The sequence below is a fragment of the Gossypium arboreum genome, chromosome 3 (genome assembly GCF_025698485.1).
Source record: "Gossypium arboreum isolate Shixiya-1 chromosome 3, ASM2569848v2, whole genome shotgun sequence".
NCBI lineage: Eukaryota > Viridiplantae > Streptophyta > Magnoliopsida > Malvales > Malvaceae > Gossypium > Gossypium arboreum.
The window spans coordinates 124,572,102-124,644,190 of NC_069072.1; the positions used below are offsets into that span (position 1 = coordinate 124,572,102).

Genomic DNA, 72,089 nt, shown 5'->3' on the forward strand with positions numbered 1-72,089 from the left:
TGACCAAATAATCAAATTATTTAACTTTTGATTAATTACATCATTTCATTTATAGTTATTGGAACACTATAAATATTTGAAAATGATCTAACAATTATAATATAATTATTCTATTAATCAAGCACGTCTAGTAAATTAGAATTCTTTGTAATTACGAAAGGATGTAATTACTGCTTTTAGTAATTACACTTTCATCCAATTACTTTGTGTTATCTAAACACACTCTTATAGCTAATATAAAAGCCTAATTGAATTTGATGTCACGAGTTAACCGATTATCAACTCAATCAAAATTATTTACAAAACACCCATAAAATTTTTTAAAATTTAAATCAAATGAAAATGATAATTTCATCTATACTAAAAGGGTTTAATTTGACATTTGGTATCTGAACTTGACCCTTTTTTCAAATTTAGTAATGTGACATTTTTAGGGTCAATTTGGTAGTTGAAGACACTTTTTTTTTCTAATTTGGTACCTAATTTTTTTTTCCCGATTTGATACCTAAATTTGTCAAATGTTATACAAATTACTCTAATGTACTAATAGTGTTTTAATGAGGTAGATCAACATGTGGCAAATAACATGCAATTTCTTTTTGTATTTTAAATGTTAAGTTACTTTTAGTTTTATTTTTAAATTTAACATTATGATTTTTTTTGGGTTTTTAAAACTCATATTTTCTTCTTCAATATCCATTTGTTAAGCATATTTGTAACATAATTTTTTCTAATATTGACGATATTTTTATAGAATTGAGGGCTTTGTGAAGACTAAGTCATGCTTTAAGCATGGAACCCCTTAAATCATTTATTCCATTAACAATCAAAATGATCTCAATTATAATGAAAAGTATAATTTGAGCATATTGTTTAATAAACATAGAAAGCTTCAAATAAGTGTGTAATAATTTATGTCATTAAATTTCATGTTATTTACCACTTACCAATCATACATTAGTTATTTTTCCCTAAAAAATAACACCATTAATATTTTAGAGTAATTTGTATAATATTTAAAAATTTTAAGTACTAAATTGAAAAAAGGTAATACCAAATTAAAGAAAATGTAAAATTCAAATACTAAACAAAATCTAAACACCATCTAAAATCTTTTCTAACATTTATCATATTAAACTTGTTTTTACCACTGCTACAAAATTTTTTCATTTACCAACTAAGAATTTTTGGAAAATGGTAATGTGACAGTCTTTAAGTTTCTTCCAACTTAATAGATGAGATTTTTTTTCCTTTTGTTTATATATTATTTAATATTTATATTTGGTTTTAATATTTTTTTGTTTTAATTTGATATTTAAGTTTGGTTTTGATGTTCAAATTGACATCGAAATTAAAAAATATTATGTGACTTAATAAATATTTGACAAGTGTGTCATAAAAAAACAAACATAAGTACTTAATTGAGACAAAAGAAACTCTTAAGTATCAAATTGAACATTAAAATCAAATTTAACCATTTAAGTACTTGTATGGAACAAAGAAAACTCAACTATCAATATAAAACGACTTAAATACCAAATTGAGTATTGAATCCAAACTCAAGTACTAAATTAAACATTAAAGATATATATAAGTATCAAATAGTATATTAACTTTTTTACAAAATTTCTTTAAAAAAATTAAAATAAATGTTAAGTTTAAAATTTTAGGTATAAAATTTTAGAGATTAAGATATATATAAAATTTTATCTTAAATCTTAAAAAATTAAAAATCTAAAAAAATTGATGAATAGCATCGATTGCCCAATTTTTTAATAATTCAAATTTATCACTATTTTCAATATTTTATCCCTCTTTCTTTAAAAATCTTTATTATTTTTCAATTTTTCTTTATTAATCTTTAATATTTTGTAAGCTTATTAAAGGAGTGGTTTCTTTTTTCTTTTGGTGAATTATAAGAAAACAAAACCCTAACAGTAATGTGACTAAAGCGACTTAAACCCAAACTACACCTAAAGTGATGAACACCCTCACCATCAGGCCAACACACGGATTCCACTTACTTGAGTTTTAATTCATCTACACCTTTTTGTGTTTATTTGGTTGGTTTTATAATATTAGTTGAGTTTTTCATATTTAATTTTTCTTTCCACAAGCTTAAATAATAGAAAAACCCATGATGTTTTCCATTCCCATCCATTTCCAAAATTAATGTAACGATGATTCCTTAAAGAACACCAAGACATGGTTCTCCCTTGACGTCGCTCCTCACCACTAATTCAATTCCATTCAAAACTAGGCACCAACTTTTATGATTTATCCATTATAAGTACAAAAAACAGTATATTACGATTAAGCATTTTTTGCATCATTTCTCCATTATATATTTCCTACCAATCAATCAAAGCTTATAAAAATGCTGGTATGTACCAATGTAAATGAAAGACATAAATCATTAGTTTCCACATTTCTATGGTTATATTATATAAATAAAGTTAATTTTATATCAAAATTTTCCAGGATTTAAATCATTTCATACACGATGCTACTTCTCATCCCAAGGCATTCAAATGCAAGTTGTCCAACCATGGTGGAAATGCATCTTCATAACTAGGCAGTTTCTGATCAAATATACACAGTTAGATATCTAGAAGCTTTGCTCAAAAAAAAAAAACCCACAGTAGTTTCTGCCATTTGCACCAAGAAATCATGGAATTTATTAACATAGAGTTCCAGTTTCATAAATATGGCTTAAAAACCAGAAAAATTCATGGAATGCACATAAAGGCAGTATATGTTAAGATTATTTAGTTTTATATGCACAAACTGTTAAAAGGGTCTTTCTGGGAGGTACGCTTTTTTAAAATTTTGCAATAGTTCCGTTGCATAAACCTGCTCTTTTCCCTGTTCTAAATTTGCTAGGAGAACATGTTAGGAGTTAACGAGGACCGTGGCAGGATGAAACAAAGGAACACTAGACAATGCACCAATAATATAAAACACTCACCTCCAACCAAAAGAAAATCCACGTAAGAGACACAAAAGTTTGCGGCAGTCTGACCTATATTCATCAATTTTCATCTTTAGTTCTGCAAGTGTAACGAAATAAACATTAAAGCTAACGTTGTTTAGTAAATTTCATTTAAAATATCTGAGAAAATACTGAAACTACAGACCGCAACTGTTAACAAGTTCGACAAGTTCTGCTCAACCAAAACCATGGAACCAAAACAATCATGCAAAATCTGATGGGCCAAAGAAAAGGTAGACACAACTACTCAAAGTACTTTCAAATGAAATTTGTCTTTGATGAGAGCTGCACTTTGAAGAATATTGGATAGCAATCGTGTAATAGTAAACACTGAATTATATTTCAAGTGGAATAAACAGTAGCAAGGGGCAATGATCTCAATTACTATGTGCATACTTTAGACATAACATGCATATTTAAAAAAAAGAACAAACAAGTAAACACCAACTGAAGTTGGAGAAACCAGTCTTGCCTTGGTGCAAATCAAGGAGTGATTTTTCTTTAGATTTGGTTGAATAGTTCTTGATTAGTCTGTGGCATATACTTCCAGCACCTTGCATTGGTTTACGGTAATTAAAGTTACTTCTCGCCAAAGATTATCAAACTCCTTTTGGTCCTAAGGAGTTCTAAGAAGAGCCATAACCTTCTCCCTAAACTGAGGCTGGCTAGGAGTCCTAATAGCTTCCTTACACTCTTCTACAGCCTTTTCATAGGCAATATGCACATTCAACAAGAAAAAAACAGTAAAAGAACAAGCACCATATGAAGGGTGGAAATGTAATAAAACAAAACATTTCATGAACCTCCGGATGGAGTTAGAACATATAAAAACTGTCTTTGTTTTAGTTTTTTTTCCTTTGGAAGAAGGAACAAATGTAATTCAAAGAGTTGCAAAGAAAATATGCATACCAATGATGTTGATGGTACAAATGGTGCATAACCCCCTTCACGAGTATCATCCAATGTAAGGATATTCAAATCAGAACAATTCTGTCATTCTTCCGATTCACATTTGTATTGTAAGTTCCATGGATGAATTCCGGGATCGTATCCAAAGAACCTAGAAACTCTTTCAAGCTTTCATCTACCACACTATCACAAGTTATCTCCTTAGAAGGTTTTCCAAGCTTCCATCTATTTTACCATCACGCTTGATCTTCTTAGGAGGTTGTACATCTGATTTATGAGCAAGTACAGAAATATAATCAATAAGAGAACTCCAAAATATTCCATAATCTGAATCAATATCTTCCATGTCAATTTCACTAAATTGTTTGTTGATTTCCTTTATATTTCTAACTCTAAAGCTTTCGCTTCTTGCTTCCGCTAACAGATTATCAAACCTTAAATCCTCCAACATTTCAGAACCTCCATTATAACACTTAACATTCTTCACTTTCCCCATTATAACAAGACAAATTTTAAGCAAAGAAAAGAAGGAACCTTTTGCTTTTTATCTCAGCCCTCTAAGAACCAATCGCACTCTACCTGCATTGTAAGAGAAATAAAAGGGTCAAATTCTGCCATTCATACCTGCATTACAAGAAAGTTGATGTTTCTTTCCTCGCGAATAATTTAACTCAGGTTAAATAAAAGGGTAAACTGCATGCATGGTCCCTTTTATTTAACTTAAGTTACATTTTAGTCACTTATATTTGAAATGTTATGTTTTAGTCACTTACGTTATTATCGAGTTGTAACATTGTAGTCATTGAGCCGTTAATTACCGTTAACGATGTAATGGTAAACTAATGTGGCATGTTAAATTATTATTTCAAACAAAAAATTTAGATTAAATTATATAATTAGTCCCCATATTTTCTCGTTTTGAGCAATTTAATTTTTTAATATTTTTTAACTTTCTTTTTTTATTCTAATTTTTTATTCTCTCCTGCTCCTGCTTTTTTTGTTTCCCTACCTTCTCCGTTTCTTTTAAGGTATCAAAAAGTCAAATTGATAGTAAAGAAAAAAACAAGAAATTGAAAGTCATCAAAACCCATAAACCCCTATCATCTGCTAACTATCAAAACTCTCCACTACCACCCATCACCTTCGTTTCATCCACTAACACTTTCACCATTACTATGATCTCAGTCATGACAAACCTAACAATATCATCCCCTTATCAAATAAACTTACGTTCAAATTAATTAAGAATCCAAGTAAATAACAATTAATAAGTCTAAAAAAAATCACTGAGAGTAAAAGATTAGACAATGACTGGTGATGGAGGAGCACATATTAGAAAATTAAGCCGATCTAATAGATGGTGATGGAGATTTGATATTGGGTAGCCCAAAAGTTGGGAATTTTTTGAGATGTTTCCAAAAGGAGGTCATGTTAGTGGCGAAGATGATGGATGGTGTTGGAAGGTTTTGATAGTTAGCAAATGGTATGAGTTTATGGGTTTTGGTTATAGGCAATGATGGTTTTCGACTTTTTGCTTCTTTCTTCACTTCCAATTCAACTTCCTGATATGTTAAAAAGAAATAGAGAAAGTAGGAAAATAGAGAGAGAAGCATAAGAGAATGAAAAAAAAAAGAAAGAAAGTTTAAAAAATATTAAAGAAAAAATAAATTGTTCAAAACGAAAAAATATAGGGACCAATTGTATAATTTAACCTAAAATTTTTGTTTGAAATGATGATTTAACGTGTCACATCAGCTTATCGCCACATCGTTAACGGTAATTAACGATTCAGTGACTAAAACCTAACATTTTAAAAGTAACTAAAATGTAAAATGAGATAAACAAAAGTGACCATGAGTATAGTTTACCTTTATATTTTTTGTCAAAATCTTCTAGAATGGGTTTTAAATTAAATGATTTTGAGTATTGTTCATCTTAAGAGTATACTGATTTTTTTTTCTCTTTAATATAGGTAGCTAAGCTAAATTCAGGCTATCATGGGGGGTTTGGAATTATATATTAAAATTGTTGGGGAGCTCTTAGCCGACTCGAAAGCTGAGAAGAGCTAATGATGGCTTCCCACCTTCGATAATGAAATTACTCACTCGAAATTTTCTAAATTTTTATACAATTTGTTGTAATGTAATCAATATTCAGTTGTCTTAGTTAACATGATTCATTTTATTATTAGTTTAATTTGACATATTTCAAGTTTTCTTTACTCGTATATGTTCTTATCTTCACTCTCTTCTATGCAACTGTTTTAAACATAGTAATTCTCTTTGTAGGTCCCAACTGGAGAAGTTTTCTCTCTTGGTGATGATAATTTCATCAAATTTGAGGGTGTTGGTGTCAAAGAAGCCAAAAATGCAGCATTGGTTCTTATTGCGGGTGGGCTTGGTGAACGTCTAGGATACAATGGAAGTAAGGTATATAACCTATAGACCAACTGTTAATATTTTGCTTTTCTTTGCCCCTTTTTGAAGAGGATTGATCACATTTTTTGCATCGTATTGATTAAGCCTATTCTTACACCCTTGACTACTTTTTCTCTACAAACAACATATTTGACTAGCTACTCTTGACATCTTGTAGGTGGCACTTCCTGCAGAGACCACAACTGGAACATGTTTCTTACAACTCTACATTGAGTCCATTCTGGTTCTTCAGGAAGCTAGCAGTCAGCTCACACAAGGTATGCATGGTATCTCAATTGTTAGCTAGTAGTTGGCTCACACAAGGTTTGTGTGGTATCTCATTTGCTAGGAGGCCTTCTGCATTAAATAGCCTTTTGAGCTATTTGTCCTTGACTTAATCATGAAAGATTAAGTGTTATTTTCATTCAGTACTGTTGATTGCAGCAGCCAATGGGAGATTATTGAGAATTTCATAGTAACATATTTCAGTTGTTGAAATGCATCAACAATTGCTTAGTGCAGGAATTGTGGAAAAAATAACTCTTTGACGAACTTAATTTTAAGTTATAGTCATTATCAGAAAACCCACTTTCGAATAAGACAAGAATTTACCACTTTACCTGTAAAATGGCCATCATTTCATCAGGAAAATTGATAGAGTGAACAAGTAGAAAAGAGTTCCAAGTCAGGCTGTATTGTTTTCTCTGTAATCAATTATAGCAAATGAACTTATTTATTTAATCAACCTCTTTTATCTCACCAGCATAAGCAGTTCATATTCTTACAATCATTTTCTTATGTTTGAAGTGCCCAGGTCAACATATTTGCCTTAATAAGTAAAAAGAAAAATAATTAACCTTGAAGCCTTCAGAAAATATTTTATTGATTGTTGCATTTTACAACTTATTTGCTCTCTAACTCCTTCTGAGTGTGTGTCTTACATTAAGGTACATGTCAAAAGGAGATTCCTTTTGCTATCAGGACATCAGATGACACACATGCCCGTACGGTGGACCTTTTAGAATAAAATTCTTATTTTGGGATGAAAGCTTCACAAGTTAAACTTCTTAAGCAGGTATGTTTTCTGTCATTGATGTGTGGCTGGTGAAAGCTGTTGTTAGGTGCTTTACCTCCTTGTATTTGCTTGTAGGAAAAAGTTGCATGCTTAGATGATAGTGATGCTAGGCTTACCTTGGACCCTCCTAACAAATACAAAATTCAAGTAGCCCCCATAAATGTTGTATAAAAAACATGTTTATATTTTGATTGCTAAAGCCATTAGGTTCTTCTCTTGACTTTTTTCTGGTCTTTTTAAACAAAACCTCATGGCCATGGTGATGTACACTCACTTCTTTATTCTAGCGGCCTTCTGAATGTATGATATGTCTCTCAAATACTCTTCTCATGCCTTCGCAAGTTTTCTTTTCATTTAGATTTGCTTGTTGTCAAAAACTTATTTCTTAATGGCACAGAAACTTTTTATATAATAATACTTATGTGATTGTGTCTACCTTTGCCCTTGCATCTCTTTATGGTAGTAAGACTAAAACAAACATGGTTTCAAACCCACATTAAGCTATAACATCTATGTGGCTCTCTTAACTGGCTTACCATACACTTATAAATAATCCATTTTCTAATGCTTCTTGACCTTAATCGTCTCAAAATTTATTTATACTAGGTTAGTGAAATTGCATAGAAAAGTTAACTATCAGTCTCTGGAAATTGGTTTAATGGATAATTCTTTTTATATTCCACCAAGTTGAACATTTATCCTCACTTTTTGCTAGGCATGATTCCAGATGGTGATGGGTTATCTTTTTCCAAGACACATATGGACTGTTCTTCAAGGTTAGAATCTCGATTTGCATGATTTTAACTATAATTTTCTTATATCAGAAGTGCAAAACTAGTATAAATAAAAATTTACCATTTCAATGCAAGTAATTCCAGCTTCCCTGGGAGTCAGTGCACCTAAAGAGTACCATATCAATTCTCTTGTTATTCCACGGAAAGTAAAAGAAGCTATTAGAGGAATTACTAAACCCACTCATAGTGATGGTATTTATATATGTTTCAGGAGGAATCTCTGAAGTAGATGGTGGTTGATAGAGCAATTCTTGATTATAATTTCTAGTACGAGTATTGTGTACAAGATAAAACTTGTGATTAGTAGTAAAACACCAATCCCCTTTTTGAAATCTAATTCGATCAAGACTGAAACTTCTATAACTATTGGAAGCTAGAATTCCTTATATACTTATAACCTATTTCTCTAGGGATGATGGCATTTAACTAAACAAAGGTCTACATTTCAGTAATTTTTTACTTTTCTAGTGCCAACTTTTTCTTTGTTCTTGTACGTGTTAAAGTTCTTTTACAACATATAGGATAATGCAAATTGCCTCTTTTCCTATCCCCCTCCAATCCCATTTCATTTTCTCTGATAGGTATTCTAATGTCCCAATTCTATCGGGCCAAGACAAACAGACAAAAATAAATAAATAAAACTAATAGAGTCCATTAACAACAGTCCATTTACAAAAAAATATCTAGCCCAATTATACAAACCCTAAAAGGCCCAAAACAAAAAATAATAGAAACTCTAGTTCTATAAGGCCATCCACGCCGCAGCGTCTGCCTCGTCAGCGAGCTCGTCGCTCAAGGTCTGACGCCTCGTTTGCCTTTTTACCGAAATGGCAAGGTACAGCTCCCTAACGCCGTTGACCTTACTATGAATACCTGCAAAGAAGAAGGCAAAGAACAGAAAGCAAAAATGGCAGAAAAAAGAAAGAAAAAGAACAAAATATTCTATAATATATTCGGCTTTACACCATAACAATTGTAACACCCCTAACCTATATCCGTTACCAGAACAGGATTACAAGGCATTACGAGACTTATACACTAGCATTCGTATAAAACCAAGTAAAAAATTTGCACTCTAGATTAAAACTTTTCAAATTTTATGATAAAGTCCCTAATATGGGCCTATAGGCCCAATACATGCTTTGGAAATAGTTCGGGACTAAACTGGCAACTTTGAAAATTTTACCTTGAAGATAGAGGCACACGCCCGTGTGGCCAGCCCGTGTGGAATTTTGACTTGCAATTTCTTAAGTATCAAAGGGGCACACGGCCTAGGCACACACCCATGTGGCTAGGCCATGTGGTAAACTGATTTTTCACCATTTTTAAGCCATTTTCACACAATTTTGACACACGACCGTGCTTGAAACCCGTGTCCTTCACATGACTAAGACACACGATTGTGTCTTTTGCCCGTGTACTATTCTCACTTCATATTTAAGGATGCAGAGGACACACGATCATATGACACACCCGTGGGCTTACCGTGTGTCACATACGGCCCAGACACACGCTCGTGTGTCTAACCATGTGGATGAAAATAGGCCCTTTAAGACTACTTTTCTCACTTTCAAACTAACCTTCTGCATAAAAACACATTTATATACCAATAGAGTCCAACTAATCAACCAATTCATGCATATTTCATTATCTAATATAACTAACACATTCAAGTTACATTACATACTTAATTATTCATACAATTACATTATCAAATCAACCCCTATACATGCCATATAAATTAAAAAGTTGTTTAACAAAATCTACCAGAATAAATCTGGATAGTGTGATCCTTGATGTAGATCTGATCCTCCGTATATATATAAGTCAATCTACAAAACAAATAGCATACACAAGTAAGCTTATAGAAGCTTAGTAAGCTCATAGGCATAAATATAAATCTTACCGAACACTGTACACAATCATATACCTATTAGTTTAACTAATTCATCCTGCAAATCACAATTTCATTAATAAAGTCATTTGGATAATTTACATGTTGCTATTCACGAATTTAACTTCTTTGGGCCCATTTCTCATTTACTTCTATTGTCAAATTAGGGAACAATAATGGAATTGAGTGCTTCATTATCACATTGCCATAGTAAACTATAGGCTTGCACATTGTCACATATCACACACCGAAGCCATAGTCCTGCCATGGTCTTACACGGATCACATATCATACCGATGTCATATCCCAGATATGGTATTATACGGAATCATATTATCACATGACATCGATGCCACAGCCCAGCTATGGTCTTATACGGGAACATGTATAACATTGCACCGATGCCATAGCCCTGCTATGGTCTTATACGGGTGCACAAAAGACATCTATTCCGTCAATGCATCCTGTTCATCGAATGAAAGCACTCAAAACCATTGTTCCGACTAATTTGCACTTTTAATTAAATATCATTTAGAAATTAATACAATTTGATAGTGTTCATCTACAATAAGATACTTTAGTACTCATAATATTTTTATAATAAAACATTAAACTTCGCCATATGAACTTACCTAGGCTGATTTCCAAAAGTCGTAGAAATTTAGGGACTATTCTTGCAATTTCTCTTTTTTACGATTTACTTCGTTTTCTTGATCTATAATTATAAAATCATTCCTTCATTAGCATCTATTTCAATTACACTATAATTCACAATTTATGCCCTTAAATTTTTGAAATTACACTATTACCTCAAACTTTTCAATTTTTATAATTTAGTCCCTACTCAATTTATTCATCGATTGAGCTAATTCCTTTCAAATAACACTTTTCAAGATATTATAAACTAATTCAAAGCCTTTAACACTCAAAATTTCATCACAAAACCCTAATTCTAATAACTTTCACAATTAGATCCTAAAAATTGATTTCTATAAAAATCTCTTCATAAAATCATCATATAATAAAATTAAAACCTCAATTCCATGATAAATCATCATAAACTTTCAGCACTTATTCATGGAAACTTTCAAAATTATCCATGAAATTAAAAACTAATGAATTAAACAAGTGGACCTAGTTGTAAAAGTCTCAAAAACAAAAAAAATTCCAAGAAATAATCAAGAATTTAGCTTACATGTAATAAAAATATGAGAGACCAGCTTAAAAGAACTCTTCAATGGTGTTTTTTCTGGAGAAGATGAAGAAAAATGAAGAAAACTCTAGATATTCTAATTTAATCCAACTTTTAACTATTCAATTTCAACTTAATTACCATTTTGCCCTTAGTTCACACTATTTCTCAACCATTCACTTACCTAACCATCCAGTCCATTTTATTTTGGGCCAATTTGCTCTTTGAGTCCCTCTTATTTATTATTAAAGCTATTTAATCACTTCTTACAGTTTTACATCTTATTCAATTTAGTCCTTTTTCTTCAATTAACTATCAAAATGGTAAATTTTCCTAACGAAACTTTAATACTAACTTCTTAACACTCCATAAATATTTTTAGAAATATTTATGGCTCAGTTTATAAATTTGAGGTCTCAATACCTCGTTTTTATCTCATTTTATCTCCAAATTTTCTTTAATTCATAATTTTACTAAAAAAAATATTTCTAAAACCACACTTAACTTTTACTTTCTAACATCTAAAATCATATGTCGGATTTAGTGATCTCAAATCGCTATTCCGATATCACTGAAATTTGGGACCGTTACAACTCTCCCCCCTTAGGAAATTTTGTCCTCGAAATTTCGTACCTGAAAACAAATGCGGATATTGTGATCTCATTGATTCCTCCGTTTCCCAGGTTGCCTCCTCCAATCCATGTCGATGCCATAATACTTTTACTAACGGTACTCGTTTATTCCGTAGCTCTTTAACTTCCCGAGCTAGAATTTTCACTGGTTCCTCCGAATAAATCATATCTGATTGTAGCTCTATTTCAGTATGAGGAATCACATGTGAAGGGTCTGATCTATACCGTCTCAACATAGATACATGAAACACATTATGAATCTTCTCAAGTTCCGGAGGCAAAGGCAATCTATAAGTTACTGGACCAATCCTCTCAATAACTTCATACGGTCCGATAAATCGTGGACTAAGTTTTTCCTTTCTACCAAACCGTAGAACTTTTTTCCACAGGGAAACTTTCAAAAACACACGATCACCCCCATTGAACTCTATATCTCTTCTTTTCAGATCTGCATACGACTTCTGACAATCGGAAGCAGCTTTCAAAATTTCTCGAATAATCCAAAATTTCTCTTCAATTTCTCGAATTAAATCCACTTCTACTAATTTCGATTCACTTAATTTTGACTAATTCAACAGGGTTTTACATTTTCTTCCATACAGAGCTTCAAATGGTGCCATTTTGATACTAGCTTGATAACTATTATTATAAGCAAATTCAGCTAAAGGTAAATACCTTTCCCAGCTACCACTGAACTCGAGTATACAGCACCTCAACATATCTTCCAAAATCTGAATCACTCGCTCTGATTGCCCGTCAGTCTGAAGATGAAAAGCTGTACTAAATTTTAACTTAGTACCTAAAGCTTTCTATAGTTTACTCCAAAATCTCGAAGTAAACCTTGGATCTCAATCAGAAATAATTGACGTTGGCACTCCATGTAATCTCATAATTTCTGATACATATAATCCCGCTAATTTTTCAAGCGAAAAATCTGTTCTGACAGGAATAAAATGTGCTGACTTAGTCAATCTGTCCACTATCACCCAAATCGAATCTTTCTTCTTCGGAGTCACAGGCAACCCAGATACAAAATCCATCGTCACATGTTCCCACTTCCATTCTGGAATCATTACAGGTTGTAACAAACCCGTGGGTACTTGGTGTTCGGCTTTTACCTGCTGACAAATCAAGCATTTCGCTACAAATTCACAAATTTCTCGCTTCATACCAGGCCACCAATACATTTGCTTCAAATCACAATACATTTTCATACTACCCAGATGAATCGAATAAATGCTACTATGAGCTTCTGATAAAATATCATTTTTCAAATCTAAATTATTTGGAACACAAATTCTATTGCGATAGTGTAACATAGCATTACCATCAATAGAATATTCTAAGTTCAAGTTGTCTAGAACCATTTGCCGTTTCAACACTAACTTCGGATCTTCATCTTGCAACTCTCGAATTCATGAAAAGAATGTTGGTTTTACCTTTAATTCGGCTACCACAGAACCATCTTCATCAACAGACAAATGAGCATTTAATGCCCGAAAAGCGAACAATGACGATTTTCGACTGAGTGCATCTGCCACTACGTTTACCTTCCCCGGATGATAATCGATGACAAGATCATAATCTTTTAGTAGTTCTAGCCATCGTCTCTATCTCAAATTTAGCTCTTTTTATGACATTAAATAATTCAAACTTTTGTGGTCTGTATATACATAACATTTCTCCCCATATAGGTAGTGTCTCCAGATTTTTAAAGCAAAAACAATAGCAGCTAGCTCAAGATTATGTGTAGGGTAGTTCTTTCCATATGGTTTCAATTATCGAGAAGCATATGCTACAACTTTTCCAGACTACATCAGTACACAGCCTAAACCATTCAGAGACACATCACTATATACTACATATGGCACACCTGATTCAGGCTAAGTTAACACTTGGGCCTCTATCAACATTTTCTTTAACTGATCGAAACTTCGTTGACATTCTTTCGACCATACAAATTCAACATTCTTCTGTAGTAACCGGGTCATCAGTGAAGTAATCATTGAAAAATCTTTCACAAATCGACGGTAGTAACCAGCTAATACAAGAAAACTTCGTACTTTCGTAACATTCTTTGGAGTTTTCCAATTAATCACTGCTGACACCTTGCTCGGATCTACTCATATACCATCAGCAGATACAATGAGACCCAAAAATCCCACTTCATGAAGCCAAAATTCACATTTGCTAAATTTTGCATATAACTGTTTTTCTCTCAAAATCTGTAATACAACTCTCAAGTGCTGAGCATGCTCGGATTCTATCTTTGAATAAATCAGTATATCATCAATGAACACAACTACAAATCTATCCAGATAAGACTGAAAAATTTGATTCATTAAATCCATAAAAGCAGCAAGAGCATTTGTCAAACCGAATGGCATAACTAAGAACTCATAATGACTATACCGAGTTCTAAAAGTTGTTTTCGGCACATCACATTCTTTTACCTTTAACTGATAATACCCAGATCTGAGATCTATTTTCGAAAACACCGTAGCACCCTTCAACTGATCGAATAAATCATCAATACGAGGCAAAAGATATTTATTTTTAATCGTTACATTATTCAACTGCATGTAGTCTATACACAGCCTTAATGAACTGTCCTTATTTTTTACAAATAAGATAGATGCACCCCATGGCGACATATTCGGTCTGATAAACCCTTTGTCCAAAAATTCTTGTAACTGTATCTTCAACTCATTTAACTCTGCTGGGGCCATTTTATACGGTATCACTGATATAGGAGTTGTTCTCGGAAGCACATATATCACAAACTCGACCTATCTTTCGGGTGGTAAACCTGGTAATTCTTCAGGAAATACATCCATGAATTCATTCACAATCGGTAATTGTTTTAACTTTGATTCAGAACTCCGAGTGTCGAGAATGTAGGCTAAATATGCCTCATTTCCTTTACGTAACAATTTCTGAGAAGTAATATATGAAATCATTCTAACAGTATCACCCAAATTTCCAGACTCAACCAAAATAATATCACCTGTCTGACATTTCAAACTGATTCGTTTTTCTAGACAATTCACTACCGCATCATGTTTCATTGACCAGTCCATGCCCAAGATAATATCAAATTCCCGAAAGGGTAACAACATCAAATTAGCAAAGAATTTAAAGCCCTTAACTTTCAGTGGACAGTTATGACATATTAGATTAACTACCACACTTTGGCCTAACGGATTTGTAACTTGTACATTATAATCAGTAGGCTCAACAAATAAATTATTTTCAGATGCTAACATAGTAGAAATATATGAATGCGTAGACCCAGGGTCTATTAAAGCATACACAGGAACATTATAAAGATAGAAAGTACTAGTAATTACATCTAGAGCTGTTGCTTCTTCTTTTGCTCGAATGGCATAAGTACGAGCAACGACCCTAACTTCTGATCGTCTAACAGTATCTTTTATACCCGAACGAGTAGCCCCTGTAACACTGCTCTGACCAGATCGTCTTCCTTTTTGAGGGAGAGTTTTTTGTTTCTCATTCTGTTCAACTTCTTCTACTTGTAGTTGGGGACAGTCACTAATAAAGTGACCTTAAGTTACTTCTACATTCACTGGGGTGACTTCTTCCACAATGTTAACATTTAGGCTGTTGGGTATTTTGTACAGTACCCACGCAGGTCTATCAGATGCCTTGTAATCAGATTGTCTTGGTCTACTCTTTTCTGATCTTTCTGGTGCTGAAGCGGCTCGACTAAATTCCTCATTAATTTTTTTTGCTGGTAAAGCTGAAAATGACTTAGATGCACTTCTTTTGAAAGATTCTTTACTCTTTCTATCTCGTTGCATCTTTCTATTACATACTTCTTCAAGTTTCTGAGCACGATCTAATAGAACAACAAATTCCCGTATCTCAATGCCCTCTATCATCATTCTGATCTCATCATTTAGCCCTTCTTCAAATCTGATGCACACTTCTTCCTCAGCAAGTACAATATATCGTGCATATTTACTCAGATAAACAAATTCTCTTGCATATTCAGCCACTGACTTGTTTCCCTGTCGCAAATTAAAAAATTCTCTTTTCTTCTTATCCAAATATCTTCTACCAACATATTTCTTCTTAAATTTATTTTGGAAAAATTCCCAAGTGATTTTCTCAGCCGGTACTACGGCTTCAATTGTTTCCCACTAGTTATAAGCTTCTTCTTTTAATAATGACATAGCACATATTAAGTAATCATCTGGTGAACATGTCATTTGTTTAAAAATCCTCATTATACTTTGTAACCAATACTCAACTTTGACAGGATCATCATCTGTTCTTCCCCGAAATTCTTCAGCCTCATGTTTTCTGAGCTTTTCAAATGGAGAACGTTTACTGGATTCCGTTGTTGGGGGAGGTGGAGGAGCAACCGGGGGTAGTGCTGGTGTTGAAACAGGGGGACGAGGTTGCTGATCCTGATTTCTTTCCTACATATTTTCATTATACCACTGATTCATAAATCCATAAATCATATTTTTGAGTTCTTGTTCTCTTATCAATGAAATTGGAACATCACTACTTGCTCCTTGGTCAGAGGTTTGTACTCTACTGTTAACTTTTTCCTGCTCAATTTGTTCTGGTCTATCTGAAATCTTTTCAAATCGAAGATAATCTATAATAAAAACAAGGATTAGATCGAATCATACACATCACACTATCACAGATTTATATGGCATGTATTTCTACGCACTGTACATATCACACACATTCCGAGAATCGGCTAAACTGAAGCTCTGATAGTACTAAATGTAACACCCCTAACCTGTATTCGTTACCGGAACAGGATTACAAGGCATTACTGGACTTATACACTAGCATTCGTATAAAACCAAGTCAAAAATTTGCATTCTAGATTAAAACTTTTCAAATTTTATGATAAAGTCCCTAATATGGGCCTACGGGGCCCAATACATGCTTTGGAAATGGTTTGGGACTAAACCGGCAACTTTGGAAATTTTACCTTAAAGATAGAGGCACACGCCCGTGTGGCCTGGGACATTGCCGTGTGGCCAGCCCATGTAGAATTCTGACTTGCAATTTCTTAAGTATCAAAGGGGCACACGGCCTGGGCACACACCCATGTGGCTAGGCCATGTGGTAAACTGATTTTTCACAATTTTTAAACCATTTTCACACAATTTTGACACACGACCATGCTTGAAACCAGTGTCCTTCACACGACCAAGACACACAGCCGTGTCTTTTACCCATGTACTATTCTGACTTCACATTTAAGGATGCAGGGGACACACGGTCATATCACACGCTCATGGGCTTACTGTGTGTCACACACGGCCTAGACACACGCTCGTGTGTCTAACCATGTGGACGAAAATAGGCCCTTTAAGACTACTTTTCTCGTCATCATACTAACCTTCTGCATAAAAACACATTTATATACCAATAGAGTCCAACCAATCAACCAATTCATGCATATTTCATTATCTAATATAACTAACATATTCAACTTACATTGCATACTTAATTATTCAAACAATTACATTATCAAATCAACCCCTATACATGCCATATAAATTAAAAAGTTGTTTAACAAAATCTACCGCAATAAATCTGGATAGTGTGATCCTTGATGTAAATCCGATCCTCCGTATATATATAAGTCAATCTACAAAACAAATAACATACACAAGTAAGCTTATAGAAGCTTAGTAAGCTCATAGGCATAAATATAAATCTTACCGAACATTGTCCATAATCATATACCTATTAGTTTAACTAATTCATCCTGCAAATCACAATTTCATTAATAAACTCATTTGGATAATTTCCATGTTGCTATTCACGAATTTAATTTCTTTGGGCCCATTTCTCATTTACTTCCATTGTCAAATTAGGGAACAATAATGGAATTGAGTGCTTCATTATCACATTGCTATAGTAAATTATGGACTTGCACATTGTCACACATCACACACCACACACCGAAGCCATAGCCCTACCATGGTCTTACACGGATCACATATCATACCGATGCCATATCCCAGATATGGTCTTATACGGGATCACATTATCACATGACACCGATGCCATAGCCCAGCTATGGTCTTATACGGGAACACGTATCATATTGCACTGATGTCATAGCCCTGCTATGGTCTTATACGGGCACACATATCACATCTATTCCGTTAATTCATCCTGTTCATCGAATGAAAGCACTCAAAACCATTATTTCGACTAATTTGCACTTTTAATTAAATATCATTTGGAAATTAATACAATTTGATAGTGTTCATCTACAATAAGATACTTTAGTAATCACAATATTTTTATAATAAAACATTAAACTTTGTCATATGAACTTACCTGGGCTGATTTGCAAAGTCGTAGAAATTCAGTGACTATTCTTGCAATTTCTCCTTTCCACGATTTACTTCGTTTTCTTGATCTATAATTATAAAATCATTCCTTCATTAGCATCTATTTCAATTACATTCTAATTCACAATTTATTCTCTTAAATTTTTGAAATTACACTATTACCCTAAACTTTTTAGTTTTTACAATTTAGTCCCTGCTCAATTTATTCATCGATTGAGCTAATTCCTTTCAAATAACACTTTATCAAGACACTATAAACTACTTCAAAGCCTTTAACACTCAAAATTTCATCACAAACCCTAATTCCAATAACTTTCACAATTAGATCCTAAAAATTGATTTCTATAAAAATCTCTTCATAAAATCATCATATAATAAAATTAAAACCTCAATTCCATGATAAATCATCATAAAATTTTAGCACTTATTCATGGAAAATTTCAAAATTATCCATGAAATCAAAAACTAATGAATTAAACAAGTGGACCTAGTTGTAAAAGTCTCAAAAACACAAAAAATTACAAGAAATAATCAAGAATTTAGCTTACATGTAATAAAAATTTGAGAGACCAGCTTAAAATAACCCTTCAATGGTGTTTTTTCCGGAGAAGATGAAGAAAAATGAAGAAAACTCTAGATATTCTAATTTAATCCAACTTTTAACTATTCAATTTCAACTTAATTACCATTTTGCCCTTAGTTCACACTATTTCTCAGTCATTCACTTACCTAACCGTCAAACCAATTTTATTTTGGGCCAATTTTCTCTTTGAGTCCCTCTTATTTATTATTAAAGCTATTTAATCACTTCTTACAGTTTTAAATCTTATTCAATTTAGTCCTTTTTCTTCAATTAAATATCAAAATGGTAAAATTTCCTAATGAAACTTTAATACTAACTTATTAACACTCCATAAATATTTTTAGAAATACTTATGGCTCAATTTATAAATTCGAGGTCTCGATACCTCGTTTTTATCTCATTTTATCTACAAATTTTCTTTAATTCATAATTTTACTAAAAAAAAATTCTAAAACCACACTTAACTTTTACTTACTAACATCTAAACTCACATATCGAATTTAGTGATCTTAAATCACTATTCCAATGTCACTGAAATTTGGGGCCGTTGCAACAATGGCATGTATTTTTTTCCGGAGAAAATCAAATACAAATAACAAAAACGTTAAAAGAAAAAAATGAAGGTGATTCTTTTATTTTATTTTATTTTATTTTGAAAAGTATAATAAATAAAAAATAACATTTTTTTTACCTGTGTCGCTTCGCTTTCCTCCGTTGTTGGAGGTTTTCTCCGACACCGAAAACCCCAAAACCCGTTAGGGCTTAGCCTAGGCTTCGACGAAACTGCGCGTGAGACTGCATTCAAAAAAGAGAAGGACCGGAAGTTTTTAGGTTTTTTTTAGAAGGCATCACCTTCAAATAGGGGTCAAGAAGGCTAAAAATGGCTCTCTCTCTCTCTCTCTCTCTCTCTCTCTCTCTCTCTCTCTCTTTGTGCAACTTTGGCCACCGAAAAAGACGGCCGCCGCCACCTATGATCGGTGGCCATGGCGGAGCGTCAACGACCCTATGGCCAGACAGGGAGATACCTTCAAAAAGAAAGAGAAAAAGTCTAAGTTTTTTTTCAAAAATTGAATAGAAATGAATTTTTTTTAAAAAATTGACATTAATAGGCATCACTAGACGACGTCGTTTTGGCCAAGTTTCAGGAGTCCTAAAAACGGCGTAGTTTAAAAGCTTGACTCGCCAACCCAACCCGGCTAGAATCCCTTGGGATCCGGGTGTTTACGTGGGAAGGGTCTAATTGCTACCCTGGTCCTTCTGCTTTTTAAGTAATTTTCAATATCTACTTCGGGTCTTTTTCCATTTTAAAAATTATACCACTTAATTTTGGATTTTTTTTTATTTTAGTCCTCTGGCCATTGGTCACTCCTGGACACAACATGTATACTTGGGTTGGGAATAATTTCCCATTTGGTCCTTAATCCTTTTCGCGTGTTCTATTTTAGTCCTTTATTTTGCCATATTTATTTATTTACTTATTTATTTTATATTATCCATACTTTAAATTTCATCTAAATTTCAGTTTAATCATTCATTTATTTAATTTCACACCTTTAATTACTTTTTTTTAATTTTTAACACTTAAAATTTATGTTGTTTATATTCCTTTTTTTTTATTTTTAATGCATTTTTAGGTTGTTATTACATATTTTTATTTATTTATTTTGGTATTATGACAATAATATGATTATTATTAGTATTATAAATTAATATTTTATTTATTATTATGGTTGCATTATAATTATGGTATTTATTCATTTATTTATTATTTATCATTTTAATATATATGTTTTACCCACATGACTATTTTATGTTATTTTGCTATCACTATATCATGTATCATGTTTAAAAATATTTGTCTATTTTCATACTATGCCCAAATAAATTAAATGCATATCACTTTAAATGTTACATCCATTTTTACTCGATGCATAAAAAAAGAAAATTTTTAAAACTAAGGCAACGTTCTTTATTTAAAGATTCGAGAAATTGTGCCTTAACTTACGGGGTTCGACTTTCTCTTTGAACCTACATAACTGAACATCTTTTTTAAAACTAAAACCACATGGGATTTAAATAATAATTAAATAATGAATAATTTTATTTTCGATGATTCAAGATGTCGTGCCCTAACTTACGGGACATGACCTTTTCGTTTTGGTTACCTCAAGATAAGAATGTCTTTTACCTAAGTTTTAATTTAGTTAAGTGATTTTAAAATAACATCATGCAAAGAGGGATCGTATTTAAATTCGAATTTTTAACTTTCAACACTAAGACATCAAATAATCAATTAGATACCAATTTTGTGCGTTATGAGGGTGCTAATCATTTCTCATACCTAACTGATTCCCGAACTCATTTCCTGAATTTTTGTAGACCGAAAATAATTTTAATAAATATAATATTTTATTAAAATAACAAAATCACAACTCATTTCTTGAGGTGATCCAATCACAACTAATTAAAAAAGATTGGTGGCAACTCTATTTTCATTTTTTTAAATAAAAGTCGATAGCCAAAAAAAAGTTTTCTCGCGGGCATTTTCGGCATCAAAGACCCTACGATTTATGCTTCATTATTAGTAATGCACCATGAAATTAACTTCAGGGGGATCGTTGGTGATCAACGTGGAATAGAATCAGCTTGATCCTATACTTATAGCCACCGGACATCCAGATAGAGATGTTAATTGTGAAACCGGTTATTCTCCTTTTCCAGGAAATATAAACCAAGTAATTTTTCCAGCTCAAAATCATTATTTAGATGTTTCACTTCTAGGAAGATGTCTAGTGTAATAGTGAGGATTCTTTACTTTTGTAATTGATATGGTTGGAACTTGGAAATACAAAGAATCACCGCATTTTACACCAGCTGAAATCTTTGTTATTATTGTGATATTCATTAAATTTGATCTGGTTTTTGCTGTGGAACCTCTTATACATATGTAGAAAATGCTTCATTCGTTGTCTAATTGCGCTCTCCCACCCTAACCTTTAAACCCTAAATCATAATCCCTAAACCCATAATTCATTATAAACCTTCAAATACTAGTTAACTCCTAAACCGTATATCTTAAACCATAGTTAACTCATAAACCTGCTTAAACCCTAAACCATATATCTTAAACTATAATGATAATTAATTTAATTAATATTTTAAATTTAATATTATCTCTTTTACGATTATATAAGAAAATATTTAATATATTGTATAACCATAAATTTTAATAATTATTATTTTAGGGTTATAGATTAGTGTTTATGATTTTTTTAGGGGGTTTAGGGGTTATATGACTTTTAGTGCCATTTTACCAAAAGCGCCGCTAATGCTCTGGTTTTTAGCGGCGTTTTACCAAAAGCGCCGCTAATGCTCTGGTTTTTAGCGGCGTTTTAAGAAAAGCGCCGCTATTGCTCTGTTTTTAGCGGCGTTTTAGTAAAAAACGCCGCTGTTGCTTTGTTTTTAACGGCGTTTTAAGAAAAACGTCGCTATTGCTCTGTATTTTAAAATTTTTGCGGCGTTTTTTGATAAAACGCCGCTAAAAACATCGCTAAAACCCTATTTTCCTGTAGTGTCCGTCTCTTTTTTATTATTATTTTTTTCTGTTTACCAGTTGATTTTGGAGCTTGGCTATACATTAAGGAGCTCACCAAAATAGGAAGTGCTATTAAGGAATTCGTTAACCCCAAATAAATTGTTCTCCAAAACCTTATCATTTATGTTTTCATATATTTTGTTCTTTGTAAAGAAGAAAGCAAGTGAATATGCCATCTGTTTTGCCCTATGTTACTACAGGTATAAAGATGCTAGTAAAACATCATTTAAGTCCTCAACTCGATTAGAGTGTATGATGCAAGACTATCCTAAAACATTGCCTCTATCAACAAGAGTCGGATTTACGGTAATGGGTGGTTTGAATCATTTCTTATAATTTCACTCGAGTCTTTTTAGTGTTAATACGTCAGATAGGATCCTACTTCTCTTGTGGTTCTGTGAATGAATTTGCTACTAATGTAAATATATACTCATCATTAACCTGATGTAATGCGACTATGTAGGTAATGGATACATGGCTTGCTTATGCACCAGTGAAAAACAACCCTGAGGATGCAGCTAAGGTACCAAAAGGGAATCCATATCATAGTGCAACTTTTAGAGAAATGGCCACATATCTCATCCTTAAAAAGGTGAGCATGTTGTTGTTCTGCTAAAACTCAGCTCTATATTTTCTCATTCTTTAGAATGTTTTTCAATCTAAGGGCCCGTTCTTCATTCCATTTGAGATGGACTTATGCACAATTAAGTGTTTTTTCTCCAAAAGCAGCAAAGAACAGCTAACAGTGACAAACTTTTTTTGACTTAAATTAAGTGCTTTTGGCCGCCTCGAAACAGAAAAATTGGCTTTTCTCAGCCAAAAAACACTTTTGACTATTAATTTACCTTTTTAACCTTACTATTTCTACATGTTACAAGATAATTTTTTTCACCTTTTCTCTTTTATCTTCTCTTTTGTTTGAACTTTATTTTTCTCTTTTGTCTTCTCTTTTTTCACCTTAATAATTAATATTAATTACTTAGAAATATTTAAAATTAATATTATATATTAAAATATTAACGATGAAGTTATAACAAATTATTTTTATATTTTTGCTAAAATATCGTAATATTAACTAATTTAAATATTATTTAAATACATATTTGTTACTTTATAATATCATGTCTAAAATGGACATTTTACTTCTCAAAAGCACTTTTTGACAGCAATACCAAACACTTAAATTTTTCAAAAGCACTTCTCAAAAGCACTTTTCCACAGCACTTCTCAAAAGCACTTCTCAAAAGCATTGCCAAACTGGCTCTAATTCTGTCTCTCATCTCATTGTTAAACAACAAATTTTATCCATTTGCTAGGTGGGTGTCCAAGTGGAGGTTCCTATGCAACAAGCTTTCAACGGCCAAGAGGTGGAAGTGTGGCCACGTGAAGCCTAAATGTGGGATAATCAAAAGCAAAGTTAGTTGAAGTTGCTCTATTTCTCGAAGGTCTGCCATGGCCGTTAAGGGGCGTGATATCTTGGATGGAGCTCTTATCATCAATTCAACTGACGGTACAGAGGTATGCCACTGACGGTAGACGCATCCATTCCCTTGCACTCTTTTGCCACAATGTTTATTAGATTTGTTATTCAATTCCATGTTTTTGATGTTGTTCATGACTTCAATTTTCTTACGTTCTTCTTGCTTGATAACTCTGACTTGAACTGCCTTCCCTGTCGTTTCATTATTAGCTCAGATTTTCTAGTTGTCATATGAGTATGTAATCCTTCTCTGCTTGTAAATGTGCAAGTAAACTTTTTGTGTGTTGGATGGACAATTTAGTTCAGTTGAACATTATGGTAATAACAGTGTGGTTTTGGAAATAGGTAAAAGTTGGAGGATCAATAAAGATACGGTATTCCCGGGGAAACTGAGGATCCGACGTTTCAGGATGGAGGAAACCTACAGTCAACCTGGCAAATACACTTTAAAGCCATGAATTTAATATGGATAAATAATGTAATTTCAAATTTAATAATAAAAATATTATTCAAATATGTAGGTATTAATATAAAAATTAATAAAAGATGTTTTAAATATTTAAAAATTAATAATAAAAGTAAATTGTTGTTTAAGTATCATTTTTCTTTCATTTAAAATTTTTTTTAAATTTGTGCTTTTATTACATAAAGGCATTAAAATTTATAACATTTATAATATTAAAAAATCTATATTACAGAAAATAACTATTATCAAAATGTAAATAAATATATAATATTTTAAAATAATTATGTACTACAAGTTGTTAAACTATTTGGAATGTCCCACAAAATCCTTGTCAAATCACGGAATTGTTTCTTATATATTTGGGTCTTAAATAAGCTAAAAAAAAAAAAGAAAAAAGAAAAAGCTATTCAACCTAACCGGTTACCCATCCAAACCTGAACCCATTGAATCAACCTAGAAAAAGAACTTAACAAAATCTAAAAGAAAATCAAAACCAAAATTAAACACAAAATCTAAAAAACTTAACAAAGTGGAGGATTAAATTCTAAAGTTCAACACAATAGAGTGATTAAACCCAAAATTATACCTATATTAAAAATCTAGCTCTAAACCTCAAATTAACAGCAAGATTCTGAGAATCAAAGAACAGAGTGGCCATGGAAATGAACTATTATTAGCAGGAGGAATCTTCGTGGACGTCTGAGTGGTACCTGGTAGGGAATTGGGAAGCTTTGTTTCGGGTTTTCAATTAAATGTGAAAGCGTTGGCTTAGAAAGTTTGATGAGAAGATGATGATAATGCTACGGATTTAAAGTTTTTGTAATGTCGGGGAAAATGAGTTTGGGTGGGTGGAAACCCGGTTGGGTTGGCAGATTTTTTTATTTTGTTTTTTAGGTGAAAATATATGTTTTAATTTTAGATTAGGTGATCCAATAATAATTCAACAAGTGTATATTTTATTTTTAATATTATTTTTCAAATTTGTCATGTTAGATTTTCGGACAGAAAATATTATTGCCATTAATTATTGTTTTAATTGATAAAAACTAAATTATAGAATAATTTATTCGATTTCAAATTAATTTATTATCATTACAGTTAAAATGGATTGGATTACACTTTGATTATAAAAAAAATTCTCGTTTAAAATGATTTTCAAGTTTGGATTTGGACCCATTAAAATTATATAATTTATTATTTAAAATTTATTTTATATTAATATTTATGATTAAGTTTAAATAAAAATATTTTAAAACTATTTAATTTAAATTTGAATTAAGACTGGATCAAGTTGGCTTGAGATTAAAAAATTTCTAACTAAGCTTGAGTTAAAACAGGCTAAGTCAACTAAACGGGATGGACTACCTAATAAAGTAATAGAAAGCTTATGAAATGATTATACTTGATTTATTGACATAGATGGTTACATTTAGAATATAAATAATATAATCTCTGTCTTTTGACACGCGTTCTCTCTGTCTGTTGACACGTTTTTTTTTTCTTTTGGTTGGTTTTTTTTTTCTGTCGTATTACTTTTTTCGGGGAAGGCTGTCTGGTTTTTTAGTGGAAGGATAATGGAGGATTCAATCGCTGGTCTTTCACTGGATGATGAAGAGGAAGAAGTCATTCAACTGGAGGTGGACGAGGCATCTAAAGAGATATCGTATGCAAATTGCTTAGTTGGAAGATTTCTTACGTCTAGTGTTGTACGTTTTCAAGCAATGCGATCGACTCTAGCGGGCGTTTAGCATCCAATAGGGGGTTTCAATCTCTGATCTAGGAAGGAAACGGTATTTGTTTCGCTTTATTATGAAGTGGATGTAGAAAGGGTAATGAAGAATGGACCATGGAATTTTAATTCTCATCTTCTTATTCTTCATCATTTGAAGCAGGGTGAGGATCCTATAGCGGTTCAATTAAATTGGGTGGAATATTGGGTTCTTATATATGATTTCCCTCTTGGGTTTATGGCAGAATCTGTTGCACAGCAGTTGGGGAATTTTATTGGGGAATTTTGTGAGTATGATACTGTTGCAGTTCAGCTGGGCTATAAGCGTATAATGAGAATAAGGGTGAGAGTGGATGTTAGGAAGCCTCTAAAGAGAAAGAAGAGGATTGCGTTGAAGAATGGCGAATCTATCTATGTTCGATTTGAGTATGAAAAATTGACCTTATTTTGTTTTCTATGTGGAAGGTTGGGACATGGGGAAAGTTTTTATCCGGTTAAAGTTACACAGCCACAGTCAGAAAATATTTTTAACTGGGATATTTCTCTGCGTGCTCTTTCGAGAAGAAATTAGGTATGGAAGAGTAAATGGCTAGTGGATGAGGATTGGAAGAGATCTCTTATTTTTGGAAACCCGATATTAATGGAGGAAGGAAGGAATAAAGGGATTCTGAATCCAAATTTAGGAAATTAAGGCGGAAATTGGGTTCCAATCATAAAAGATTCTAATCCTGTTGTTGTTAAAGATAAAGGAAAGTCAACGGATGTTTTGGGCCAATTAAAAAATGGGGATGGGGTCCAGTTTAATGAGGACTTTGATGAGGAAATGGTATCCCGTGAGGAAACAAGTAACCCAATTGTATACAGTGATGGGCTGAAACAACCCCGTGTGCAATCTACTATTTCACGAGTTTCTGGTTATGAGGATTTGAATGAAAATTTTGGTACCTCATTGCAGGTACAAAACAATATACGAGCGGCAGGCCTTACTAAATAGGTCAGTCGGGAGCAATGAAACTCCTAAGCTGGAATGCTCAGGGTTTGAGAAGGCCTCGAACTGTTACTCATCTCTAGCATATGCTGAGAGATATTAATCCCACGGTGGTGTTTTTAATTAAAACAAAGTTACAGGGTGGTAGGATGGAGAAGGTTAGGCGCAAGTGTAGTTTGCTGAATGGAATTGATGTGGATTCAGATGGTAGAAGCGAGGAGTTATCTTTAGGATGGAATAGTGATTGCAAGATTACTCTTCGATCGTTTTCAAGAAGGCATATCGATGTTATGATTGAGGAGGATTTGGTGGGGAAAACTTGGAGATGTATGGGATTTTATGGAGCCCCTAAGGAGAATATGCGTGAAGCTTCTTGGAATTTGTTACGCACATTGAATGACTTACCGAATATTCCTTAGGTTGTTATAGGGGACTTCAATGAAATTGTTTTCTCCACTAAGAAGAAGGGCGGTCTTTCAAGAAGGGAAAAGCAAATGTGTCGATTTCAGGAGGTTATGGAAGATTGTTCTGTTACTGATATTAGCTATAATGGTCAGTAGTTTACTTGGGAAAAATGTCTTACAAGTATCTATAATATTCGGGAACGCCTTGATAGAGGTATTGCGAATCCTACTTGGTGGGAGTTATTTCCCAATTTTAAGTTATCTCATTTACCACATGCGTTTTTGGATCATTGTCCGTTGTTACTGAATACGGTTGCTGGAAATCATCATCCTAAGCAGTGCTATTTTAGATTTGAAGTTACGTGGCTTATGGAGGATTCGTGCGAACGGGAGGTGAGTAGGATTTGGGCTGAGAGTCAGGGGGATGTTCCACACAAGGCTAAGGCGATGGGAGTGGGATTAGAGGGATGGTTTCAGAGAATTAAGAAACAGAAGTCTCTTACGAGAAAAGAGTTGGCAAAACATCTGATTAATTTAAATGAAGCTATTCCCACTGTAACAACCCGAATTTTAAGGATATCAGAAAAATATATTTTCGGGTCTCTGTTTCTGAAAAATAGATTAGAAAATATTTATAAAACAATAATTACGGGTTAATTGAATGGTTAATTAGAGTTTAATTAAGAGAATTTAGCTTAAATAAGGATAATTAGATAAAAGGATTAAATTGAATAAAGTGTAAAATTTTAATTGTAGATTAAAAAAAAAAAGGACCAAAATGGTAATTATGCCATTTGTCCTAAGTGAGGTAACAAATGCATAAAAATCTTTGATTTTTATGCATGAATGTATAATAAATTTTATTATGGTTTTATAATTTATATTTATTAATGTTATTATTAATTGAATTAATATTATATTATGAAATAAATTAAATAAAGATATGTGTATGGTAATGATTTGATACAAGTGTATAAATAAAATACATATATTTGTAATACATGTATTTAATTATTAAAAGATATTTATTATTTATAAAAGATATTTATTAATTAAATAATTATATTATAAGATATTTATATGATAAATAAATAAAAGTATGACAAATGTATGGTGATCTATGGATACATATGTAATAATAATATACACATGTATAAATAATAAATAAGTAATAATACAATGTTATTATATTATATATATATAAAACAAGTAAATAAAAGAAAAGAAAGAAATAGAATAGATAAACGTGAAACAGGGGAGAAAGAAGGAGAAAAAAAAAAAGGAAAGAAAGAAAAGGGAAATTTGAAGGTTTGAAGCTTTAAAGTTTAATTGCTAACAAGAAAAACGAGGCATCGGCATCTAAAGAAAAAGAAAAGATCGTTAAGGAGTTAGCTCGAGAAAATACGGTTTGTATTTCTATAATCCGAACTTAGTCATTATTTGTTATATTTATATACGTATGGCAATTGTTTGTGTTAGAATTATGATGTTTTACAATTGGAATGGATTGATTTTGGTATGCGATGAATTTATTTAATTTATATTGATTGAAATTATTTTGATTGAATTCATATTGATTGAATTATATAATATATATGATTTATGTAAAAATTTGAATATTGAATGAATGTTATATTGAAAAATATATTGATTGGAAATATGAGGAAATTGATATGAATATATGAGATTGTGATATTTGAATATTTGATATTGAAAAGTGAATTGAATTGTATTGAATTATGAATTAATGTGAATAATTGAAATATATTTGTTGAATTGAATGAAATTGTATGAATTGTGAAAATGGGTGAATATATGTGATTATCAGAATGGTATATTGATGATAGAATTATTAAATTGAGAAAGTGAATGAAATACCCTATTAACTAGTCGGGCTGAGTCGGATATAATTGGCATGCTATAGGATCTGGAAGTGTACGGGATTTGCCAGCTTTACCGATCAGGCACTTTATGTGTCGTATTTCAGGCACTTCGTGTGTCGTATCAAGCACCTCGTGTGTCGTTTTAGTCACTTTATGTGTCGTATACTGATCAGGTACTATATACCGTTTTAGGCACAATGTGCCGTACTGGTGTGTTTGGGTTGGAATCCGTGTATCCGTCAAAGTCCGAGTTTGTTAATAGGGGTAAATAAGTGAAAGATAAATCGAATAAATTTGATTGATCAAGCTATTGAAATGGAACGAGAAATTGAATTGAGAATTGAAAATTTAGATATGAGATTGAAAATATGAACCAAAGGTTCATGAAATGATTGGAGTTCGAATTGATGATATATGATGCCACTTGATGAATTAAAATGTGATTTGAGATATATGAATCATATGTATATAGTGAAAGCTATCAGAGATAGTAAGTTGATATGATATAAATGAAATTGACTGTTATTGAAATGAATTAAAATGGAATATAATTGATAAATGCATAGTTGAATATAGTTTGTTGATATTGAATTGTGAATAAATTAAGGAAAGCTATACCGAATAGTAAGAGAAGAATGGAGTAAATAATAATGGATTTATTTAAGAAATGAACAATTATGTTATTGTGTTTATTATATGATTTGTATAAAATTTATATGGTAAGTAGTTGAAATTTATCTATGAAATAAATAATCGAATAATTGTAATTGTTATTATGATCTTAAGTATTTGTTATATTATTAAATGTTCAGATTATAGAAATACCACTGAGTATACCTATACTCAGCGTACGGTTTGTTTCCATGCGCAGGTTAAGTAAAGATAGAACGTTGAATCAACATCCCAGGCCGATCCCGAATTCATTAAGGTAAAGTGTGTTAATTATTAGTAATGGCATGTACCTAGGGTGTCTTATGTGTGTGACATATTTGAAATTGTAAATATAAGAATGAAATAATTAGATTTAGGTTTGGTTATGATATATAATAGAATTTGGTTAATTTAGCATAAAATTGATTTATTTGATGATATTTGATATTTAAATACAATTAAATATTGGATAATATGTAAATGTTTAAATTGGGCAAATTATGAGTGTATCTGGTTGTGTTGGTATTTATGTGTATATTAATTGTATATGTCTGATAGGTCCGGTAATGCTCCGTAACCCTATTTCGAAGACGGTTTAGGGTTAGGGGTGTTACACCCACGAATGATGTTTTGAGGGCATTAGTGGAGACCAAATTGGCACTTAATATGGAGGCTAACAAATAAGAGCTTTATTGGGAGCAGAGAGTGAGAGCGAATTGGTTGAAGAATGGGGATAGAAATATAAATTTTTTCTATCAAAAGGCAACGGATCGTAGACGGAGGAATAGGGTGAAGGAGCTAGAGGATAGTGAGGGTAATATTCATAAGAGCAATGTTGATTTATTAGAGCTAGCCACTAATTATTTTAAATCTTTATTTACATCGAAAGGTGTGGGTGATCCTAGTGCAATTTTGGAAGAGATTGAACCATGTATATCGCAACTGATGATGGAGGATATCGAAAATAATTTTTCTTATGAGGAGGTATGTTTGGCTCTTAAAGAGATGAGCCCTCTAAAATCTTCTGGGGACGATGGTTTAGGGGCGATTTTTTATCAACGTTTTTGGCATATTGTCGGCAAAGATGTGGCTGATTTCTGTATTGAGACATTGCATGGGCTCCATAATATAGCTGATATCAATAGTACAAGAATTGTTCTGATTCCTAAGTTTAGATTGCCTCGGTGCATGACTCAATTTAGGCCTATTAGTCTTTGTAATATTCTCTATAAAATAATTTCAAAGATGCTTGCAAATAGGCTTCAAAAGATCCTTCATTTGTGTATTGACGAAACACAAAGTGCTTTTATTCCGAGAAGACTTATTACTGATAACATTATCATAGCTTATGAAGTTTTGCACTCTATGAAAAGAAAAAGAGTAGGATCTAAGGGATCTTTTGCATTAAAACTGGACATGAGCAAAGCTTATAATTGGATTGAATGGGGTTTTGTGCAAGCTATATTTCAAAGAACGGGCTTCTTGGATAGGTGGGTGGAGAATGTCATGCGTTGTGTTTCTTCGGTGTCGTACTCTGTGGTTATGAATGGAGAGGTGGGCAATATATTTTTCCCGTCCAGAGGTCTTCGTCAAGGGGATCCTATTAGTCCCTATTTATTCCTCATTTGCAATGAAGGGCTGTTGACTCTCCTCCAAATGGCGGCTACTAGAGGTGATCTTAATGGGTTTCGGGTGAATAAGTTTGGTCCAAGAATCACCCATTTATTTTTTGTCGATGGCAACCTTATTTTTGGGGATGCAACAATATTTGGGGTTACTGCGATCAATGATACTTTAGAGGTATATGCCCAATGTTCAGGCCAAGAAGTCAAATTTGATAAGTCAGGGATTTTCTTTAGCTCAAATGTTGAATAGAATAAAAGGGTGAAGGTGTGTCGGGTTTTGGGTGTTGACCGGAGTAACAACCCGGAAAAATATATTGGTCTTCCTTCAATGGTGGGATGCAATAAGAGGAGGGCGTTTAAGGAGCTCAAAGAGAAACTTACTAGGAGAGTTTCAAGTTGGAGCTCGAGATTACTTTCTATAGGTGGGAGAGAAGTATTGATTAGAGCTGTGCTGCAGGCTATCCTGCTGTATTCAATGAATTGTTTCTTGTTGCCGTCATCAGTGTGTAAAGAGTTGGAAGCGATTTTAGCCCGTTTTTGGTGGAAAAATAAGGCTGGGAAAAAAGGCCTCTATTGGTGTGCGAGGAAAGAGTTGTTTGTGCCAAAAGAAGAGGGTGGGATGGTGTTCTGTGATTTGTCCAAATTCAATATTGCTCTTCTTGCGAAACAGGGATGGTGTATTATGGAGAACCCGAGTTCACTTATTGCGCGTGTGCTTAGAGCAAAGTATTTTAATGGTTTCAACTTTATGGAGGCTTCGTTAGGGCCAAACCCATCGCTGGTATAGAAGAGTATATGGTGCGCCAAGGGCTTTCTTGGGTTGGGTTTGAAATGAAGAATTGGAGCAGGAACATCGGTGTCAATTTGGCAGGATTATTGGTTGCCCGGGAATGATCAAAAGTTTATCACTACTGAAAAGGTGGCTGGAATGGATTGGGTGTCTGATTTAATGTTGCAGAATCCAAATCGATGGAATAGAGATATCATTTACTTGATTTTTGTGAAGGAAGAAGCCGATCAAATTGTGAGTATTCTTATTCCTACTACTAATCAACCAAATAAAGTAGTTTGGTTTAAGGAAAATTCAGGCATTTACTCTGTGAAAAGTGGATATAAATTACTTTTGGATCTTTCAAATGTTAATGTCAATGAGAAAAAGTTGTTCAAGCAGATATGGAGCTTAATGTGTCCATCAAAAATTCATATTTTAATGTGGAAATTTGTGAAAAATTTTATCCCTATCTATCAGAACTTACATTTTAGGAGACTGATCACGGATAACAAATGTCTGCGCTGCAGACTGGTTTGCGAGTCATCTACTCATGCTATTCAGGATTACTTGATTGTTGCAGAGGTTTGGTCCAAGTTAAATGTTCAGTGCCAAATTCAATGACGAATTCCAATTTTAAAGAATGGCTGAGTTGGGTGTTGGAGAGTTCAGACAGCAATTAAAAATGAGTGATTGCCATTGCAATTTGGGCACTATGGTTCACTCGCAACAAATATGTTCATGAGAATAAGATGCAGAGTGCAGAGGAGATTGTTACCTTTATCATGAGGAGTTTTGGCTTGGAGTATTGGGGTTGCGCTTTGAATCTGAAGCACCCTAAGCCAAGATCCATGATTAAATGGATGCCCCCTCCGCAAGAATGGGTTAAGATTAATGTTGATGCAGGGATATCTGTAAACAAAAATCATGCAGTTTCAGGCTTCATTATTAGAAATGATGAAGGTCTCATAATGGGTTCTGGGTTCAAGGGTCATCACCTGACTCGGTCGGTAGTCGAAGCGCTGGCATTTCTACATGGACTTCAGTTTGCTCTGGAGATGGGTTTTACAAAGGTTATCATTGAGAGTGATTCCAGGTTAATTGTCTAAAATATTCAACAATCTAGTGAGGATTATTCGGAAACAAGACCTTTTACCTGAGATGTGAAGAATTTGGCGAGACTCTTTCATTCTTGCAGAATCCAATTTATTGCACGTGAAGGAAATCGAGCAGCACATGCGATGGCTGTCGAGGGTTTGCAAAATGAAGCAGATTTTTTGTGGGTTGAAGATGCGCCTTTGCGAGTTGTGGAAGAGGCAGATGCTAATCGTCGGTACAGTCAACCTCTTTAACCATTTCTTTGCAGTAACGACTAGGTTGAGAAAGTCTTGAAATAAGGATGACAATCTCAACGATTTTTTCCTTTTTTCCGAGCGATTCACTGCCGGATTTTGGGAAGACTTAGCCATTTATAGATGGGAGCTTTGACGCGAGAAGAGCCTGGAATTTGAGGGGTGGGGAAGACGATGTTTTTTATTATTTTATTTTGTGTTTATTTGAGCTTTGTTTGGGTTTGTTTTGGACTTCTCCAATGGTTTTCAGGCCAATAATAAACGGATTAAATTTTTCAAAAAAAAGAGAATATATATAATATAAAACAATAATTCAAAAATTAAGATAAAGATAATAACAAATATATTTAAATACTTGAAATCTTAAGATTAAGTTATTATGCTCTCACAAAATTGATGATGAATAAAGCAACAATAGTGAATTAAATACGATAAAAAATCTTTAAATTATGTTATTATATCTCGTAAATTTAATAATCGGTACAACAACAATCTTAGATTGAAATTTAAAAAAAAAAAAAGGTGAACCCATAAAAAGAACATACAAACCAAGATCCTAAACGATATAATGAATATAGTATGTAACCTTCTCAAGTAACTTCGGATTCTTCTGTATCCACGTGTCTCTCTATTTTTCACCTATTACAATTATGTATAACCAATCAAGCATAAAGCAAAAAGAAAATGGGTCCACTATTATTTGGCATTGGTTGCAGTAGGACACGTGTTCCAACAAAATCACTATGATGGTTTTCTTATTGGGGAATATTTAGAGAATATTTTGTGTAAGCAGATTTTTAGTCATTATTTGACTTTATATTATCATTTTACATGTGCCATAGTCATCTCATTTTAGTATTATCATCTAACTCGGTTTATTTGTCTTTAATTAGAATCTCATTTTATTATCAAAATTTCAACAACAATTAACTAGAAAAAATTACTGTAAATGATATTTTGTCTGTGTGGGTAAAGTTAAGAATTTTTTAACATTAATTTTATTATCGATTTTGATCATATTTATTTTTTAATTACTTATAACATATTTATATTAATCAATTAAAACTTAATCGTTATTAAAATGCTTAAATTTGAATTTATGTAAATTATGCTTAATATTTAAAGTTATTATGATATAAATTATGTAATGATATTAGTTAATTCTAAATTAATTAAATTCTAAAAGGAAAATGATGATGATGATGATATGATTAAAGAAATAAAATAGAAAAGGAAATTTAGTCGTATCTTAGCTCAACTGAGAAAAGAAAAAGAAAATTCAATTTGATATTAATCTAAATGGGGAAACTTCTTCTAAGTTTCCTTGCATGCCCATCGTCTTCCCCCATAAAAGAATTCGTAATGAAAAGAAAAAAGCATTAATCCACTTTCTTCGTTAGCCATTTTCGTATACAAATACAAAGCAACCTCCCCAGCCCCCTTCATCATTATGTTGTCTTCATCATCATCATCGTATCTGCAAGAAGCCCTAATTTGTAAAGCTTCAATGTTTGATGTTAATGGTGATCATATCCTCTTTGGTAGTAAAATGTCTCCCCTTAGTAAGACCGACTTGCAACGCGTATTCGAGAAGCTCGACAAGAATGGAGATGGCTTCGTTAGTCTGGAGGAGCTGAATTGGTTGCTCCAGAAAATCGGGTCTGCCCAATTCAGCCTTGAAGAATTGGAGCCCTTAGTGGGAAAACCATGTTTGAACTTGGATGAATTCTTGTTCTTTTATGAATCCATCTCGAACCCACCGGCACAGGGTGGTGACGAAGAGGAGGAGGAGGAGGAGGAGGAGGAATTGGTCACTCACGGCGGCGGTGAAGAAGAAGACAGTGACCTTGCGAAGGCTTTCAAAGTGTTTGACTTGAATGGGGATGGGTTTATTTCATGTGAGGAGCTTGAATGCGTGCTGGGAAGACTGGGTTTGTGGGATGAAAAGAGTGGAAAAGATTGCAGGAGAATGATTTGGTATTACGACACCAATTTAGACGGCATGGTTGATTTTCAAGAATTCAAAAACATGATGTTACATTCCAGTTCTTGAGTTATTCTCAAACATCCCCATGTCTGAATAAATAAAAAAGTTTGATTTCATTACCATTTTTGAGCTACGCTTGTTTCTTGCTTCTATGCTATTAGGGATTTTCATTGCTATAAATATTAATGACTATACAAATAATAATATTGTATATTTAAAATATTTTAATTAATATCCATATGCTTCATGCTTCATGCAATCATCATGTATATGAATGTGCTACAGCTTTCTGTTACCCAAAATATGGTCTTATTTGAAGTTTTAGTCTCTTTTTTTTTCAAGAATTTTTTTAAATTTCAAGATTTAGGTTTACCGTTTAAATTATTTTGTTAAATTTATTAGTGTGTGGTATTTTAAAATAATATATATATACACTCATATTTGCAAGGTGGAGTCAGAAATTTTTTTATGAAGCTAGAATTAAGTTGTATAATTTTATGAGAATTAAAATATAATTTCAACATTTTAATAACTTATATTTTTACATTTTTAAAAGATTAAATAAAAAATTATTATTTTTAGAGGCTAAAGTGTAATTTTATTATATACTAATTTAAAACTTCATAAATTTTAAAGGTTTAAATTTTAAAATTCTAATTTTAAGTAACTACCGCTCCTAATCATTTGATAACCATGTAAACGACATACATTTAAAAAAAAACAACATACATTTTAAATTCAATATATATACACTAAATTCTCAAATTAAAATATATTACAAAGTAAATATATGAAAAATACAGAGAGTTTGAGCATATTTTAAGCTTTATGATAGTTGAGCACAAAAATATATATATTCAAGCGAAAAGAAAAACTTTACAAATAAAACTAAAAAGGACGTGTTCATTTTGATTAATTTTATTTTTTATATTATTTAAAGGCATTTATATTTTCTTGGGTTAAAATTTTTAATAATGTATAAAATAACAATTGGTGTATATTTATTTATTTGGAACTTTTTCAATAGGAACAAGAATAATAATAAATTTAATTTTTAATGTTTACGCTTTTGTCAAATTTATCCTTATTTTTTTGTTAAATTTGACTCTTAATTTTTTTAAAAGAGTTGAATTTATCCATCAACCTTTCGTAAAGAATTATATTGCTGTTTTTAATAGAAATATTAACTATAATGTTAGATTTTTAAATATGATAATTTGTGTGACAATCTCCTTGTACCTTATATTTTTTAATTATTTTCCTTTTTATAATTATAATTTTTAATTGATATATAAGATAAATAATAACATATCAGCAAGTATACATAGTTTGTCATGTGGTTTGCCACACTAATATCATTTAAAAATATATTTTAATCATTTCATTGAACAAATACAATTTAACTCTTTTTAAATATTAACAATCAAATTTAAATAAAAATAAATTATATGGTCAACTTTGTCCTAACAAATAGAAATTGAAAGGGGCATGGTAAAGAGCATTGAAAGAGCTCCACACGCTAAAAGTACGGTAAAGTACTTGGCTGAAACGAGTGGATCTTGTATTAAACTTTTCACCGCCTTTGTCCCTTTTTCATTAATGGCTAATTTTATTGTAATTGTCCTTTTATGAATCTAATATTTTATTGACAACAATTTTTTTATTAAAAAAATAGCTTCCACCAAATAAATAATAATATTGTTAATTGTTGATACATAGTATTAATGGAGATAGAGAAAGAGGTGAAAGTTAGTGTTGAGGAATATCGATTTATCTATTTTAAGGCCGACAGTCAAAAAGTAGAGGGAGGAACTCGGCAAAAGAGAAGTGAGAGATTAGCTTGTTAGGATTTTAGGAAAGGAGAGGAGTCTATCTATAATGTTGACATATTTGTATAGTTAGAGAAGAGCGATGATTTTTATCCAATTATGTCACTTAATGAATTCTAAGTGGTCCAATAGAGAGTACAATTAGATCTAGATTTGAATAAGGATATAACACTATGAAATATTGATTTGTGCCGTTAATGCTTCGTTTTTGGGATTTTAAATGTTTAGCTTTGAATTTTATTTTATGATGCTGGATTTTGTCTAAATTTATTCTAGTTGAAAATTCCTCACATGTAGAATATGTTTAGAATTAATAAGATTTAAATTAATTTTATAATTATATTTGTATTTTTAAAAGTGAATAAATAAAAGCGTTGAATACTCTTATACTAAAAGTAAACAGAGGACTAATATAAACTAGACTGTGACACAATTATGATGTGGATGAAAAACATAATTATATAAAAAATATATTTATAAAAAATAATTTAAATAAGAAATGGTATTTTAGTTGAAAGAGAAAGTACAAATATTGAAAACTATAGAGGTTTATGTTAAAATCTTATTATGTGTATCTATAGTTACTATTTAAGTGTTTTATTGAGTTGATGTCACCTCAACCGAGTCACAAACTTAGTTGTTAGATTATGAAAATACCTTTCCGAATGCAAATTAAGTTATATTATTCGAGGGTATTTTAGTCTTTTTTATTTAAAAATCAATAAAAATATGCATATAGTGTGTTTTAAGCCCGAACCAATTGCATTAGTAAAAGTTTTAATTTAATATTTTTATACAATTTAATTTTAATTATGTACACTTTATTATTTCCATCAATTGTATCTATAATATTAATAATTTATTTGATTGAGTTGGTGCCACAAGTTAACTCGACACCAACTCAAGATTGATAACAATACAATGATAAACAATTTAATTTATTTTTTAATTTTAATATTGTATATATATTTCATGTGTAATTATTATTAATTAATTTCAAATCATATGTTTAATTATTTATTATATGCTAATTTTAAACACATATTCATGTTCTATACGTGTAATAGGATTTCTAATATTTTCTTATTTTCTATATAAAATTTATAAAATAAAAGATATCTTCAAAATAATACAATATTTTTTATAAAATAAAGATATTTTCACTGATATCCAATTAAATTTATATTTAATTGATTTGTGATCCTAATTTAAATATATATATATATATATATATATATATATATATATGTATAACCAAGTTTGATAACTAATGTCTACTATGTTGAGTCAGTTTTATCAATTTCCTTCCATTTGCAATGAAAATTGTGTATGGACTTCAGTGAATTTGGGGGGCCACTTGCTTCAATCTTTGATTTTCATTACTCTCCAAAGGAAAAGAAAAATGTAAATTGTTGACAGGTACGGTAATGTACCTTTTGGTACGTTCCGCGAAGTTCCACAAGACCAAGGGGCGGCGCAGTGGGGACATGTTAGAGTTTTGGATACTAAATTTATATTCTATTTTTTAAAAAAAGATTTAACTATTAAAAATTATAATCTCGTCTTCAGCCTTTAAGTTATTATATCTGTTTTATTTTTTATTTTTTTATGTCAACTCTTCGGTTGAGGATCTAAAAAAAATGTACACGCTAGAGTTGAAGACTTACAACGCTTGAATCAACAATTAAATTGGAAAAAAGAGAGGATGAAAAATGTAATTAAGCCATTGTTGAAACATAAATTAGGGATGTATCCTGGAAGGTGCTAAGATTGAAGACTAACGGTTGACATTAGAAAATGAAAAGACAATTCATGTATTTATAATGAAAGGATAATGTTTAATGGATTTTAAATTCATTTTTAATATTTATAAACCGACGCTACTTTATAACTTTTTACGAAAATAAAAATAAAAATTAATTAATTATAAAAATAAGGTGGAAAATAAATTAATTATAAAAATAATATGTTTGTTACGATAATTTTGAGCAGCACCTCACACGTTGGCGGGATCAATAAATTAAAAAAAAATTGATAGGAAAAAATGCGGAAAAAGTAAAAAAAAAAAATTTAATTGATGCCGCATCATTGATTAAATGGCTTTTGCAAGTAAGGAATAGTTATGTTTATTAGTCATTCCTCCTTTAGAGATTCAGGAAATTTTAAAAGAGGATAGATTAAGGGCTATTTTAACCAGGATATTCCTATGTAAATCTTTTGATTTTATTTTCAATCTGGTTTTTTAGACAGAAATTTTTTAAAAAATGCTGTTGTTTTAAGGATTAAAATGGAGGAAAAGACATTAAATTTAGGGAAAATGCATTGAAAAATCATTAAAATATTAAATGTAGGGAAAAAGCTATCATGTGTTAGAATCACAAACCAATTTCCTTTTTTCACTCTTTCAATTTCTTTTATTAGAAACAACACCACAAATTTTTTTGACTTTTTTTTATTTTTATTTTTAAGATAGTGAAAATTGATTGTTCGAAGATTGGAGCCCAATTAAAAGTAGAGCACTCTCAAAGAGGATAAAATTATTAGCAACTTGAAAGCCCGTGGAGTATGAGCTGCTTCAGGTTACCGAAACAATCAAAGCCAGCCTTTTTATTCCAATCATGGCTTGGGCCCTTTAATATTGTAACTCAACCCTAATAATTTTGTGGCTTAACTGTGAGGGAAGCTTTATCGAGTTTGAATACTGATAAGTTTAGGCTTATTTCCAACATTAATATTTAAGTTGGAGCTTGACTTTTATTTAAGTTCAAACTTTAATTAAGTTAATTTATTTAATTTTTATATTTGAACTTAATTAAACATATCCATATTTAAAGTTTAAATTCGCTTGTTATCAAAGTTTTTCTTAAATAATAAAGTATTATAATGCTCGAATTCGACTCTGTAGAAGGGGATCGATTCTTCGGGTGAAATTTTTGAAGTGTCATCCTTGAGAAGGTTGATCCGAACCCTCAACAAAAGAATGTATTGTCTCCTGAGAACTAAATTATTAATTTTTTCAATTTAGTCACTAAACTTTTTAAAATCAAACATTTTGGTCACTCTGTAGTTAGAGTTGATATAAGTTTTTTATTAGTTTAATAACAAATTTAGTCTTCTAATGTTTAAATGTTTTATCAATTTGATCTTAAATATAAGATATTTACCAATTTAGTCCTTAATATTTATAATATTTATTATTTTAGTTTCAATTTTAAAAGATTTAATAAATTTAGTATCTCAAATTGAAATGATTTAATATATTAAAATATTATAAAAATAAAAATATTAATATAAATAACCTTTTTCATGAATGCAACAGATATTAACTTTCATTACGTTTACCTAAGAAGCGTCGGCAAAGAAAAACGGAAGCCACGTGACCGTATTTCCTCTTCTTCTTCTTCTTCTAGATCTCAGCGCATTTTATACTGGCATTAATTACTATTGGATTTATTTATTTTATTTTATTAAATATTTCCACCTTTGAAGCGTGTACTACACGCTCTCCTTCTCCACTTATCCTCTCTCTCTCTTCCGCCGATCTTTTACTTTCTTCTGCAAATCGAAGCTCTCTGTTAGTTCAAAATTAGAAAAAGAAAAGCTCTCTGCTTCTCTGTTGAATTTTTTTTCTTCCATCCTTCCTGAGAAAATTTACGAATAAAAATACTTTTAAACAAAATGAAACCGACTGCTCCAATAACTAGTACTACAGCAACCGTCACGGCATCTTCGACGACGATTGAGGCCCTTAAAACCCTCAAGTTTGTTAAGCTTGTAGCCATTGTTGTCCTCTCTGTTTCCCTCGTTTTCCTTGCTACTCACTTATCCTCCTCCTCTTCTTCTTCCTTCTCGATCAATTACTCCTTACAAACTCCGCAAGCGTCGCCTCCGGTTTCTCCACCACCACCTCCTCCCCCTTCTCCGCTACCATCTCCTCCTCCACCGGCAGTGCGAAGAACGGGGATAATCGACGAAAATGGAGCAATGTCGGACGAATTCTTTGTCGGAGAGTCAGGTTCGAACTCTACGACTGGTTATACGGAGTTCAGTGATGGCGACGAGGAAGGACGAGAACAAGAAGAGGAGAAAAGAAAGAGTAAGAGCGACGGTGACGTTAGGGTTGGGGTTGAGAAATATAAGGTATGTGATAAGAGTAAAGTTGATTATATACCGTGTTTGGATAATAAGAAAGCAATTAAGCTGTTTAGTAAGAGTGAAAAAGGGGAGAAATACGAGAGACATTGTCCTGGAAAAGATGAGATGTTGGATTGTGTGATTCCAAGGCCGGAAGGGTACCAGAGATCTATACCTTGGCCTCAGAGTCGTGATGAGGTAAGTTTTTACCTGAAATTTTTATTTTATTTTATTTACTATTTAAGAAAAATAATAAATTGACTTGTAATTAAGCTTTCTAGTAGGAGACCTTGATGATTTTAGTAAGGTGTAGATGGGAGTCTTGGTTTCAAGTAATTGTATTTTGGGGTGTCAAGGAGGTTGTTTTTCTGTTGATGGGTGGTTAGCTAAGAAATTAGATGTCAAATGCCTGTGCAGAGGGCTGGAGTTGAACTAGGTAGACAAAAGGCGTTTAGTGAGCTTGGGTGATTGCCTAAGGTATCAAGTGAATGAAGAGACTCTTCATTGTTAGTCTTTTTTCTTAAGTTTAGTGGTGCTTAGTACCGTAAAGCAGTAGTAGTCTTGGTAGAAAACTATTAGAATGTTATGTTTTTAAGTAGTGGCCCTTGATCAGTGTTAGCGTCTCCTGGATGCATCTGGATTGCTGCTGAAATTGTCTAAGCTCAGTTTTAGCCACCATAATGGAAATGCAGGTGAATTGATTTTTGGTACATTGCAGAACTTTGAGAATGGAGAGTACTGAATGGATAATAGCTTTTGATTTCCAAACTTTATGACATAGGAATAACGAAACCAGTGACCGCTATTTTAATGAAAGATGATAGCTACAACACAATGAGATAAGTTTAGCTTAGACCTGCAAGCAACCATCTCTAGCCTCTGAGTTGGTTTAATTTTTGATACTTTGCTAGTGGTTGGATTCATCAGATTTGTGGTCTTTGACTTCTTAGTTATTGTGCAAGTTAATTTCTTTCAACTGAGTTAAATTTTTTTTGTCTGTGGAGGAAATTTCTTGACTTTGACCTATTTACCCTGAGCATAGATGTTATGATATTTTAATATCCTTCTTCTAGGAATTTATTGGGTTAAAGCTATGTCATTCTCTATAAATTGTCCCATGCATTATCCAGTTATTATTGTTGCTGCTACAATAGAAACAAACTTGATTTTACAACTTTCTTTTGGTTCTATATCTCAAAGCAACTATTTTACCTTGTCAAAATTTCATTGAAGGTTCTTTTGTCTAATTGTGAGTTATAATTGCAGGTTTGGTTCAGCAATATGCCACATACTCGTCTAGTTGCAGATAAAGGTGGGCAAAATTGGATATCAATAAAGAAAGATAAGTTCATTTTCCCAGGAGGTGGAACACAATTTATTCATGGTGCTGATCAATATTTGAATCAGATTTCACAGGTTGTCTGCTTTTCCAATCTCTGCTTGTTTCTAGTACTTGGTTTTGACATGGGTTTGATAATCAGCTTTCTGCTTGCAGATGGTTTCTGAAATTTCTTTTGGCCACCATGTTCGTGTTGCATTAGATATTGGTTGTGGAGTTGCCAGTTTTGGTGCCTTTCTTCTTCAACGCAATGTCACCACTTTATCAATAGCACCAAAAGACGTTCATGAAAACCAAATTCAATTTGCACTAGAGCGTGGGGTACCTGCCATGGTTGCGGCATTTGCTACTCATCGCTTGTTGTATCCAAGTCAGGCTTTTGACTTGATACATTGGTCAAGATATAGAATTAATTGGACCCGTGATGGTAAGTTCTTTTTTATTTGGACATATCCTAAACAGCTGCTATATCTTGAATTATTCGAAAACTGTTTGCAATTGATCAATATTCAGTTGTCTATAATTGACTATTGCAACCCAATAATGAAATTTAAATTCTTCCAACGGCATTCTTTCATGGTTATTTGAGCATTAAATCTTTTAGTTGTTAGGATTGTATGCATGCAGGTGTGTATCCTGTGTCTGTATGTGTTTGCAGGCTTAGTAGGTTGAGTTTGTGGGATTGTATATGCTATAATGTACATCCTACCTCTTTGATCTTGATGCTTCTTTCTATTTTTTCCTTATGGTGAAGATGAAATTTTGCTTCTTGAGGTCAACAGGATGCTTAGAGCTGGAGGCTATTTTGTCTGGGCTGCACAGCCTGTATATAAACATGAAGAGATTCTACAAGAGCAATGGAAAGGTAGGCCCCTCATGTCATGTTTTTTACTGCCCCCCCTCTCCCCCCCTTTCTCTCTCCACACACACACCAAGACACTTTTTCTTTATGGTGCTTGATATTGCAATATAGTGTTTTAGATGCTTTGAATACTTTGCTTAATTGAATAATAAGAATGAACCGAAACATCAGTTGCATGTATAATACCTTGATCAACTATGACTTTCCATTCCACCTTTATCATTTTTTATTGTGTAAAATGAAAATAAGATCGATACATTGAAGTAGCTCAGACTTATTTGCAAGCTGATTTATCTACAGAAATGGAGGATCTTACTGCTCGCATATGCTGGGAACTAGTAAAGAAGGAAGGATATATTGCCATATGGCGGAAGCCTTTGAACAATAGCTGCTATCTTAATCGTGATACTGGAGTGCTACCTCCCCTTTGTAACTCCAATGATAATTCAGACAATGTTTGGTATGTCCCACTCCAATACATAAAGGTCCACATTTAAATGATGATAAAAAATCTTAGATGAATGAATTCATTAGATTGGTACTGGGCCATTCTTTCAGACTCCTTATCTTGCAATATTTTGTTTAAATCGCTCTTCAGATCATGGCCCTAGTGTAATGAAGCATCAATAGCTTGAGGGGTTAGACTTTTGAAACCACCTATGAGTTGAAAATTGCTGAGCGTGTTTTCTTTTACGTAGTATGCCAAATCACTATCTTAATGTTTTTAAAGAATCGTTGTCAGATGTTGGTAACTGTAGTTAGTGCTGCAGAAAATAGAAAATATTTGACTTCTGTATCCATTTACATTACTTACAAATCAGCAAGAATTCACCAAGTGCTTAGATCATTCTCTTCCATTTTCATATAAAAAATTAAACCTAATAGATAAAGTACTAGAAAGAATAGCTTAACAGAAGATTTGAGAGATCAGTTAAAAGTTGAGAATGCTTAGACCATTTTCAGGAGTAAGCTGGGTGCTTTCTTGTTACCTTCCTCTGCTTATTAAAAGAACTTTGATATGACATATGGCAGAAAAGCTCAAGGAGGTTTAACGGCCATAGTTGAACAACTCATAACAAGTTGCAGTGTAACATGTTTGCAGGTATGTTGATTTGAGTGCCTGCATCACTCTATTGCCAGTGAATGGTTATGGCTCTAATGTTAGCACATGGCCTGCGCGTCTTCATGATCCACCTGACAGGCTTCAAAGCATAGAAATGAATGCCTATATATCCAGAAAGGAAATCTTTAGAGCTGAATCAAAATACTGGAATGAAATAATAGACAGTTACATACGTGCTTTTCGCTGGAAAGATTTGAAACTACGGAATGTGATGGACATGAGAGCTGGACTTGGCGGGTAACGTCTTATGGAACATGCTACTACATACACTTTTCTGATTTTAGAATTCTTTTTATTTGATAAGAATGAAAAAGAATGTATTGCATTATTTTGAAATTTTTGTTTATTTTGACTCTTGACAGGTTTGCAGCAGCATTACATGATCTTCAGATTGATTGCTGGGTTATGAATGCTGTTCCTGTTAGTGGGTTCAACACCTTGCCTGTTATTTATGATCGTGGGCTTATAGGAGTTATGCATGACTGGTATAGACAACCTTCACTTTGCTCTGGTTTTCATATTCTTCCAACATCATGTGCTTGGTGGTATTGTAGCATCTATTCAGATTCTATTTAGCCTAGTATATAAAATACATGAAGCTACTATTTGGACCATGAATCCCACCAAGTGTAATGCTTTTGAGACCACAATGAAATTTTGCAGCATAAATTATGCACCTTCTGTGCTTGACCTGGAGGCAACAATGGTAAAATACATCTAAATGAGAAAAGGATACAATGGTAAAAGATATCTAAATGTGAACAAGTTTAGTAAGAAGAATAATTCTTATATCTTCTAATCTGAATACAGCCTCTTAAAGAATAGCAGGAAAAATAAAAAGGAAATAATCTCTAGAAATTAGCCTATCCCTAAAAATTAGTAATTTGATTATGGCTAATAGTACAAGGAAATTCCTAGAACTAAGGTAGAAAATCTGCTTAATTTAAGGAATTCCAACACTCCCCCTCAAGCTGGAGTGTAGATGTTAATCAAACCCAGCTTGCCCATAATTTCTTCGAACATTTTTCTGCTCAAGCTTTTGGTTAACACGTCTGCTACTTGTTGTCTTGTAGGTAGATATGAAACACAAACTTCCCCTTTGTTAATTTTCTCCGTAATAAAGTGGCGATCAATTTCCACATGCTTGGTACGATCATGATGTACAGGGTTATGAGCTATGCTAACTGCTGCCTGGTTGTCACAGTATAATGTTATAGGTTTTGTATAGGATAATTTTAGTTCTCCCATTAGCCGTTGTAACCACATTCCTTCACATATACCGTGGGACAAAGCTCGATATTCAGATTCAGCACTGCTGCGTTCCACAACAGATTGCTTTTACTCCTCCATGTCACGAGATTACCCCAAACATAGCTGCAGTAACCGCTTGTGGAGCGCCTGTCATTAATTGCCCCTGCCCAGTCTGTATCAGTGTAGACTTCTATGCTTCGATTTACATCTTTCTTGAAATGCAACCCCTTACCAGGAGTCCCTTTTAAGTATCTTAATATCCTGTAGGCAGCTTCCAAATCTTTCTCCCTAGGAGCATGCATAAATTGACTTATAACACTTACTCCAAAAGCTATGTCTGGACGAGTGTGAGAAAGATAGATAAGTTTTCTCACTAACCGTTGATATCTCCCCCTGTCTACCTCTTCTCCATCCTTATCAGTTCCTAATTTAAAGTTGGATTCCATAGGAGTCTCGGTTGGTTTGCAACCCAACAGTCCGACTTCAGAAAGTAGATCAAGAACATACTTTCTTTGAGAGATTGAAATACCTGCCTTTAAACCTTGCTGTCTCCATTCCTAGAAAATATCGAAGATTCTCCAAGTCTTTAAGTTGAAACTCAAGACTTAAGAACTCTTTTAGTCTTTCAATTTCAATAGAATCATCCCCTGTCAATATTATGTCATCTACATAGACAATGAGAATACAGCACTTCCCATTATCCGAGTGTTTGTAGAATAAGGTGTGATCAGCTTGACCTTGAGTATAATGTCTACTAGTCATGGCTTTGGCAAAATGATTAAACCAAGCCCTAGGGGATTGCTTTAGTCCATACAAGGACTTCTTCAACTTGCATACTTGGCCCTTGCTTCCTTTGAATCCAGACGGAAAATCCATGTAGACTTCTTCGTTTAATTCTCCATTGAGAAAAACGTTCTTTACATCCAATTGGATCAAAGGCCATTCTAAGTTGACAGCAATTGAGAGAAGCACTCGAATAGTATTCAATTTGGCCACTGGTGCAAATGTTTTCTCATAGTCCAACCCATATGTTTGAGTGAAACCCCTGGCCACAAGTCTAGCCTTGTATCGATCAATGCTCCCATCTGGTTTAAATTTTGTGGTGAAAATCCACTTACAACCCATGGTCTTCTTCCCAGTAGGTAGTTTAGATATTTCACAATTTCCATTGTCTTCAGGAGCCTTTATTTCTTCCAACACAGCTTGCCTCCATTTGGTTGACTTAAGAGCCTCTTCTATGTTTTTTGGAGTTTCTACAGAGTCAACATTAGAAACAAAGGCATTGTAGGATTTAGACAAGTTTCCATAGGATACAAACCGAGAAATGGGATGTTGAGTGTAGCTCCTAGTGCCCTTTCTTACTGCAATTGGAAGATAGATGGAAGATGAAGGAGGTGAAACTTCTTCCTCAGGACAGTCCTCGAGTAAAAATGGCATTGGCACTGCTGTTTCTGTCTCAGACAGCTGATGTCTCCGAGAGTATACACGAAACCCTCTAGTTTTTCCTTGTTTTTTTTCAAAATGAGTGGGCTGTTTTTCTTCATTAGTATGGTTAATCACCCTTGTTTCTTGTTGCTGAACAGTGGAGATAGGAAAAACAGGTTCCAAAACAGGAAAAACAGGTTCCAAAACAGGAATAACAGTGGCTGTAGGATTTTCAGCAGGTTTTGTAGTGGTGGTAGGGCTGATAGAGTCTTGAGGTATAATGAGAAGATTGCTCAAGGTCTCATCTTCACTAAGTATCTCCCCCTGAAGATGAGAGGCTGAAAAATATGGCTCGTTTTCGAAGAAAGTAACATCAAGGGACACAAACATCCGGTGTAAGGTTGGAGAGTAGCACTTGTACCCTTTTTGTGTAGGTGAGTAACCAATAAAGACACAAGTGTGGGCTCTAGGATCAAATTTAGATCGGTTAGGTTGATGGTTGTAGACAAATGCTTTGCAACCAAATGTTTTGGTTGGGAGATTAGGAACACGAAACAAGGGAAAATTTTTTTGAAGAGTATGTAAAGGTGTTTGAAAGTTTAATACCTTTGATGGGAGTCGGTTTATAAGATAACAAGCAGTGAGGACAGCTTCTCCCCATAAATACTTTGGTACACCCATAGTAAACATAAGGGCACGAGCCACGGCTACAAGGTGTCAATTTTTCCTCTCGGAAACCCCGTTTTGTTGAGGGGTGTCAGGATAAGAACTTTGATGTATGATTCCTTGCTCAGAAAGATAAGGGACTCAGGATAGAATTAAAGTACTCTTTCCCATTATCAGTTCTAAGGGTGTGAATATTTGAATTGAACTGGGTTCGAATCATTGAATGAAAATTTTGGAAGACTCTAGAGACTTCGGATTTTTTTTTAAGGAGATAGACCCAACAAACTCTAGTGTGGTCATCAATGAAAGTTATGAACCACCTAGCCCCTGTGATGTTTTTTACTCGACTGGCTTCCCATAGATCACTGTGGATTAAAGAGAAAGGTTGAGATTGAACATAAGGTTTTAAAGGATAAGGGACATGAGTGTGTTTAGACAGTTGGCAAACTTCACAGTTCAATGAACTTATTTTCTTATTTAGAAATAGTAGAGGAAACAGTTTCTTCAAGTACATGAAATTCGGGTGTCCTAGACTACTGTGCCATAGCATGATAGAATCTTCTTTTGATGTAGATAAGGCTATCCCTTCTTGTGAACTGTTTTTGTTCCAATCAACTTTAGCAGTGCCAATCATCTTCCCCGATTCCTGTTCCTGAACCACATAACCGAAAGTAGAAAATTCAGCAAGTACTTTTTCATCCTTGGTAAGCTTGCTAATTGAGAGTAAATTACAGGAAAGATTTGGAACATGTAAAACTTTATCAAGGGAACAATTTTCAGTAAGTCTAACTGTCCCCATTCCAGCCACTGGCGAGTAAGATCCATTAGCTATGCGAATCCGAGAGTGATCATGACAAGGTAAATAGGTGTGAAACAAACTTAGATTACCTGTCATGTGGTCGGATGCACCCGAGTCTAGTATCCAAGAAGTTATGGTAGGTTCGTGTGTAGTATTTAAAGCAATACCTTGAATAGCTAGTGACCCACTGGCTGTAGGAGTCCTGAGTAGTTTATGAAGAGCCTCAAGTTGAGTTTTGGTTAGTCGAACATCTTGAGCATCTTCTTCAGTAGTAGATATCATTGCTGCCTTGTTTCTTTCTGTTTTTTTTTTCAGGATAGCCATGGAGTTTGACGCATTTCTCCTTGGTATGCCCAACCCGGTTACAGTGGCTACACCATGGCCTATTTGAACCAGAATCAATTCCATTTTTGAACTTTTGAGATTGTGGGCGTCTTGAAATAAGAGCAGAGTTCTCGGAAGGACGATGACCAGCTATGGTCAATGGTTTTAGTTCTCTTGTGTCTCCCAACATAATAAGACGTCGTTTCTCTTCCCTCCTTACTTCAGCAAATGCTTCTCCTATGGTTGGCAGTGTGGTTCTGCCTAGTATTCATCCTCGGACTTCATCAAGATCACGATTTAGTCCTGCTAGGAACTCATAGAGACGCTCTTTGTTAAGATGATCCATGAACTTGGTGTGTTCCGAGCCCTCGCCCCAATCAGCTTCATAATACATGTCTAACTCCTGCCATAAGATCTTTAGGCTGTTGTAATATTGAGTGACTTCAAGTGTTCCTTGTCGAATATCTTTCAACTTTAATTTGATCTCGAATACTTGGGAAGCATTTCCAAGATCCGAGTAATTCTCCTTGATTGCATCCCACATTTCTTTGGCAGTTTTGAAAAAAAGATATGTTCGGCTTATATGATCTTCCATCGAATTTATAAGCCAGGCCATAACCATTGAGTTGTTAAGCTCCCAAGTTGCATAACCAGAGTCTGTTGATGCTGGTCGAGGAATTTGTCCATTAATGTATCCAATTTTTTCTCGACCAAGAAGAACCATAAGGACAGATTGTGACCATTGCAGGAAAATTTTTCCATCTAATCGATGATTTGTGATTATAAGAGAAGAGTTAAGGTCACCTTGTGGGATTCCTTGACTGTGATTTTGAGTTATTTGTGAGATCTCAGTCTCAGAGGAATTTTCGGTGTCACCCATGGGAGTAAGGTTTCTAACAGAGAAAACAAAACAAGAAAAGAGAAGAAAGAGTAGGATCAATTGGATTCCTGATGCTCTTGATACCATGAACAAGTTTAGGAAGAAGAATAATTCTTATTTTTTCTAATCTAATACAGCCTTTTAAAGAAAAGCAGGAAAAAAAAAAAAGAAATAATCTCTAGAAATTAGCCTATCCCTAAAAATTAGTAATTTGATTATGGCTAATAGTACAAGGAAATTCCTAGAACTAAGGTAGAAAATCTGCTTAATTTAAGGAATTCCAACAAAATGTGAGAAGGACATCATTTTGATGTCATCATCAAAATTTCTACTCATATGTTTTTTCTGGAAGCCATCATATTTGATTTGGGCAAGGGAAAACCTTTCCTCTCCAATATTTAAAGTTCAATACATAGATTTCCAAAAACTCAGCTTCTTTGAGCTTTGGCTTGAGGCTTAATTTATGTTTAGCTAAGCCATATGGTAGTTAGCACATCCAGTTAATTAGAATGAACCAGGATGAGTCTTGAACTAAGTCAAGCAGCTGTCAAAATAGCATTTAGTGACACCAATCTGCGAAACCTTTAAACCTTTTTGGCTGGGAAGTAGGAGGACCTTCCACCATGTTTATACAAGTAATAGTACTTAGAACTAAGTAAGAGGGCCTTCCATGGTCTTCCTTGGGTTTCTTTTGTAGCTCATTCATTACTGAGTTTATGAATGCTTTTAAGCTCATCCGTAGACTTTCTACATATGATTTCATATTCCTCTTGCTTTATACTTATGATTCTTAATTTCTTTTCCCAGGTGTGAACCATTCGATACTTATCCTAGAACTTATGACCTATTACATGCAGCAGGTCTTTTCTCTGTTGAGAAAAAGAGGTATATTCATCCTCTTTTCCTGTTGTGTCCTAGTTTATGATAATAATGCACATTCTTAAGTTACGGTTTGTCATTTTCCTTCTCTGGTTGATATAGGTGTAATATGTCAACCATCATGCTAGAGATGGATCGCATGCTGAGACCTGGTGGACGTGTATATATACGAGATTCAATCTCTGTTATGGGTGAACTTCAAGAAATAGCAACTGCAATGGGATGGGTGGCTGTGCTGCACGAAACAGGTGAAGGTCCACAAGCGAGCTGGAAAATTTTGATCTCTGAGAAACGTATGTGATGTGCTTGTTTGATGAATATCTGTAAAACCATGTTAGCTTCACAACTTTGGGAAGTACGTCAAAATCACATATAGAAAGAAGCTGCTACTCCCTGAACTAAAAAGTAAGAGCTGCAACTCGTTCCAAATAATATAAGTATAATCTATTGTTCTATGTATGTAGTAAACATTACTGATTGGTATTACTACATTTGGACGAACATATATTAAAGGATTTCATTTTTCTCTGTTGTATCCCAAGTGTAATTGTACATTACAAAGTTTGCCATTTTAGTACATGTTGAAGTTGTCAATGTCTTACTGATTCTCTTTAGGAAACTGTTCCATGTTTCAGTTGAAGGAATATGTGATTTCATCATGCCAGGAACTTTTAGAGAATGTGTTAGGAAGGATACAACAATTTTACCAATCTTTTTTCTGGGATAAAAGGAGACAAAAAGATCCATCCATTGACAACTTGTAACCCAAGATTTCACCAATAAATGATCATCAATTTTTTTTTTTCTTTCATATCATACTAAAAGTTCATCCATAAACAAAGATTACAAACTCACACTATCCAAATGATAAACAAAGCAAAATCCTTTATCACAATTAACTATGATTTTATTGAAGCATCCTTAAGAACAGCAGTATTAACCTGTTTAGAGAGAGAAGCTTCATATATTTCCATAACGAGTCTAGGATCCTTTTCAACAAGTTCCATATACCCTTCCTTTTTTGTAAGCTTATCAATGTTGTCCATAATCAAACACAAAGCTGCATCGAGCAAGAGCTTGGCGCCGTGCTAGTAAGCAAAGGCATAGGTCATGAGTGAATTATCCCAGTTCAATTTTGATACCAGGAACTTTTCCTAGAAGCCTTTAAGATGCTTCACCTGGTATTTTTCAGTCAAAACAAGAAGATCACAAGCCATTTGCTCATCAAGCCATGATTCTGCAGTGTACAAATAGTTCACAAAGGCTCGCAGAGCATCGTATGATACGTCACTGATCTTGATTGTTCCACTTTTGCTTTCTTCCATCTCATTTTCAAGCATTGCTTTGAATACTGGTGAATGGTTCACCTGGCTTCACATCCAAATATTCATACATAAAACAAGAACCAAACAATTAATGCTCCTAAAAGACACATTTCCTGACTTAGGTCCAGCTTTTTAGCTACTGTAAAAGAAAATAGCCATCATCCAAATGTAATTTTCAAAAATTTCAAGTTGGGTCACATTAAAATTTCAATTTTTTCATTTGAAATTGAAATTAGAGCAGATGAAGCAAATTGGTGGGAGTGGAAGTAGTAGTACCAAAACGGCTTTATGGGCGGGTACAGGAACAGGGGGCAAGCCATCATCGGAAGCGACCAAAACGACGTCGGGGAAGAGGGGACCAGGGGAGGTGGAGGCACCACGGTGGGCGTGATCTAGTGGAGACCAAAAACGTAAAAGGCGACTTTGGCTTTGAGATCTTCAATCTCCCGCTTCAGTTCTTCCTCGGTCTCGCTAGCTTCCTCGTAACACTCCTTGCACGTCCCGGCGTCACGTGCCGTGTACATTTCCTTGCACGATATGCATCTCATCGTCTCGGTGTCGCTCTCGCTCTCCTCCTTCTCCGACTCTGATGCCCGCCCGGTCACACCGATGCCTTCTCATTTTCCTTTTTTCGCTCTACGGGAAAGAATGTGCGGCTTTTGCTATTGGCTGTTTTTTCTTTAACGATTCCCAATATGATTTTTTTATTTCTACTTATTGTTAAACCTTATAATAGTTTGATTCTTGTAGTTATTTACACTTAGTATTTGTAATTGTATTACACTTTTTATAGTTAAAAAAATCTTAACTCATAAATTGTTAATTAAATTATTATTTATTTATTTTTATACTTAATTTTCTTTTGTCATAAATAATATTTAAATTATTTTTCCTCAAGTTGCTACCTTCATTAATCAAACCTTAAACAATTTCTATTTACAAAAAAACTTAACTCACAAATTAATACCTAAATTATAATTTTTTTCAAGTTGATACTTTAACTTTTTTGTCACATGCTACCTAAACTGTTCTTTCATTGCCCATTTGACATCAAAATGTTATTTCATTAAAAATTTCAAGAATAATAAACCCTCACATCATATAATTTTTAAAAAATGATTTTAATTATTTTATTTTCATTTACATTATTTCTCTCTCACACTATATATATATATATATATATATATATATATATTTTTCATTCTTCTTCCATTATAATGACATGTTAGAATTTTAAATAGTATCTAATATAAAATTAGAACCGTAAACCAAGATCTATCATGTCAAATCATCAAGAATAAATAAATAATGTAACTAGATGCTGAAGCGTGCACTGAATCCATGAATTCTTTAAAGTTTTACCGGATTTTGGGGATTTGATCTTCCAAATTAGCACACAAGAAATTCAAAGAATATTTGCTCTCTTTTTCCTAATGATGAGATATTAGAAAAGATATCTTGTGTGTAATTTGGGGACCATAACCCTAATATTTATAATCGTGACATATTAATTCTAATCAAATTCTAATTAGCCCATCATTAATTAGAATATGATTAGAACTCAATTACTAGAGCATTTACACATATTTGACCCATATTTTATTTAATAATTAAAGCCCAATAAAATTTTAACCAAATTAGATCACTTTTAATCTGGGCTAACATATCATGATAGTAAATAATAACATGTAATTACCTTATTATATATGTGATGTCCATATTTTCCAACAATCTTCCACTTGGTCCACATATATATACAAATTACTCTATAATTACATGTCATTATATAACCTTATGAGCTCAAAATTTTACTATCATATCCAAAAGGTATTCCGAACAATCTCGTCTATTAATTATGTTAACATAGAACCAAGGCGACTTTTGTTACATATATCGTAACTAAATCCATCCATGATCACATATATTAACACAACCAAATGACATAGATCAAGTATGGATGTGTAGCATGGAAATTACATGCAATATGATCTAAACATGTCTATTTCCAACTGGTCCTCCTTAGTGAGATCAAACCTTACCAAAATTAGAGTGTGAATAAACCAAATAAACTTTATTTCTGCAGAAAATAAATTTATTATCTTTAAACTGAAATAACTGAAAATGTGTCTATAACATAAAAGCATTTAAAAATACAAACTCCCACTAAAACCAAATATCCTTTAAATGACATTACACCCATATTAGCAATGTGCTCTTATAAAACCTTAGGTGTAGTTCCTTAGTAAGCGGATCCGCAATCATGGAGTTTGTCCTAATATGCTTTATAAGTACCTAACCACTCTGAACTTTTACTTTAACAACCAGGAACTTAAAGTCTATGTGTTTTGACTTTAATGTGCTCCTGTTGCTATTGGAATAAAAGACTGTAATTTATTTTCACAATTTACACCTTAGTGACAAAATCTTGTATCCATATTCCATCAAAACCGGAGTTTATATACCTGATGATCTCTAACTAATTAGATTTCCGATATGTGAGCCTGTAATTTTTTGTTCTCTAAAAAATACCTTATAACCCTTTTGGATGCTATCTAATGGTCCAAACTAGGGTTGCTTAAAATATCTGCCTAACATCCCAATAATATACACAATATTCCAATGTATACAAACCTAAATGTACATTAGATTTTCCATTGCTAAAATGTAAAAAAATCTTATGCATTTTGGTAATCTCAAAATCATTCTTAGGGCATTGATTGAGGCTATACTTATTATTGACAAGAAGTATGTCATTAACATATAAAACCAAATAGAGAACCTTACTCCCACTAAACTTATGGTATATACGATTATCAAAAAAATTCATCTCTAAATCGAATGAGATAATCATTTGGTAAATTTTGTAATATTATTGACGAGAAGTCTACTTAAGCTTATAGATGAAGTTCTTTAATCTGCAAATAATTACCTTTGCATCATCAGACGCAAAGTTTTTTAATTGCACCATATAAATGTATGATCAATGTTACCATTGAGAAACCATTAACTTAATATTCATCTGATGTAGCGTAATATCAAAATATTCCACTAAAGCCATTATAACTCTTTCCCTAGTGGACATTTTTAATAACATTCATTCTTGAGGTTGTTGAGTTTGTTCTTCAAGAACAATTACCTCATTTTGAATAGGGAGTTGTTTAACATTGTCTTATTGAGGTTCTAGATTCACTTATTGATTAATGATAGGTATGAGAACATAAACATCATCAAAAGTAATAGTAGGAACTGAGTTAAAATTCAATTCCTCCTTAAAAACAATGTCTCTAACCTTATTTCTCCCTCCAAACTCAACATCCTAAAAGAATGTTTCAATTATCATCTAAAAAATATTCCTAATTGTGGGATCTTAAAATTCATAGCCCTTAGATCGCTCAGTATTTCCTTGACCCTTATACTTTACAGACATCAAAGAAGTTAGAAATAATTTCATTTTAACTTTATCATTTTTAGCAAAACGTTTCTCAATTTCATTAAGGAAACCTTTGTAACGCCCTCTGTAATTTCGACATTTGTGATTGTTGAGCATGAAAATATCGAAACTTTTGTTTTGATTCTTTTTGGCATAAATATATGTGGTTTAGGAAGTTATGTACTTTGGGGTGTGTTTGGGAGGTTCCAAGTTCATGTTTTAACTTGGGCTAAATTTTGGTTTTTATGTGAGAAAAGCCTGACTTTAGGTCAGTGGGCTTATAAGGAATTGATGGTAAAAACCTAACAGAATGGGCCTGTTGGTCTAGTGGTTAAGATGTGTGTTGGTGTGTTGGGGGTCTAGAGTTCGATTCCCTACAGTAGCGATGAGATTATTTTTGCTGCAAGTTTCAGCTAAGTGTTGAGTTTTATTAAAATTCTGAGTTGAGAGTTTTAGGAAAAAAATTAGGGGTTTTATTATTTCCTTCTTTTTGGCAAAATATTTTCTCTGCCGTTCTTCCTCTTCCAAACTTGAGCTGTCGAAATTCTCTTCTTCTTTTTCCCTTATTCTCTATTTTTTTTCTTCTTCGATTGCTAGTGATTTCGTCGGTTCAGTGAGTTTGGTTTTTAATTAAGTTAAGTGATTTCCTTAGAGATTGTTTAAGAGAGATTTTGGTTGCTATTTAGGGAATATTCTAGGGTATGTGGATCATTAATCGAGCTCTTAACAGTAAGGAATCACTGTTATTCATTGAAGGTAAGTAGATCTTTTGTTTCGAGATTTGCCTATTCTTAATAATCTGACTTAAGAGACTGATTTTGGGTTTGCTATGATCGATTTTAGACTTTGGTGTGCGCGTGGTTGGATTAGCAGCAGAAATGAACCAGGTGTGTACTTCGATTACGCAGGAAACGAGTTTTGGCAAAAGCCAAAAATGCTGCTGTCGACGCCACACGGGCGTGCGGACTACCAGTGTGGAGGTCGTGTAGCAATACACAGTCGTGTGTTCGACGAGCCAGACCATGCGCGTGCCATAAAGGCGTGACAAAAACGGGCGTGTGATAGCTTGTAGGCCATGTGCGAGGCACGGGCTCAGGCAAATGGGCAATGTAGGCCACACGAGCGTGTGGGCCCACACGAGTAAACCACACGGATGTGTGAGAATCTAGGCCAGGCATTATGATCCACACGGGCGTGTGGGCCCACATGGACAAGGCACACACGGGTGTGTGAGCCCTTAAATTTAAAATGTTTTGTAAGGTTGCACGGGTCGCCCAAGTCGACTGTGACCGGTAGTAGGGTGGGTAAGCCTTATCTAGACTCTTAATTCTATAATGTATGTGTTCGCATGATATACTTAGCATGATTATCTGATCTGTTCTGTAAATAAAGGCATGATCTATTTGTCTGTATTATAGCATGCCATGCTTATATGATGCATTGCATCGGGGTGGGTTTGACGAAGTGAAAGGAGTATCTGAAGGGCTTCATAAGCCCATCATCTGGCAGCTAAGCTGCATACTTATGATATGTACTGCGATACGATACTTTATGGTGTGTAGGGTTGGATGGGTCAATTATATCCCCATATACGGTGTGCAAGGATGAGTGGGTTGATTTTATCCTCACATGGTGTGTTGGGTTGGTCGGAGTTGGTGTGCAAGGCTGGTGGATTTTATCTGTTATTCTGTTCTGTTATGCATGTTACATTTGAGATGGGCGCAAGCCCTAAGACTGTATTTGATAATGATTCTGTGAAGGCCTAGGCCCGAATTATAACTGTATTCTGTTATTTATTTGTATACATGCTATACTGTGGGGATGTACACATTGAGTTGTGAAATTTACCCCTTTTATTTATTTATCTGTTCAGGTAATCCCCAGCAGTAGATGGATAGGTGTGACGGAGCACTCGATGGTGAACACTGGTAGATATTTACGGATTTTTGAGTAACACTTTATTTTGTCTATTTTATTTAAATATTTATTTTGGGTTTATTTTGGGGATTTTAAATTGTTAAATTATCGATTCATGAATTAATAATGTTTTAGCTTCAGCGTTAATGAAATATTTTCACTTAATATTTGGAATAGAGATTTTACGACTTAAGTAAAGATAACAAACAGGATAAATTTCAACTCGCTAAGGTTTATCTAAAAAGCACTCACATGTGATGCTGTCAGATTCGGCCATAGCGTTTAGGCAAAGTTTGGGGGTGTTGCATTTATTGGTATCAGAGCTAGATTTGTAAAAAACTAGACTGTAGATTTGGGCGGTAAAAAGGAATTATTTTTGAAAAATAAGTGGTAAAGTAATTTGGAATGTTTTTGATAAATAAGTGGTTCACCGAATCTCCGACGCCGATCCTGTAATTTTTTTAAACTCTAATATATACTATCTGAAACATGCTTAAAATGAAATATTGTCTGTATTTGTCTAAAAGATTATGTATGTGTTGTGAGACTACTATAGGTAGTACTTTACTGAACCACTTTGGTAGTGTAAACTGAAACCGTAGTAAGCTTATTACTCGCGATAATTGACTCTAAAACTCTGATACTGTTTTGCATAAAATATCTGTTAATAATTATCGAAACTATAAACTGATGTGCATAAAACTTCTAAATACAGATTAATTTGATAGTTACGATGAGCGCACGTGGTACTCGTGGACGGGGTACTAGAGGCCAAGGTAGAGGCTGTAGAGGGATTCGAGCTAAGTCTTTCACATCTAATACGATCCCTAATCTGGACACTAGCGAGACGCCGGTGTCACCTGTTACTAAGACTGGTGCTGAGTCGCAAGACCGTACAGCTGGGGATGACACATTGTCCCAGGCCATGTTGCGAATTCTGGAGAGGGTAGCTGGGGCTAATGCTGGATCTAGAGGCCGTGGGTCGGTTACGGAACGGCTCCTGTCCAATGGGGCTGAGGTATTTAGGGCCATCGCTGGAGTTGCTCCTAATGTGGCTGAGTACTGGATGAAGGCCACGGAGCTTATTATGGATGATCTAGATTTTACTGCCGAGTAGAAGCTATAGGGGGCTGTTTCATTGCTTCGCGATGAAGCATATCAGTGGTGGCTGACAGTCAGGGATGGCACTCAACCTGACAGTCTGATGTGAGACTTATTTAAGACGGCTTTCCAGAGCAAGTATGTGAGGGCCAGTTATATCGACGCTAGGAGGCGTGAATTCCTAAATCTTACTTAAGGAGACCGTTTGGTGGCCGAGTATGAGGTCGACTTTTTGAGGCTGAGCTGTTATGCGCGAGGCATGGTGGTAACTGAGTATGAGTGCTGTGTCTATTTTGAAGATGGCTTGAAGGATAACTTGAGGGTCTTGATAGCTCTGTACAGGGAGTGTGAGTTTGCCGTGTTGGTTGAGAAGACCAAGATTGTGGAGGAGGTTCAGAGCGCTGAGCGCCAAAACTGTGACAGAAGGAAGACTAAGAGGGAGGTAGGGTCTTCAAATGCTGGGGTGAGGCCTAGGAAAAAGGCCAGATCTGATGGGCCCGTAGGAGTTGCACCTACTGTTGCACCTGCTGGGGTGATAATTTGTCAGCTCTGTAATAGACGCCATCCGGATGAGTGTTGGAGGTTTACTAAAGCTTATCTTAGATGTGGGTCTTCTGAGCATCGTGTTAAGGACTGTCTATTGAGGACTAATTAGGTGCAAGTTCTGGATACTGAAACTGTACAACCGTCGAGGGTAGTCCAGCAGCCACCAAGGGGCCGAGGTCAGGCTAGGGGTGGAAACAGTATGGGCCGAGGATAAAGAGCACAAGGCATATGTGCTGGGTCGACTGAGGCGAGGCAACCTGTACTTATCTATACTACACGTCATCGTAAGGATGGAGATGCTCCAGACGTCATCATGGATACGTTTTTAATCCTTAATGTACCTTATGTTGCAGTGATAGACATAGGCTCTACATATTTCTACGTTGTATGTTCTGTGTCTGAGACTTTGGGAATACCGTATATGAGCACTTCTAGTGAGATTTTAGTGGTGAGTTCATTGGGGTAGTCTTTTAGGGTTAGTAAATTGTTCAAGACGTTCTATTGGAAGTCCAAGGAACGATATTTCTGGCTGATTTAATAAAACTTCTATTTGGGGAGTTCGATTTAATTTTGGGTATAGATTGGTTGGTGAAGCATCGTGTAAGACTGGATTGCGCTGAAAAGAGGGTTGTCCTGAGGATCTCAGAGGATAATAAGATATTCGTGATTGGAGAACGACGAAATTATCTGAGTAATGTGATATCTGCGTTGGTAGCAGAGAAGCTGGTGAGAAAAAGATGTGAGGCGTTTTTGGCCTACATCAATTCTCTGATTCTGTGGACTTATTGGTTAAAGACATCCATGCTGTGAAGGACTTTCCAAATGTTTTTCCAAAGAAATTACCAGGATTGTCTCCAAGCCGTGAGGTAGAATTTGGGATTGAGTTGATTCTTAGTACAGCTCCGGTGTCTATCGCCCCTTACCGAATGGCACCAAAGGAGCTGGCAGAACTGAAGGCTCAAATTTAGGAGTTGTTGGATCGTGGGTTTATTCGTCCAAGTGTGTCTCCGTGGGGAGCACCTGTTCCGTTCGTAAAGAAGAAGAACGGTACAGTGAGGATGTGTATTGACTACTGCCAATTGAACAAGTTAACGATTAAGAATAAGTACCCACTTTCGAGGATAGACGACTTATTCGATCAGTTCAGAGGGGCTTCAGTGTTTTCGAAAATCGATCTGCGGTCAGGTTATTATCAGTTAAGGGTTAAGGAGGCCGATGTGCATAAGACGACATTTAGGACTCGTTATGGTCATTACGAGTTTCTAGTCATGCCTTTTGGGTTGACTAATGCAGCAGCGACATTTATGGACTTAATGAATCGTGTGTTTCAGCCCTACTTGGATCGATTTTAATGGTGTTCATCTATGACATTTTGGTGTATTCTAAATCTGAGGTCAAGCACGATGAGCATTTAAAAGTTGTTCTGCAGATCTTTCATGAGAAACAGTTGTATGCGAAGTTCAGCAAGTGTGAGTTCTGGCTTCGGGAAGTGACATTTCTGGGTCATGTAGTTTCTACTGAGGAAATTCGAGTGGATCCTCGTAAGATTGAGGCTGTGTTGGATTGGAAACAGCCGAAGAATGTGTAAAAAATTCGCAGTTTTTTGGGACTGGCAGGATATTACTGACATTTCGTAGAGGGGTTCTCGATGATCGTAGCGCCATTGACTAAGTTGTTGTGTAAAGGAGTTCCTTTTGTTTGGACTAACACGCAGCAGGAGAGCTTCGTGAAGCTCAAGATAGTTTTGACTCAGGCTCCAGTTCTGATACAGCCTGAGCCTAGTAGGGATTTCATAGTTTACAGTGATGCGTCACATGTGGGTTTGGGTTGCGTCTTGATGCAAGATGGTAAGGTAGTTACCTATGCGTCTCGACAACTTAAGACTCACGAGGCTAATTATTAGACGCATGATTTGGAGTTGGTGGCAGTTGTCTTTGCATTGAAGATTTAGAGGCACTATCTGTACGGTGAGAAATGTACCATCTACACTGATCACAAGAGCCTCAAGTATCTCCTCACTCAGAAGGAGTTAAATCTTAGGTAGCGTCGGTGGGTTGAGCTGCTCAAGGACTACGAGTATTGAGTATCACCCTGATAAAGCCAATGTGGTGGCCGATGCATTAAGCCATAGGGCTATGACAGATCTGAGAGCAATGTTCACTCGATTGAGCCTTTATGATGATGGGATTCTTCTGGCTGAGTTGCAGGTTAGGCTGACATGGCTGGTTCAGATTAAGGATAAGAAGTTAAGAGATGAGTCTCTTCAGTTGCGATTTCATCAAGTTGAGGCTGGGGCTACTACTGACTTTGGGATTAATTGTGATGAGGATTTGAGACTATCAATTCCGAGGAAAGTGCATAGTAGTCTTTACGCTATGCATCTTGGTGGAAACAAGATGTATCGAGATCTCTAAGAGTTGTATTGGTGGCCAAGGTTAAAACGTGAGGTTACCGACTTTGTTGCTCACTGTATGACTTGTCAGCAGGTTAAGGCTGAGCATCATTACCTTCAGGTTTGCTGCAGCCGATTAGGATACCGATGTGGAAATGAGAGCGAGTAACGATGGACTTCGTTAGTGGGTTGCCCCTAACACCCACTAGGAAAGATTCTGTTTGGGTCATTGTGGATCGATTGACCAAGACTGTACATTTCATCCCTGTTAGGACAGACTTATCTCTACAAAAGTTGGACAAGCTGTACATTTCTAAGATAGTGAGGCTACATGGGGTACCGGTCTTGCTCATTTTTGATAGGGATCCTCGATTTACTTCTCAGTTTTGGCAAAAACTTCATGAGGCTTTGGGTTCTCATCTTGATTTTAGTACTGCATTTTATCCTTAGAAAAATGGTCAGTCGGAGAGGGTGATTCAGCTATTGGAGGATATGTTAAGAGGGTGTGTTATGGATTTTCGAGGTAGTTGGGAAGAGTACTTGCCCTTGGCAGAGTTCGTTTACAACAACAGTTATCAATCTAGTATACAGATGGCACTGTATGAGGTGTCGCACTCTTTTGTGCTTGACTGAGTTGGGTGAGCGACGTGTTCTAGGTCCGGATTTGGTATCAGAAACTGAGGATAAAGTCCGTTTGATTCAAGAACGTCTGAAAGCGGCTTTTGATAGATAGAAGTCCTACGCTGATCTAAAGGTGAAGGACATCGAGTATTCTGTGGGGGACATAGTTTTCCTTAGGGTCTCACTATGGAAAAAGGTTTTGAGGTTCGGTCGTAAAGGTAAGTTGAACTTTCAGTTTATTGGGCCGTACCGGATTCTGAAGCGAGTAGGGCCAGTCGCATATTAGTTAGAGCTACCTCTAGAGTTGGATCGTATACATGACATGTTCCACGTCTCAATGTTGAGATGTTATTGCTCTGATCCCACACACATTGTGCCTGTGGAGGAGATTGAGGTTAGACCAGATCTGACGTTTGATGAGGAGCCAGTTCAGATTTTGGATCGTGACGTTAATGTTCTGTGTAGGAAATCTATTCTGCTAGTGAATGTGCTGTGGCGGAATCATAGCACTGAGGAGGCCACTTGGGAGCTAGAGAAATTAATGTGTCAGCAATATCCTCACCTTTTTTGATCAGGTAAAATTCGAAGACGAATTTTCTTTAGGGGGTGGAGTTGTAACGCCTCAAATTTCTGTAATTTCAGCATTTGTGATTGATGAGCATGAAAATATGGAAACTTTTGTTTTGATTCTTTTTGGCATAAATATATGTGGTTTAGGAGGTTATGTGTTTTGGGGAGTGTTTGGGAGGTTCGAAGTTCAAGTTGTAATTGGGCTAAATTTTGGTTTTTATATGAGGAAAGCCTGACTTTAGGTCAGTGGGCTTATAAGGAATTGATGGTAAAAACCTAACCGAATGGGCTTGTTGGTCTAGTGGTTAAGATGTGTGTTGGTGTGTTGGGGGTCTGGAATTTGATTCCCTGCAGTAACGATAGGATTATTTTTGCTGCAAGTTTCAGCTAAGAGTTGAGTTTTTTTAAAATTCTGAGTTGAAGGTTTTAGGAAAAAAAATTAGGCGTTTTCATATTTCCTTCTTTTTGGGAAAATATTTTCTTTGCCGTTCTTCCTCTTCCAAACTCGAGTTGCCAAAATTCTCTTCTTCTTTTTCCATTCTTTTTTGTTTTCCTTCTCCTTCGATTGCTAGTGATTTTGTCGGTTCGGTGAGTTTGGTTTTTAATTAAGTTAACTAATTTCCTTGGAGATTGTTTAAGAGGGATTTTGGTTGCTGTTTAAGGAATATTCTAGGGTCTGTGGATTATTAATCGAGCTCTTAACAGCGAGGAATCACCATTATTCGTTAAAGGTAAGTAGATCTCTCGTTTCGGGATTTGCCTATTCTTAATAATTTGACTTAAGAGACTGATTTTGGGTTCGCTATGATCGAATTTAAACTTTGAAGTGCGTGTGGTTGGATTAGTAACGAACCAGGTGTGTCTTCGATTACGCAGGAAACGAGTTTCGACGAAAGCCGAAAATACTACTATTGACGCCACACTAGCATGTGGACTGCCTGTGTGGAGGCCGTGTGGCGATACACGGTCGTGTGTTCGACGAGCCAGACTGTACTCGTGCCATAGGGCGCGACAAACACGGGCGTGTGATAGCTTGTAGGCCGTGTGTGAGGTATGAGCTCGAGCAAATGGGCCATGTGGGCTATACGGGCGTGTGGGAATTTGGGCCAGGTCGTGTGACCCACACGAGTAAGGCCAGTTTGGGCCGTGTAATCCACACAGGCGTGTGGGTCCAAATGGGCAAGGCACACGGGCGTGTGGGCCCTTAAATCTAAAATGTTCTGTAAGGTTGTACGGGTCGCTCAAGTCGACTGTGACCGGTAGTAGGGTCAATAAGCCTTATCTAGACTCTTAATTTTGTGATTTATGTGTTCGTATGATATACTTAGCATGATTATCTGATCTGTTCTGTAAATAAAGGTATGATCTGTTTGTCTGCATTATAGCATGCCATGCTTGTATGATGCATTGCATCGGGGTAGGTTTGACAAGGTGAAGGGAGCATCTGAAAGGCTTCATAAGCCCGTCATCTGGCAGCTAAGCTGTATATTTATGATATGTGCTGCGATGCGGTACTTTATGGTGTGTAGGGTTGGATGGGTCGATTATATCCCCATATACGGTGTGCAGAGATGGGTGGGTCGATTTTATCCCCACATGGTGTGTTGGCTTGGTCAGAGTTGGTGTGTAAGGCTGGTGGGTTTTCTCTGTTATTCTGATCTGTTATGCATGTTACATCTGAGATGGGCAGAAGCCCTAAAACTGTATCTGATAATGATTCTGTGAGGGCCTAGGCCCGAATTATGACTGTATTCTGTTATTTGTTTGTATGCATGCTATACTGTGGGGATGTACACACTGAGTTGTGAAACTCACCCCTTTTATTTATTTATTTGTTTAGGTAATCCCCAGCAGTAGATGGATCGGTGTGACGGAGGGCTCGATGGTGACCATTGGTAGATATTTATGGATTTTTAAGTAACACTTTATTTTGTCGGTTTTATTTAAATATTTATTTTGGAGATTTTAAATTGTTAAATTATCGATTCATGAATTAATGATGTTTTAGCTTCCGTGTTAATGAAATATTTTCACTTAATATTTGGAATAGAGATTTCACGACTTAAGTAAAGATAACAAACTGGACAATTTTCAACTCGCTAAGGTTTATCTAAAAAGCACTCACATGTGACGCCGCCAGATCTGACCATAGCGTCTAGGCGGGGTTTGGGGGTATTACAACCTTGGCTTGAGTAATATTTTTAGATTCTATGCCCCTAAAGGCTTCTAAAATGTTGTGCTTAATGATCATTAGACTCATGCAATTTGAACAGATCCCACCTCTCAAAATCCCTCTTAACATAAGGGGTGTTTTTCGTAGTGAGAGGTGCAGGTTGTTCTTCCCTTAGTGCAAGGTCTATATCCATTCAGCCAAGCACTATAAGTAAGTGCCTTTTCCTTGAAATTAGTCCCATTAAGCATGCGTATAGAATTTATATTAGCAGACATTGTGGCAGTAGAAGATGAATTAGCTGAATATAGAACAAAAAAATAAGCTCACATCAATATTCATAAGTAAACAATAAATTCAAGATAATGGCTAATCCCATCTCAAGATACCAAACACTACATTAATATCAAGTCTTTGGATAGTAATATTAATAGTAAGTGGTACTCTTGTTGTAGCAATCAAACATTGACAATAAACTATGTCAAACAATGAATTAATCTTTGGACTAACTTATTGCTCACATAAAATACCTTATAAATGTCAAACATTTATCACCACAGATGTCGTTGTAATTCTGCCAAATATTAACTTACCTTTGGGTCAATTAATAAACGCATGAATTATAAAAACATATAATCATCTTGATATTTTAAATAAACTAATCTACACAAAAGATGTCACTTTGGCGGCATTTTGTTTCAACTAATTTATTTAAAATATTAGATAGCCTTAATTAATTTGTTTCAAAATATTTACCTTAATTTCATCTTTCAATCAAATTAAAAGATAATAATATATTTATATTTATATATATATTTATGATGTTGGCAAATATAATAATAGCTGAATAAATTAAAATAATCTCACATAAGAGATTAAATTTAAATTAAAATAATTTGAATAAAGGAAAACCTCATATCAAGATATCGGACACTCCATTAATATTTCATCTTTGGAGAAAATATTAACTTTTAAGTGATATCTGGGTGGAGTAATTAAACATTGACAATAAGAACATGTCGAATAATAAATCTTCCTTTGGGCCAATTTATTACTCACATGTAAAACCGAATAACCGTCATATGTTTATCACCATAATTGCACATGTAATATTATTAACCTTCATTTGGGCCAATCAATATTAACATAACTTAAGTTACATGCACACAAACTTTTATATTTCAAAACAAAATAATTTATACAAAAGAAAATCACTTTGGTGACTTTTTGCTTCAATTAAGTTATTTTAAAATATATATAAACATATCAAAATTCAACTTTAAATTTCCCCAATAGTCAAATGTCAAAACTATTTTTTTTATTGCTTTATAGACTCTGAAATAATCCAAAATAAGGTTGTCTTAATAATGCAATAAAACACCGAAAACCTTAATTTTTTGACTATTTCTTTTTCTTTTTCCAAAATCATATATATCAAAACCAAATAGAAATAACATAGTGGTTCAAAGCCAAATAATTAACAAGCACATGTATTCATAATTTTGGCATGGATAAAAACACCAAAGCAATTCATGAATATACATGTATTCATAATCAAATAGAAAAACTTACACTGAATTTATCATGTAAATCTAAAGTTGTATTTATAATTAAACAGATATTCACATAAATACTTGAAAAATATTTTCAAGCCAATAAATCTCAAAAACAAAATCATAATAGTTGGCATATCCCACAATTCATACAATAAACCATATCATCATAGTTTAACCAAATATTTAGAATCATAAGATGCCAAAACCTAAGATTATATAACCAAATTTAAAACCAAAATATTTAAATATGTATATAGTTGACATGAATTTGCACTAAAGCACCCATAAAATTGAATATATAACCATAACCAAAAAAAAATTAACTTCAATGATATCCATCAAAACTTAATTTCACCAATTAAACTATAAAAGATATTTTATTGAATAATGGTTATAAACACTGTTCACACAAACTATAATCATGCATTAATCCTCAAAATCATTGATATGCATATAATATATATACACACACAAATATAAAAATAATACTGGCTTGCCTTACATATTTCATGTAAACTCAAATTTATATTCATGACTAAAAATATTATCATAAAACTTCTTTATATGCACAAATACTTAAAAAAAATCCATAACCACTAAGAAGAATCCCAAATTATATAAAAGTATTTATATGGGCAACTACCTATGAAAATTCATAGCCACCATATTTAAAAAATAATCCCAAATATTTTAATTTTAGTCGATTCCATAAAGACTAAAACTTACATAAAATAATTATAAAAGAAACCAAAAGTAATCATTCATATATATGAATTGAATTCAATGGTGACTATAATTCATCATAAATAAATATAAAGGATGATGATTCCATATATATCAACTACAAATAGAAAATTTAAAACAAATAGTGCGAAAAAATATATATATATATCTTACCAACATTCATTTATTCGATTATCAAGTGAATTAACTTTCAAAACCAATTATACAACCCAATTGAAATTCTTCAATTGCAAAAAAATTGTAAGTCTGTAATTTTAATTTAATAATGACTTTAACCAAAATGTTTATAAAATAATTGTGTGAAAAGAAGAGAAAGAAATCTCACAAATCAATTTTTATCAATTGATTATAAATAAATAAATAAACCTTCATCTTTCGAATAGCATATGCAAATATTAAACTAGATCATATTTATAAAACCTTAAAACTTTATTTAAAGAATCAAAACCCAAAAATTTATCAAGAATCTCAAAGATTCAACATAATATATAATTAAAATATAAAATCCATAAAATTAAAAAAGAAAAACAAATCAATCCAAAATTAATAAAGAATCAATTCATTCTCAATAATTCAACATGACAAAGCTCTGTTACCACTTGTTAGAATTTTAAATAGTATCTAATATAAAATTAGAACCGTAAACCAGGATCTATCATGTCAAATCATCAAAAATAAATAAATAACAGAACTAGATGCGGAAGTGTACTTGAATCCATGAATTCTTTGAAGTGTTACCGAATTTTGGGGATTTGATCTTCCAAATTAGCACACAAGAAATTCAAAGAATATTTGCTCTTTCTTTCCTAATGATGGAATATTAGTAAAGATATATTGTGTGTAATTTGGGGACCATAACCCTAATATTTATAACCGTGGCATATTAATTCTAATCAAATTATAATTAGCCCATCATTAATTAGAATATGATTAGAACTCAATTACTCGAGTATCTACACATGTTTGACCCATGCTTTATTTAATAATTAAAGTCCAATAAAATTTTAACCAAATTAGATCACTTTTTATTTGGGCTAACCTATCATGATAGTAAATAATAACATGTAATTACCTTATTATATATGTGATGTCCATATTTTCCAACATGACAATGCCAACAATGTTCAAAATTTGCCCTCCCAAGATCGAGATGTTAGCAATTTATTTTGTTTCTAACTTCATCACATGCTTACTCGACTTGACCAGATCAAAAAGTTCTTTCATTAATCAAAATCAGTGTTTTCAATACTAGACTAGATCAACCGATTAGATTGATTGGACCGAGAATAGGCAAGGGTACCTACCCGAAGATAGGGGTTAAACCAATTGACTAGCAACTAATACATACTGATTGAATTGAGCTAAAAGATGGTGCCTAATCGATTCAACCATTAGTTTAGTTTTGAAAACCTTGATCAAAACCATGAAGTCTAAAATGGGAGGAAGAGGAAAGAAAAAAAATATATAATTGTTGATAAAAGTGTACAACAAGGGAGGAAAAAACGAGGAGGAGGTGGTGCAAAGGAGGTCGGTTCACCCAAATAGGAAAATAGCCGAAGAAGGAAAGAAGTAAGGGAGTAAGGGAGACTAAGTGCAGGTAAAGGCTTAAGGTTGCTGAGATGGCCCTAAAAGAGAGATCCTTCTTTCATCGTTCTACAGGGTATTTACAAGGAGTAAGGTCTTTTGTCCTGTAATGCTACGTCACCAAAAAATTCGGGACATGGTGGTCGACCAAGTGGTAAGGTCATTGTACGTGGGTTTTTGTCGAGTGTGACTGTACCACCCCTTACCCGAGATCGTCGCCGGAGTCGAGCACGAGGCGTTACCTGACTTAACTTACTAATTCAGGGCATAAAATTTGCTTTTAAAATTAATTTATTTACATTCATTCAATATGTCCCTAAAAAGGACCCTCAGACCCTAAAACATGCAATTGAAATGGTTCAGGACCAAACCGGGAACATTAAAAATTTTCTGAATACTTAGACAAATGAAAACAATTTATTTCATTATTCCTTATAAAACTGCCCACCTGCATTATAGTACCTAAACAAATCATAACTCGAGTCAAAAAACTCAAAATTTAATTTCGTGAATTTTTCTTGAAATTAGACTCATATATCTTCTTACTAATTTTTTTCCTGAATTTTTGGTCTAGCCAATTAGTACATTTTATTAGTTAAAGTTTCCCCTGTTGCACTATTCGACTACTCTGACCTCTCCTCACTACAAATCAATTTTCTGCCTGTACAGAATTCAAATAACCATGCCGTTTGTTTTTCTTGAAAGTAGATTCTTTAGAAATCTATAAATATAAACTATAACTCCTAATTATTTTTTTAAAATTTTTAGTGAATTTATAAATTTAGAATAGGAGATTCAAAAATCGCTCTGATCTTGTCTCACTAAAATTCAAATATCTCTTAATATACACTTATTTTGCTTACTCTGTTTCTTTCATATGAAAATAGAATCAATAAGATTTAATTATATATCTCATTCATCACCTAATTCCATTTCTACTATTCTTGGTGATTTTTCAAGGTCACATCACTGCTGCTGTTCAAGACTGTTTTAATGCTAATTTCACTTTTTCATTATTTCTTTGTATTAACTACCATTTAGGCATACATAATACCAAAACATATTCTTCATTATCCATTTCAATAGCTAATCATTATAAAATATTTACATACCATTATTTAGCCATATCATAAAGACATACACATAAAATCGCTAAGTCCCTATACATGCCATAAACTAAAACGTTTGTAAACGAAGATACCCTTTTGGTAACTTGATAGTCGATAGTGTGAAGTGATCTTCGACCACCTCCAACCCGAGCTTGCTTTTAAGTACTCTGAAACATGGGAAAGTGAAAGAAGTAAGCTTATAAAGCTTAGTAAGTTCGCATGTAAAATAATAAGCATTAGCAATCAATTTAGCTTACTACTATACTGTCATAATTTGCTTAAATAATGTTTAGTTCTTACTTTCCCATCTTACTAATTGATAACCTTACCAAAGGCTTAGAATACAAAAGGCACCTTACTTAATAGCTTGCTTACATACCTGCAACATCTCACTTAACACACGAGTACTCTTTCATAATATAGGCATATTGCCAATCATGTCATAAAGTGTCACAAGCATAACTGAAAACTCATCACTTACTCAATACTAGATAATCTCAATTACTTACAATCTCAATATTAAATAAGCCTTAAATGCATACCTGTACTCTTTCTTCATGTTCTCACTTTGTCATTTCTTTGACTTACTCTTTGGATTACTCGGGAACCTTTTCCTTTTTGAACTTACCATTGCCATGTCTTGACATGGTCTTACGTGGTATCCTTGCCTTATGAACTCACCAATGTCATGCCTTAGAATGGTCTTACATGGAACCTTTGCCTTATAATAACTCATCAATGCCATGTCTTGACATGGTCTTACATGATTTCCTTTCCTTATAGAACTTATCAATGCCATGCCTGGACATGGTCTTACATGATATCCTTGTCTTACCAAATGCCATGTTCCAAACATGGTCTTACATGGTATCCTTGTCTTACCAAATACCATGTTCCAAACATGGTCTTACATGGTATCCTTGTCTTAGTGCCAATGCCACATCTTGATGTGGTCTTACATGGAGTCCTTAGTCAATGTCGATGCCATGTCTTGACATGGTCTTACACGGGATCCTTGCCTTACCAATGCCATGTCTTGACATGGTCTTACATGGTATCCTTAACCGTCAATTCCTCCTTAAATGCCATGTTATGAACATGGACTTTTCCGTCAATTCTTCCTTAATTGCCATGGTACAACCGTGGACTTTGAGATATCAATGCCTTGTCAAGTCATAGCTGAAACATACTTGCTCAAATTCTCAAGGTTAGTCGCATAACTCAATAACAACAATACTAATAACAATAATTGCATAATAATAAAATGCTACTCAACTTACATACTTACATTCTCAATCTCATCATATCATCAACTTAACTTATTCTCATCAAACTATGCTAGTCAATACTTTCTTGTTATCATACAAAGCCATAATACAAAATATGGTCTTACATATAAATTATACAAGTTCTCTTTTCAATATCGAATTATTATCTAACATTAATCATTATATCTGAAACTCAATACTAAAGTATTTATGGCCAAAATATCAATTTATGATTCAAATATGCATAATTAAATGCTTATTAAACATATAAACTTACCTTGATACCAAAACAACCATTTTACCAACTTTCTTGATTTCCGATTTTTCTCCTGTTCTAGGTCCAAATCTCACTTTCCGGGATCTAAAACATCATATTTCACTTATTTAATTAATTTACTATTAAAAACATTCCCTAACTCAAACTTTTACAAAATTACAATTTTGCCCCTAAAACTTTGCAGAATTACGA

At 33.8% G+C, this 72,089-nt stretch overlaps 3 protein-coding genes, 1 long non-coding RNA gene and 2 pseudogenes across 6 annotated transcripts; 4 read left to right on the top strand and 2 right to left on the bottom strand.

Moving 5' to 3' along the window:
* Window positions 1-5,310: 5,310 nt before the first annotated feature.
* LOC108487850 (UDP-sugar pyrophosphorylase-like) lies at window positions 5,311-24,015 on the top strand (annotated as a pseudogene).
* On the bottom strand, window positions 23,545-34,037 carry LOC108488489 (uncharacterized). 2 transcript variants are annotated; one of them, XM_017792764.2, is made up of 4 exons: window positions 33,594-34,037; window positions 33,436-33,489; window positions 33,216-33,349; window positions 23,545-24,114 (listed from the first exon to the last, which is right to left on the bottom strand). In XM_017792764.2, the coding sequence occupies exons 1-4, from the start codon at window positions 33,904-33,906 to the stop codon at window positions 24,055-24,057; spliced, it is 561 nt and encodes a 186-aa protein (XP_017648253.1). In that variant the 5' UTR covers window positions 33,907-34,037; the 3' UTR covers window positions 23,545-24,054. The 2 variants fall into 2 exon arrangements, with proteins under 2 accessions (XP_017648253.1, XP_017648255.1); XM_017792766.2 differs by having other exon boundaries at window positions 23,545-24,354.
* On the top strand, window positions 28,737-30,506 carry LOC128290402 (uncharacterized). The gene is made up of 2 exons (XR_008280223.1): window positions 28,737-28,915; window positions 30,264-30,506. It is a non-coding gene; the product is annotated as an uncharacterized LOC128290402 (long non-coding RNA).
* Window positions 34,038-35,144: 1,107 nt separating the features above from the next.
* On the top strand, window positions 35,145-36,004 carry LOC108487851 (probable calcium-binding protein CML44). The gene has a single exon (XM_017792194.2). The coding sequence runs from the start codon at window positions 35,240-35,242 to the stop codon at window positions 35,840-35,842; it is 603 nt and encodes a 200-aa protein (XP_017647683.2). The 5' UTR covers window positions 35,145-35,239; the 3' UTR covers window positions 35,843-36,004.
* Window positions 36,005-40,935: 4,931 nt separating this feature from the next.
* LOC108489406 (probable methyltransferase PMT10) lies at window positions 40,936-51,881 on the top strand. Of its 2 annotated transcripts, XR_008280224.1 has the most exons (10): window positions 40,936-41,937; window positions 43,006-43,155; window positions 43,235-43,505; window positions 43,833-43,943; window positions 44,241-44,400; window positions 45,043-45,300; window positions 45,426-45,548; window positions 46,137-46,210; window positions 51,216-51,293; window positions 51,390-51,428. XR_008280224.1 is itself a non-coding variant. In XM_017793943.2 (9 exons), the coding sequence occupies exons 1-9, from the start codon at window positions 41,284-41,286 to the stop codon at window positions 51,586-51,588; spliced, it is 2,004 nt and encodes a 667-aa protein (XP_017649432.1). In that variant the 5' UTR covers window positions 40,936-41,283; the 3' UTR covers window positions 51,589-51,881. The 2 variants fall into 2 exon arrangements, 1 of the variants encoding a protein (XP_017649432.1); XM_017793943.2 differs by lacking the exon at window positions 46,137-46,210 and having other exon boundaries at window positions 51,390-51,881.
* A 177-nt stretch (window positions 51,882-52,058) lies between these two features.
* On the bottom strand, window positions 52,059-53,368 carry LOC108489407 (BTB/POZ domain-containing protein At4g08455-like; annotated as a pseudogene).
* Between the last annotated feature and the right edge of the window lie 18,721 nt (window positions 53,369-72,089).

Coding starts and splice junctions, on each gene's coding strand:
- LOC108487851 (XM_017792194.2), top strand. CDS start 35,240: ATGTTGTCTTCATCATCATCATCGTATCTGCAAGAAGCCCTAATTTGT.
- LOC108489406 (XM_017793943.2), top strand. CDS start 41,284: ATGAAACCGACTGCTCCAATAACTAGTACTACAGCAACCGTCACGGCA. Junction 43,506..43,832: donor AATTAATTGGACCCGTGATG/GTAAGTTCTTTT, acceptor CTTATGGTGAAG/ATGAAATTTTGCTTCTTGAG. Junction 44,401..45,042: donor GATAATTCAGACAATGTTTG/GTATGTCCCACT, acceptor ACATGTTTGCAG/GTATGTTGATTTGAGTGCCT.
- LOC108488489 (XM_017792764.2), bottom strand. CDS start 33,906: ATGGCTAAGTCTTCCCAAAATCCGGCAGTGAATCGCTCGGAAAAAAGG. Junction 33,350..33,435: donor TCGACTACCGACCGAGTCAG/GTGATGACCCTT, acceptor TTTTGTTTACAG/ATATCCCTGCATCAACATTA. Junction 24,115..33,215: donor CAAAACTCCTCATGATAAAG/GTAACAATCTCC, acceptor ATGAAACGACAG/GGAAGGCAGTTCAAGTCAGA.